General features: G+C 32.4%; 5 protein-coding genes across 7 annotated transcripts; 2 read left to right on the top strand and 3 right to left on the bottom strand.

Moving 5' to 3' along the window:
* Positions 1-1,600: 1,600 nt before the first annotated feature.
* LOC129891629 (xylose isomerase) lies at positions 1,601-8,684 on the top strand. The gene is made up of 21 exons (XM_055967044.1): positions 1,601-1,752; positions 3,800-3,879; positions 4,114-4,224; positions 4,330-4,404; positions 4,487-4,616; positions 4,716-4,807; positions 5,039-5,089; positions 5,251-5,327; positions 5,408-5,462; positions 5,606-5,707; positions 5,935-5,986; positions 6,389-6,434; positions 6,516-6,571; positions 6,692-6,743; positions 6,817-6,896; positions 7,006-7,076; positions 7,182-7,222; positions 7,484-7,583; positions 7,711-7,782; positions 7,874-7,951; positions 8,306-8,684. The coding sequence occupies exons 2-21, from the start codon at positions 3,811-3,813 to the stop codon at positions 8,339-8,341; spliced, it is 1,446 nt and encodes a 481-aa protein (XP_055823019.1). The 5' UTR covers positions 1,601-1,752; positions 3,800-3,810; the 3' UTR covers positions 8,342-8,684.
* Positions 8,685-10,066: 1,382 nt separating this feature from the next.
* Positions 10,067-25,680, bottom strand: LOC129891628 (ADP-ribosylation factor 1). 3 transcript variants are annotated; one of them, XM_055967043.1, is made up of 9 exons: positions 25,510-25,680; positions 25,234-25,382; positions 25,078-25,116; positions 24,158-24,220; positions 20,778-20,796; positions 17,050-17,161; positions 11,609-11,656; positions 10,979-11,109; positions 10,067-10,369 (listed from the first exon to the last, which is right to left on the bottom strand). In XM_055967043.1, exons 2-9 carry the CDS (start codon positions 25,334-25,336, stop codon positions 10,336-10,338), a joined length of 549 nt encoding a protein of 182 aa, XP_055823018.1. In that variant the 5' UTR covers positions 25,337-25,382; positions 25,510-25,680; the 3' UTR covers positions 10,067-10,335. The 3 variants fall into 3 exon arrangements, with proteins under 3 accessions (XP_055823018.1, XP_055823017.1, XP_055823016.1); XM_055967042.1 differs by having other exon boundaries at positions 25,234-25,364; XM_055967041.1 differs by having other exon boundaries at positions 25,234-25,355; positions 25,510-25,678.
* Positions 25,681-33,951: 8,271 nt separating this feature from the next.
* On the top strand, positions 33,952-35,774 carry LOC129893154 (zinc finger protein CONSTANS-LIKE 5). Its single transcript, XM_055968648.1, has 2 exons — positions 33,952-34,788; positions 35,244-35,774. Exons 1-2 carry the CDS (start codon positions 34,027-34,029, stop codon positions 35,634-35,636), a joined length of 1,155 nt encoding a protein of 384 aa, XP_055824623.1. The 5' UTR covers positions 33,952-34,026; the 3' UTR covers positions 35,637-35,774.
* A 14,084-nt stretch (positions 35,775-49,858) lies between these two features.
* On the bottom strand, positions 49,859-57,668 carry LOC129891627 (probable receptor-like serine/threonine-protein kinase At5g57670). The gene is made up of 10 exons (XM_055967040.1): positions 57,509-57,668; positions 56,868-57,022; positions 55,910-56,028; positions 55,550-55,677; positions 54,695-55,078; positions 53,574-53,828; positions 52,632-52,789; positions 51,417-51,632; positions 50,135-50,284; positions 49,859-50,031 (listed from the first exon to the last, which is right to left on the bottom strand). Exons 1-10 carry the CDS (start codon positions 57,651-57,653, stop codon positions 49,885-49,887), a joined length of 1,857 nt encoding a protein of 618 aa, XP_055823015.1. The 5' UTR covers positions 57,654-57,668; the 3' UTR covers positions 49,859-49,884.
* Positions 57,669-61,085: 3,417 nt separating this feature from the next.
* LOC129891105 (PTI1-like tyrosine-protein kinase At3g15890) lies at positions 61,086-64,247 on the bottom strand. The gene is made up of 4 exons (XM_055966358.1): positions 64,201-64,247; positions 63,572-63,722; positions 62,453-62,715; positions 61,086-61,785 (listed from the first exon to the last, which is right to left on the bottom strand). The coding sequence occupies exons 1-4, from the start codon at positions 64,245-64,247 to the stop codon at positions 61,086-61,088; spliced, it is 1,161 nt and encodes a 386-aa protein (XP_055822333.1).
* Positions 64,248-72,089: the final 7,842 nt, after the last annotated feature.

The following is a 72,089-nucleotide window of genomic DNA, read 5'->3' as shown; positions in this document are numbered from 1 at the left end:
TCATATACTTGTTCTTCAATTTAACTATGTTTTAATGTAGCTTAGTTGAATAGGACTAGTGTAGGTTTCTTTTTCGTATTGACATGGAAGGGGAGAGTCTCCCTCATTTACGCTTTTCTTAGTCGCATTGTATCGAGAGGAGTCCTCTCATAGGTTTATCGCTTTCCATCTAGTAATGGGGATGAGGTGGCCGATCTTAGTAGGTCGGCCGACTCATGAACCATCTTAAGTTCGGAGGTAAGGTTTATGTCCCCCTCCGTGTATGTTCATTTTATTTTATTTATGTTAAGGCTTGGGGGTGCTGCTCAACCCCTGACTGTGCACGAGATGTGGGAGCCTCGTGTAGAGTCTCTTCCCAAAAAGAAAGGAGAAAAGATTATTTGAAATAAAAATAAATGAAAACGAAGAAAGGAAAAAAAATTATTTAAAAAGTATAAAATAGAATTTTAGAGCAGGTTCACGCGCCTAAAAAAAAGTGCACACCACTTTTTGTGTCATATCAGCATTTTGTGTTTAATATGTTCCATTTTAAATAATTTAGGTGTTCATAGGTGCTAGTCCTACTTGAAGTGTCTAAGTGAAATATGCGGATAACTTTGAGTGATCGTCGATGACTTAAGCCTATTTTTTAATTTAAATATATAATATTAAAATCTCAATAAAACATAAATAGTCGTAGGGTGGCTAAGTTAATTGAGTAAGTGATATTTCAAATGAGGATAAATTTAAACCCCCCTATATCCTTTTTCAATCGAGCTCATCGCATGAAACTTGACAAGTAAAATTTAACTCTTCTATGTGGTGTGCAACTTATTACGATTGATAAAATAAAGGGAAAACTAAACAAAACATATCAATTGTGAAACTATTTACCCAAATTGGATCTAACTCAAACTATTTATCTTTAATAAATTCATGACCCAAACTATTTACCCTCTTACCACATTTTCTTCATTTTAATTTTGCGCATGACGTCATGCTGACGTCAGCATCACTACTCCTCTTTGATACCATCAGAGTATATTATATTTTGATGGTATCAAACAGTTTCTTCTTGATACCATCAGAGTATATTTTACTCTGATGGTATCAAGTAGTTTCGCTGAAACATTGTTTCTTCCTTCTTGATACCATCAGAGTATATATATACTCTTATGGTATCAAACATGTATTTACGTCAGTGTTCATTCCCTTGTTCCTCTTTGATGCCATCAAAGTATATTATACTTTGATTGTATCAAGTAAATTATCAAACAGTTTCTTCTAGATAACATCAGAGTATACTCTAATGGTATCAAATGTGCGAGATAATTAAAAACAAAGGGTATGAAAGTAATAGAGTATCCAATAATAAATAGTTTTCTTTTTTGGGTATAACAATAATTATCCCAAAAATAAATATAACATAATTAAATAGGTCAAAATAATTTTATTTAACAAACTATAAAAAAAAAAGTGTAACCGACGTCATGAGCACGTGTCAAAGTACATCTTTTAATACCTTATCTAAATCAAAAACTTTAATTATTGCAATTCTAGTCCAAATTAAACAATTGAAATTTTAATCATAAAAGGATATGGATAAATCATAGAATCCTTAATATTTTTTAGTTTCCTTTTCAATTGCAAAAAGTACTAAAATATCCAATAAATTTTGTACTATATATACACTCTGTTGCTTGCATAGAATCGTGTGAAGCTTGAGTTTTGCTAAATCAAGAAACCTAAAAACCCATCTCAGATTTTGCACTGGTAAGCCTTTTCTCTCTTTAATCGTTCTTGAATTTGCAGATAAAATGTTGGATTTCTCAAAAAAAAAATTGCAGCTTTTTTTTTGTGATTTATGATCTGTTATGGGTATAAAGTTCTGATCTTTGGAGTATTTTTGTTGAGATCGGTGAAGGGTAAGAGCTGATTTTTGTTTCTGGTGATGATCTTGGTTATATGAGATTGGTGACATTGTAGATTAGTGATGATATAGATTACTTAAAAATTTCTTGAAATTGGATTATCTTCTTTTTTTTCGAATTTTAGATGGATATATGAGTATAGTTCTGATTATAAGTTTTTTTTCCTTTTTGGAGATTAGTAAATGCTATGTATGGTTTTGTAAATACAACATCATAAATCCCACAAATGGAGCTCCACGTGTACGCAGACCTTACCGCTCCACGTGTACGCAGACCTTACCGCTCCACGTGTACGCAGACCTTACCGCTCCACGTGTACGCAGACCTTACCGCTCCACGTGTACGCAGACCTTACCGCTCCACGTGTACGCAGACCTTACCGCTCCACGTGTACGCAGACCTTACCGCTCCACGTGTACGCAGACCTTACCGCTCCACGTGTACGCAGACCTTACCGCTCCACGTGTACGCAGACCTTACCGCTCCACGTGTACGCAGACCTTACCGCTCCACGTGTACGCAGACCTTACCGCTCCACGTGTACGCAGACCTTACCGCTCCACGTGTACGCAGACCTTACCGCTCCACGTGTACGCAGACCTTACCGCTCCACGTGTACGCAGACCTTACCGCTCCACGTGTACGCAGACCTTACCGCTCCACGTGTACGCAGACCTTACCGCTCCACGTGTACGCAGACCTTACCGCTCCACGTGTACGCAGACCTTACCGCTCCACGTGTACGGAGACCTTACCGCTCCACGTGTACGGAGACCTTACCGCTCCACGTGTACGCAGACCTTACCGCTACCTCGTGTACGCAGAACTTACCGCTACCTCGTGGAGCTAAAGAGGCAAATAGTGATGGTTTTGTAAATATAGGCTATATACTGATGGCAATTTTGTCATGCTATATAGTGCTTATTTAACTATTGATCTTTGAAGTGTTTTTGTTGAGATTAATAAAGGGTATGAGTTAATTCTTTCTGGTGATCTTGTTTTACGTGGAGATTGTTAGGATAAAAAAGGGTATAGTTTGGAAAAGAGATGTTTGGATTTGTTTTAATCATAAAGATTTTTGTGTTGTGAGATTGGTGATATTGTAGATTAATGCTGGTATAAGTTATTTACAATTTCTCCAAAATTGCTGAAGATTGGAGTTTTTTTCTTTTTCTGTTTTGTAATATTTTTATTGGGTATAGGAATAAAGTTTCTGAATTTTGGAGTATTTTTGTTGAGATTAATAAAGGGTATGAGTTATTATTTTTTCTGGTGATCTTATTTTACTTGGAGATTGTTTGGATGTCTTGTAAATATACAGTTTAAGTGCTATGAGATTGGTGACTGCAGATTAATGTTGGTTCAAGTCACTTAAAAGTTCTTAAAATTGGAGCATTTTCCTTTTCTTATTTTTGTAATTTTTTATCGGTTTTGGGCGTAAAGTTCTGATTATTGGAGCATCTTTGCTGAGATTAATCAAGGGTACGAGTTGATTTTTCTCTTTCGGGGGATTTTGGCTTACATGGAAATTGAGTACAAAATATGTTATGGTTTGAAAAAGAGATGTTTGGATATGCTTTAGTCATACAGATTGAAATGTTATGAGATTGGTGACAGTGCTGATTACTGCTGGTATAAGTTTCAAAATTTTTTAGATGGATGTATATGTGTATTTCTGATTATAGAGCTATTTTGTGGAGATTAATAAAGGGTATGTGTGGTTTTGTAAATATAGGCTACTGGTGATGATTATTTTGTCATGCTACTCCAGGATGGGGTGGGGGGGCTTTAGTTAATGGGATTTGAGAACTCTTTTAATTGCAGATTTTACTTAACTATTGACAAACATTTAGTGATTAATGGAGTTGTTTATTTCTTGTGCATTGCAGGTTTGACAAAGATGAGAGAAAGGAATGTTGGAAAGTGTTTGTTATTCCTTCTTTGTTTGAATGTGGTCTCAAGTGTAGTGGTAAGCAAATCTCCAGTTCTTCTCCTTTGGATATCTTTCTTAGCATGATTCATGAATATTCACATATATAACTAGATGTCTAATTGTGATTAATGCATATTTTTTAGAGTTCTTTAATATTTTCTTTGCTTTGTGTCGATTCTATGAATATTCAGTTTTTAAATTACGTTGTTTCTTATATCATCAAAAAGTATATAAATCTCATTATGCACGTCGGTGTCATCCCAAATGCAGATTGCTGCTGCTCCACCAACTTGTCCTGCTGATGTTGGCAGTGATTGTGGAAGTGATTTAGGCGAATGGGAAGGAGAGTTCTTCCCTGGAATTCCAAAAATTGAGTATGAGGTAATAATACTAATATATACCGCATTAGTTATAGAAATTTTAAGTATTGAACTTGTTGGAGAATTGGAATATGTTATTTGACTGAATTTTAATTGGTAATTTTAGGGTCCTTCTAGTAAGAACCCGCTTTCCTTTAAATGGTACAATGCCGAGGAGGAGATTCTTGGGGAAAAGATGAAGGTTAGTTGTGATCACTTGTTTTTAAGATTCTTGGCAAAAGCTATGTGATTTGTTGTACTTATAATTTCTTCACTTGATATAGGATTGGATGAGATTTAGCGTAGCATTTTGGCATACATTCCGTGGAACAGGAGCTGATCCATTTGGTGCTCCTACAAAGATGTGGCCGTGGGAAGATGGTACCAATTCCCTGGCTATGGCCAAGAGAAGATGTGAGTTCATAGATTACTATTTCTTCCAATTTAGAAGCAATCCTAATTTCTAATTAGCTTTTGAATAGAACTAAATGCTCAAGCTATTACTTATTACAGTGAGAGCGAACTTTGAGTTCCTGGAGAAACTTGGAGTAGAAAGATGGTGCTTCCACGATAGGGACATTGCTCCAGAGGGCAAGACCCTTGAGGTAAATTTGAGAGAATGCTAAGCTTCTCGAGCTTCTGCATCCCCGTCCTAGTAATAAAGTGGATTGGTGAAGGTCATGTCTGATTGTTGAATCAGATGTGTTTAATGTTCTTAAACCTTTTATTCCCCCTGTACTTCTAAATGCTGATGGATCTCATGTCTCTTATGAGCATAAATTCTTTGTTACCTGAAGAATCTGACATTAACTCAAAAAATATGGTTTGTGCTGTAGGAAACAAACGCAAACTTGGATGAAATGGTGGCTCTTGCCAAAGAGCTTCAGGTAATAATAAGTTATTAGCTTGATGAACAATTGAGTTGTAAACCAACTAATAACATAACTTTTTCAACAGAAAATGAATCCTCCTGCTCTCTCACATTTACTGTGCTAGCATGATAAGTTGACATTTTATCTTGAATACTTCCCTCTATGTGGATTTACAGGGAAATAAAATTCATCTTTTGTGGGGTACTGCTCAATTGTTCTTCCAACCTCGCTACATGCATGGTGCTGCTACTAGGTATGCATTCGTATAGAGTTTCCTTTGATTCACCCTGTATATGAAAAGAGTACTCACAGTCCGTAAATGTGGAATTGCAGCTCCGAATTAGGTGTATATGCATATGCTGCTGCTCAGGTCAAGAAAGCCATGGAGGTACGAACTTCTACTTTCCTCTTTTTGTGACTTTATATTATGAGATGTCAGACTATTGAACGAGAACTCTGATTACATAAACAATTACAGGACTTGAAGTAGGATTTGCTTGAACAGTACCTTTTCGTATTTTTTATTTTCAGGTTACACATTATCTTGGGGGAGAAAACTATGTCTTTTGGGGTGGTCGAGAAGGTTACCAGAGCCTCCTAAACACAGATATGGAAAGAGAACTTAACCATATGGTAAGATTGCCATCTTAATACTTATCAGCAAAATTCAGATTTGTTAATTTCACAATTAACAGATTTTCACTGGTAAAAAAGTTAAGAACCCATCCTATGCCATTATCCCGGCATTCTTGGTGGTGCTTTGAGGGTGTTTTCAGAAGAGAGTATCCGCTACTGTGTTTCTTTGTTTTGTTTAAGATTGCTTACTGTACTGAGAAAATGTGATTTTTAACTCCTTCCAGGCAAGGTTCATGGAAGCTGCTGTTGCATACAAAAAGAAGATTGGCTTCAATGGTATTCCAATTTAACCCGTTCTAATTTTGTCGAATTTAATTTTCAACATGGAGCTTAAAGTTTAAATAAAGGCATAATACATAAGCAAACACTCAAACTTGGCCTCAGCAATAAGTAAGCACTCTAACTTTGAGAGTGCACATCAAGACACCCCAACTTGGTCTGGCACATAAATTTTGGAGGCTTATAGATGGTCATTTTGTAAGTTGGAGTGTTCAAGTGAAGATGAGATGAGGTGTCTAGATGTGCATACTCAAAGTTGGAGTACTTACTTGCCAGTTGAACCCAAGTTTGAGTGTCTGTCATTTAAAAGTATGGAACTTACTGATTTGACATCTTGTGTAGCCCGCAAAGCTTATTAGTTTGTAAGTTGACCTCACTTATTTTTTAATTTAATTGCAGGAACATTACTAATTGAACCAAAGCCTCAGGAGCCAACAAAACACCAGTATGTTTACTTTACGTGATGCATCTGCTGAGAATTTGATCTCCCAAACTTTTTCCTAAATAACTTATAATATTAATCTAGGTATGACTGGGATGCTGCAACTTCTGCTAATTTCTTACGCAAATATGGGCTTATAGGTATTTAATTCATTCTTCATAGTGCATTCTCCAAAGAAGTGGCATGGGAGCTTTGTTATTCCATTTTTACTTTTGAATAAAGAGGGAATCATAATGATTTTCATTTTGCATTTTCTGAAGGAGAGTTCAAATTAAACATCGAGTGCAACCATGCCACTTTGGCTGGTCACAGGTTTGTGCTTTTTCAGTGCATATTAAGTATACCTATCTTTTGCACCTTCTTAAAACAAATTCGTGTTTTTCAGCTGCCATCATGAGCTTGAAACAGCAAGAATTAACGGTTTGCTGGGCAACATTGATGCAAATTCTGGCGATCCCCAGATTGGTATGTTACATGAAAATATGAGAATACGTATCAAACATGTTAATGTTTTCCCTTGTGATTGCTATAATACCACGAGACTTGAAGTTATGAAAGCTTATCCATAATGCAGGTTGGGACACAGATCAATTTTTGATGGATGTCGCTGAGGCAACATTGGTGATGCAAACCGTTATTAAAAATGTCCGTGATTAGACATATTCTTTTTGATTTCTAGAAAACTAAAAAGTGTGAATCAGTTAAAAAGTCAATTCTTAACTTTTAACCGCTGATCTTTTGTTTGAACAGGGAGGATTGGCACCAGGAGGATTCAACTTTGATGCAAAATTGTTAGTTCCCTACTCTGTTATTACCTTTTGTTTCCATCACGAATGTTCGACTTTGATTATCTTCATGTTACGTATCATATGTTACAAGTCTTGGACAGTAACGAATTAGTCAATATCATTAAAGTATGTCTCAATCCCAAGCTAATTGGGATTGGCTAGACAGAGTAACTAATCCAAAGACAATACTTGTTTTGTTTTCCTTCATATCAAAAAAGTATATTTTAAAGGCTTGGGGATGATATTTTTTGTTCCTCCTAATAGGCGGAGGGAGAGCACCGATGTTGAAGACCTATTTATTGCTCACATTGCTGGTATGGACACTCTAGCCCGTGGCCTCAGAAATGCTGCCAAGCTAATTGAGGTGGTGTTCCTTTCTCAACTACTAGCTAAATTTTGGCGAGATGGTTGGAATTCATTTCTCAAATGGACTAATATAACAGATCAAATATACAATTCTGTACTTCAATTATTTTTTTGTTTGCAAACAGGATGGCTCGTTGAGTGATCTTGTCAGAAAGCGATATCAGAGTTTTGACAGCGAGCTTGGTGCTGCAATTGAGGTATTGTTTTACTATCACCTTTTTGTTTTCCATCAGTCTCCCGTGTTATATTCACTAACGCTCGAGAGTGAAACTCCTTGTTCTCTTACAGTCTGGGAAGGCAGACTTTGAACTGCTCGAGAAGAAGGCGCTAGAATGGGGAGAACCTAAAGTTCCTTCTGGAAAGCAGGTAACATTGTATAAACAATGGTTATCCTTACAATGTTAACTTGCCATAAATAATATTTCATTAGGTAAAATACTAAAGTTTAGTATTAACGAAGGACGTTCTGGTCATCATTATCTACAAATACTGAACTTTAGTATTTGAAATACCGGTGAAGTATTCAAAAACTTGGTTTTCACAAGTAATATAATAGTTTTCACTCACATATGCCAATGTATTTTCAAGTGAAATTTACTGTTGAAATGCCACTTGATCTTTTGAATGCTATTTTTCAATTTTAACGTCAACTATGGACTACTATTTTTTTTTTCTGTGATCTCACTTGGATTTATTTTTTTTTAATTCAAAATGTTGCAGGAACTTGCAGAGATGATTTTTCAGTCAGCATTGTAGAAATCAGAGTTTTATACTAAGCAGCAGCAGTAGGAAATAATATAGAGCCCGTTGGATGGCTTAGAAAAAATATTTTTTATGTATGAAGTGTTTTTAAAACTTTTAAGTGCTGAAAGTTATTTTTATAAATAAGCAGTTGAGTGTTTGAATAAAAGTGCTTATGCTGAAAATAAATTGTTGATGTATTTGCCAAAGGTGAATTTTTTTTTAAAAAAATTATGTATGAAGTGTTTTTAAATTTTTTAAGTACTGAAAGTTATTTTTATAAATAAGCAGTTGAGTGTTTGAATAAAAGTGTTTATGCTGAAAATAAATTGTTGATGTATTTGCCAAAGGTGAATTTTAGGGCTAAAGAGGGTACTTTAGGAATTAAAATTAAATATAAGAGATATAAAAATAATTTTTATGGTCAAAGAAAATGGCTTTAAGCCCTTCAAAAAGTAAGTTAGGATTTTCAACTTTTTATTTTTAGGTCACTTTAAGAATTTTATGGCTTAAATTTAACATTTTAAGTTGATAGTCAAACATCACAATAACGTTCATAATCAGGAGTATGAAGAAAAATTGAGAAATAAATGTTGTACTTCTTTTTTGCACTGTTAATTATCAGTGTGAGTTCTCAATGAATTTTCATTAAACTGATTATGCAGAAGGTTGGATGTTTATTATCCCCACTGCAATGACTAGCATGATTTTGAGTACTTTTATTACAAGTTCCTATGCATCGACGATTTAAGAAAATTTAGTTATTTTTTACGTATTTAAGTTATATGCATTGATTATGTAAAGATGTTTGCACTATCAGTGAGTCTTGACATGTGGAGGCGTAGCATTGGATTGAATGACCATATATAAGAACTATCATATTGACTCGCAAGTTTATTACTATTTACAATTCAATTTGAATTGAATCAAGTTGAAATTGGCTATTTGAATTCTCACGATAAATATTACTTCTTTTGAGGATGTCTTGAATTTTTACTGTATTCATTTGAGTGTTTCAGTCCAACATTATAAAGTAAATTGGATCTAAATCATACCAACATGAGTAACACTAATTACTTCATCTGTCGTAAAGACTTGACTTTTTCAATTTCATTAAGAGTACAAGGAAAATATTAAAGTTGAGTTATTTGTAATTATAGAAAAAAGAAATTGTCGTAAAAATTGGGGTGAAGAAAGTAGTATCATTCGAATACTTTTTCCTTTAATTGCCTCCTTATTTCTCTCTAGGCGTGCATGGATTCAAAGAGATCACAAATCTTTCGATATAATTTCTCTTCATGACATGTTAAGCCTACCTTGTCCTTACACTTTCAATCACCATGATTCACAACTATTCACAAGGTACATCTAGGAGTCAATTTAGGGCATGGTTAAACATCCATCGCAACATCCATATTTTCATGAAGCTCATCGTGTGAATATATTGAATTTTAAAGAGTAATATAACATTGTCGATCTTACAATCATTCTATAGAACTTGTGAATATAGATAATTTCCTATCATATACCAGTCCCAATAATATTTTTCAATTCGAATCATCCTTTTTTGTCTATGTTTAAAGAAAAATGTTAAATTGTCTATTTTCACAATTGTATACAACTAAAGACATCCCATCTCTAAGCTTGAATTGAAATGTCATTGTTTTTGCTGTATACACAAAGAAGTTAGTTAAAATCAAGACAAATTCACCTAAACAGGAAAGAAAAACAAGAAGAGAGTTGAAAGCAAAACCATTGATGTTTCTTTGAAACAATGCATAGCTTTTCAAGAAAATAGAGAAAGTGAATTGGTGTAATCTATGAAGAAAGTCAAAATAAAGCCTCGTATTCTCATTATCTGTGATAAGTACAAACATTATATCAGAGCATTTCACATCAGCAACTATGGCAATTAGAAAATAATTGAAGGCCGAAATCGCTTCACACATTAATACCAAGTTCTCTCCTGTCTGTCTTCACAGTCTATCTGCTTCATCTTCAACAAAAATTTAGCCACCTCCGGATTTGAGTGTATTACTCAACCTACATTTAGAAGAATCAAGAAAAAAAGGCATAAGAACGATAGGTTCATTTCTTTTCTTCTTTTTTTTTTTTTGTGTGTGTGTGAAGACATTTCACAAAAGAATGCAAATGTAATATCAGCAAAGCAAAAGAAGAGAAGTTGAGGCTGAAAAATGGCTGCATAGCCTTGGATCCTCTCATCCAAATAGACTACCAAGTTTGGCATATATCACTATTAATCTTCGTTTATCAAATAATCTTTTCGTTTTTTTATTTTTGTTTGTCTTTTCCAAAAAAGGACACCCAATTGAAGGGGAACCTTGGAGCAACGGTAAAGTTAACCCCGTGCAACCTATAGGTCACAGGTTCAAGTTGTGGAATTAGCCACTGATCCTTGAATAATGGTAGGCTGCCTACATTTCATCCCTTAAGGTGACCCTTCCCAGGACCCTACATGAACGCAGGATGTTGTGCACCAGAGCGCCCTTTTTTTCCAAGGAACCCACTTAATGACAAATGAGAACACTGGTATGACTGGCAGAATCAGCCAGAGTTTCAAGAATTATGGTTTGCATCCATGCCTTATAATTGCCGTAGCAGCATCAACAAAAAGTAAGAAGTTGAGCTCACCAGTCCAAACCCTCAAAGAGCCCTTCTCCTTTGATGGCAGAAGTCTTAAAAATAGCCCACTGCCTATTTTTAATCTTGTGCAACTCTAAGGCCTCAGTCACAGCAGCATCATCAAGTGCACCAGGAAGATCCTGTCAACAATTGAAGACACTGAATAAATGATAGTAAATGGATACATGCTTATCTGATCAAGCGGTTAATGTCAGTCAGGATGTAGATTGGTGTCTCTATGTGTGTGGAGTGAGTGAAAGAGAAAGAGGGAAAGAAGCAAATAGGCGCAAAGAAAGAATAACGATAACTATACCTTAATGCCAAACTAGTTGGTGGCTGCATTATGAATTATCTATTTCCAATTGTGCTCTATCGGTCCTACTTTATTCCAATAACCAATAGTTTGTCTTTTAAAACAAACTACAGATGCTTTGAAACTAGCGGTTCTCTAAATCTCAAACTATCCTTACACTGGCATACAGATCACTAGTGGCAAAAATAAACTACATATAGCAAATTTGATGCTAAATAATAATGCAAAACTACAGCTTTATAATGAAAAATAACATTACATTTACTCCAGGATTAAATGGACCAAAGCTTCTTCCTCAGCTATGTAGAAAAAGAACTAGCACAAACCTGCTTGTTAGCATAGATGAGGACAACAGCACCTTTCAACTCTTCCTCCTGGGTAAAAAAAGTCAACACATATCATCAATTGTCATCCAAGTGGCACACATCGTAAATGCTATTCCTCACAAGTCAATAAAAGGTTGGAATCAGAAAGCTCAACTGGAAATTTGAAGAAGGTGCAAAAGAAAAAAGTTTAGATGGCTTCCAGGTAGTACAGATTGTGTTTCTATTAAATTTTGTTAACTCCTCTTAAAACAATTGCACCGCTGGCACCCACAAGAATTCAAATATACCATCGATAGAGATTATTCGCTACTCACTACAAAATGGCTCTTTAACTGTGCAAAAGTTCAGTATGAAAAACTAAAACCAAGTGAGATCAGCCTTTCTGTTTTCAAGTCCTTCACAAAGGTCTTTTTCTTGAAAAGCTTTTAAATTGAATGATACATGTCACTTTCAGGTTGTAGGCTAAACAACAAATAGTGTAATTCCACAAGTGGAGTCTGGAAAGGGTAAGATGTATGCAGATTTTACCACTACCTTTGTAGGGTAGACAATTTACCGGTAGACCCTAATTACAACTAAAAGAAACACACTTGAGAGATTTGAACTTCCATTGAAAGAGAAACAACTATGTCTCAATCCCAAACAAGTCAAGATCGGCAATATAATCCTTACTGACCATGTTTAATTCATCTCAAACCAATATTATATAAAATATAAACAACAAATGCAGTGTAGTCCTACAAGTGGGATTTGGGGAGGGTAAATTGTATGCAGCCTTACCCCTACCTTTATGGGTAGAGAGGTTGTTTCCAACTGACCCTCGACAACCCTCCTCGTTTATCAGGAAATAAAAATTAAAAAGTACTAGAAGTTCTCTATTTTTCCATTAGAATAGAAAGCTTTGGTAAGGCAAAAAGACTCCTAGAAAGCATGGGACGGGAAGTAAACATACTAAGATTACTACCAAGACTAAAACTTATTCCTAACTGATTGGTGTCGCCTATATTAGATCTTTTTCTTCCATTGTGCCTTATCCTTCGCATAGTCTACGTGAGTTTGAAGACATTGTAAATTTTTCCACAACTTCCTTCCATGTGATTTCAAGTCTACTTCATCTCCTTTCTTTGAAACAACAACAACATACCCAATAAAGTCCCACAAGTAAGGTTTGGGGAGGGTAAGATGTACGCAAACCTTACTACTACCTCATTGAGATAGAGAGGTTGTTTCTGAAAGACCCTCAGCTCAAAATTATCAGCCACAAAATAAGAGAGAAAAACAATATATATAGCATAATGGCTAAAGTGAAACGTGATGCAAATATTACAAGACAAGAACAATAACAATAAAAAATAATATGATAATCGAAATGCAATAGCATCATCTCCTTTCTTTGAAAGAGACTTGAAAAAAAAATGTCGAACAACTCGCACCACAGAAAAAAAAATTGTCAATCAACTTTTAGAAGTCCTTTTGAGAAAGCGACAGTCACTTCAGTTTCCTTAGTATCCAGGTATCTCATTGTCCATTCAGATTTTTGTACCTCAATCAAACATCATCTTTTGGAAGAACTAATTTGGGGACTATAAAACCCTCTAATGTCGTAGACCTCCAAAGAGCTTTCCTAAATACTACATCAGTTTCATTTGACAAATTAAAAGCAATTCACTAACAATCACTAAGATAATAACTTCCAAAAGATTATACATACAAACTTCTATACAAGAAAAGGTGTCGTTTTTCTACTAAAAGTATGCGTGAATAAATGAGGAACCTCCATGTAGGTTTTCCAACTGCATCAGACACCTTTCTATTACTTTCTTCCTACATCATCCAAAAGGTACATATAGAGCTTCGCAACTAATAGCTTCAATCATTGAATCGTCCAATATTGTTTGTCTGATGTTTCTAAGCATCTCCAGGTCCCATCTCTTCAATTTTAGAAGCTTTGAATATTGAACAAAAAATATGTTCAAAAAGATCTAATAGAATTATTTTGATAAATGGTTATGGCATTACTGGAAAATTTCTCTTTTCGATTTTCATGCTCAATGCAGATTATTGTTTGGGAATTATCTACTAGATCGTTGATGTTATGAAATGTTTGGAAATCTATCAGATCTTTATGGCCATCTATGGTTTGACAAAACCAGTATAAAAGTAAGAAAAAGAAGGAAAGTATTATTCTGGAATGACAATTGGCTTGGACACGGGCCACTTATGGAACAATTTCCTGATTTTTACAGAATAGCTACATTACAAAGGGCAAACTTAGAATCTGTGAAAGGGTTTAAAGGGTGGAACATAACATTCAGAAGGCTATTACATGACTGGGAATCGGAAAGAGCTGTGGAGCTGTTCAAGACTTTGTAGTCCTTCCAAGGACTCCCTGTTTTGGAAGACTGATAAGGAGTTTTTACTGTCAAATCTGCTTATAACTCCCTGAAAAGGCAAGACCAACACTCTAGCCAGTGGCCTTGGAGGTCTATCTGGAAAGCGAAGGCCCCTTTTAAAGTCCTTTGCTTCTCCTGGCTTGTTGCAAGAGAAGCATGTCTAACCCAGGAAAACTTGAGGGGGGGATTCCAGTTCTGCTCCAGGTGTTTTTCGTGTGGTACTGCTTGGGAATACAACACTTAACAGTCACCTTTCTTACATTGTTCCATAGCTAGTCAGCTGTGGAAATTATTTTTCAACATCGTGGGTCTCAGACAGGTAATGCCAGCAACTAGTCGTGATCTTTTGAAGTGCTGGAATTACAGTGAAAAATTGTCCCAGCTTGCATATAGTGGACCATCAGGAAAGAAAGAAACTACATAGTTTTTTTTTTTGAGAATGGTAAAGTTGCATAGTTTTTTTTTTTTTGAGAATGGTAAAGTTGTATTCATCAGCAATGAGGGAATGTTGGCAACCAAACAAAAATTACAAGGCAATTAGTCAAAATTACAAAGAGCCTAGTAATCTACTAACTGATCTACTTCATCTATACCCTCTTCTTTATACCAAAAATACAGAGTATTAATGCAGTTTTCTTTTACCGTCTGCACTGGGTTAGTAATATTCGTAAAACATCTATTGTTTCTTTCCCTCCAAATTGACCACCATATGCAAGATGGAACTAGATTACACCATTTTTTCTGTGTTTTACTCCCCCCTCTTCTCATCCAGCAGCTTAGTAGGTCTGCAGTATGCTCAGGCATCACCCAAGGATCTTGAATAAGGCTTTGAAACATATACCATATTTGGGCAGTCACTCTACAGTGAAGGAACAAATGATTGTTTGTTTCCTCCTTTTCATTGCAGAAGAAGCACCAAGAAACAATCCGAAATCCTCTCTTTTTCAGTCTCTACTGAGCCAGGCATACCCTTCTGCATACCGACCATGTGAAACACTTTATCTTGGTTGGAATGCTGGACTTCCAGACTTGTTTCCAAGGTCCAAAAATGCCCCCCGGATGTGTTGCCAGGTCTCTTTTGTACATTCTTCCAACAGAAAATTCTCCATCCCTATCATGTTTCCATCTGATTGCATCAAGATTAGTGTTGAGTCCCGGGAAATCTTCCAACCTTTGCAGTAGGTTGGCCACTCTATCCACCTCCCAGTCACTCAAGAGCCTCCTAAAGGTTATATTCCACCCTTGCGGAGACCACATCTCAGTAATAGATGCTGAAGGGTTGTCACAAAAAGAGTACAAATCTGCAAAGTCCTGCATGAGGGAGTTCTGTCCTATCCACTTGTCTTTCCAAAAAAGGATCTTAGTCCCCTCACCCACCTTGTAGCATATGTTCTCAGCTAGTTTTGGCCACAAAGTTCTGATAGACCTCCAAACTGAGACCCCATAGGTGCTGGTCACAATGTTGGAGGTCCATGCTTGCTGATGATAACATCCTTCCACAGATCCTGCCCCTCTTTACCAAACCTCCATAGCCATTTTGACAGTAAGCACCTATTTTGCAGGCATAAGTTCTTAATGCCAAGACCTCCTGATTTCTTACTTAGTTGAGTAGTTTGCCATTTGACCAAGTGAATGCCTTTCCCTTCCTTGTTGCCCAGCCAAAGAAAATCTCTCCTTAGTTTATCTAATCTGTCTTCCACTTTATCAGGTAAAGGGAATAGAGACATAACATAAGTAGGTAGAGCATCTAGGACAGAATTGATCAGTGTTATTCTTCCTCCCAGAGATAGGTATTGTGTCTTCCCAAGTGGCTAACTTTTTCTCAGTCTTCTCCACAATTCCATCCCATATCTCTAATTCTTTGTGGTTGTTCAGTGGCATCCCCAAATATGTAGTTGGAAGATTTTCTATCTTACAACTCAAAATATTAGCTAAACACTGGATGTTAGCTATTTCCTTAACTTGAAACATACTGCTTTTTCTCCAATTCACATAGAGCCCCAACCCTGCCTCAAGGACTACTAATATTATTCTAATGAAACACACCTGCTCAACCTTGGCTTCACAAACGATCACAGTATCATCTGCATACAGTAATTGACAAATTTGTAGATCTTCCCCAGCTTGGTTGCCCACTTTGAACCCTTTTAACCATTTCTTCTGAGTGGCCACCCTTACCATACTATCAAGTCCTTCCATAGCTAGAATAAAGAGGAAAGGAGAAAGAGGATCACCCTGCCCCAACCCCCTTTCTGAGGGGAAAAAACCAACAGGTTCTCCACTAATCAATATAGAGAATCGGACAGTTTTAATGCAAAATCCTATCCACTTTAGCCATTTCTCTCCAAACCCCATTTGTCTCAAAATGTTAATAAGGAAATCCACGTTCACATGATCATAAGCCTTCTCAATATCAAGCTTACACATGATTCCTGGGGTATCACCTTATGAAGACAAATACAATTCTGTGCAGAGTGTGAAAATGAATTGTTTTCTTTTGTTCTAATTTTGGTGTAAAGAAGACTATGCTGAGGAGGTTGAATCACTAGTAAATATGATAGGATCCATGTGAAGCAGTAGTCCTAAGCATGGTTGGATTTTTGTAATAATAGATAGCACTATTAATGTGCTGATTTAGTACTTATATATACATGTTACCGGTTTCAAAAAATAAAGATGCACCGCTTTTCTTAGATTGCTTCCATTTACTGCAGGAATGAGCCTAGTATTCCATAGATTCTACAGTATTAGCTTAAGCATCTACTTATCTTTCTGTTTTAAAATTTCCCAAGTTTACACATGCTGAAAGTCAGTTTATGGGGTATTATTGTTCGTTCAGTTCACTTAACAGAACATTGAAAAGCACATAAGTAGTTCTTTTGCAATACTAGCTATTATTTTGGTAAATTAGGGTTGTTTAGTATTTACAGTGTCTGTTATTAGAATGCCAACAAAAAAAGATACTTCATATTTAGCATCAATTGATCGCAATAAGAACCTGATAAACTCAAAAACAGAACATATATTAGAGCAGCAAGTAAAAGGTACCTCCAATATTGCATGGAACTCCTCTTTAGCAACTACAAGCCTATCAGTATCACTTGAGTCAACAACGTAGATTATAGCTTGAGTATTAGGAAAATAGCACCTCCAGTATGGCCTAAGCAGCAAAAGAACCCATGAAGGACCTTTCCACATTTGAAAAAATCACGAACTTGGAGATGAGATAAACATTATGATGGCGAAAGAACAGACATAGTAGGTACACAGAAATTTACATTATGAGAAAGAGTGATTTACGGGAACCTACTCCAAATATAGACCTACTATTTCTAAAAGTCATTAACCCCCTCCCCCACCAAAAAAAAATCTCCACAGAGAAAAGGCAGGCTTGACTTGGCTTTTACTCATGCTTGAAGACATTTTTTGGTAAAGTAATAAATTTTAATATGTGGGCAATAACCTAAGTACCCGTATACAAGAGTGTATTACGGTATACCAAGAAGTAGAAAACCTTTTATGAACGACACCCAATCTTCTATACATAAAGGAACTTCACGGGTGCACCAAAACGAAGTTAGGAGTAAGAGGCTACTCTTCAACTGTACAAATTCATCTGTGCCCGACCCCATCAAAAGCTCCTCTCATATTTCTATTCCTTCAAACAATCCACATAGGTGCTGATGGCATAATATTTCATGACTTGCGTCTTATCCTTCTTTTCCTGCAGTTCCAACTGAACCTAACCTCTTTTATGTGGCTGTCATCACTCATGCTAACCCAAACCAACTAAAGATTTCCCACCATAACCTCGAAACTACCAAACAATGAATGAAGAGATGGTCAACATCTTCAAAGCCATTGCACATAAAACACCAGCTGACAAGATCACCCTCTTGTTACTAGCCAATTGAATAAACATACATGTCTTGATACTTCAGTGATCTGAATCGAGCCATGTGGAAATGCAACTTCCTACCTAATCAGAAGCCTTCCACAATAAGACTAAACAATGAACACTCCATTATTCATCCTCCCACCTCCACACTTTGCTTGTGTATAAAATCGACCAAGCTTTGAAACTCTTCCACCTCCTAATCTTGAAGACATGTGAAGGTTACATAAAAAAGATATGTTGAACGTGATAATCTGATTTAAGTAGTCCTACGTTACTCGGACTCTCCAAAAATATTGCGCACCTATGTCATATCCTCCAAAAATGCACCACTATTAGAGGACCTGACATTAGCCCGATACACATCCCGTGACATTTTTGAAGAGTCCGAGCAACATAAGATTTAACAACTTAGCTTAGAGCCTACAACCTGAGAATCTGATAAATATTTTTTTCTATTTTTGATGGATAAGAGTCAACAAACTCTTACCTTCAAAGAGAACCTCGTAGAGATTTGTACAAAAGGTAGGAATGAAGGAATAAGCTTGTCTCAACTCTCAAGATTCATGAATATAGTAAGCCCAAATATGTGGAAATCTTTAGATTATTGAATTCACTTATCTGATTCACCAAAGAAAAGCCCATAGATGGACCAAAGACATCTAGGCCCTGGTTTCTTTCTAGACTAGATACAAGCAGAGAGAGAATGTTTAGGTTTTGATAAGCAGGCTAGAGGCCACAAGAGATTTACTAGCATTGGTAAATTAGTTATTGGAGAAGATCAAGTGGACGATGAGCAATCATTATCTAAGCCATGGTTTCTTTCTAGACTAGACTAACAAGCAGAGAAAAGAATGTTTAGGTTTTGATTAGCAGGCTAAAGGCCACAAGAGATTTACTAGCATTGGTAAATTAGTTATTGGAGAAGATCTAGTGGTGGATGAGCGCTCATTATTAAAGTTTGTGTCACCTCTGTTAAATTCTCAATACGTATCAATTGGGCACCAGAAGGATTTTTTGCTTCTAACAGAGGGTTGAGACAAGGTGACCCCTTTTCACCTTTCCCTTTCATTATTGCAGGGGGGGCCTTCACAACATGTTAAGCACAGCACATAGTAATGGATGGATCAGAGATTTTAATGTGGCACAATATCAAGAAGAAAGTTTGGAAGTTACACATCTGCAGCATGCTGATGACACATTGATAGTTTGTGATGCTGATCAGAGCCAATTGAGATATCTGAGGATCATTTTAATTCTTTTTGAAGCAACTCCAGGCCTACATATAAATTGGAGAAAGCGTCGGGTCGGATCTTTCCGATGAATGCAGTAGACAATATACAAGAGTTGGTAGATATATTAGGAGGAGAGATAGGAAATACCCCAACCAAACTGACCCTAAGGATGGAAGGAAAACATTATTTTGGAGGACAAATGGATGGGTGGGGACAGCATTAAAGCTATATTCCCGTACATGTATGATCTAAGCCTACAATAAAAGGCCACAATAAGTGATGTGTGGTCTGGTCTGCTCAGGGATGGATCCTAACCTTCAGAAGAGCACTACAAGACTGGGAAATACCAAGGATAGCAGAGATATTGAAGCTTTTGGAACAGTTCAGGAGGCTACAAGAGGGACCTGATTGTCTCAGATGGGAAAAACAAGCCGGTGGGGTGTTCTCATTGGATCTGCATACAGATATCTAATCAAGTGGGATCTCAATTAAGGTTTTGGCCTTGGAAACAGATATGGAATTTCAAGATCCCATATAAGATGGTACTTTTACTTGATTGGCAGCTAGAGGAGCTGTTTTGACTCAGGAGAACCTTAGAAAGAGGAGCATTCAACTACGTACAAGATGTTATCTATGTGGAAAGGAGGCAGAGACAATTAACCATCTGCTTTTAGATTGTAAATTCACAAGCCAGCTATGGGATATGTATATAAATTTGAAGGGTGTCAGATGGGCAATGCCAGGCAACACTGTTGACCTTCTGGCAAGCTGGAATGAAGGAAACAGTGGCAACAGAGAGACATCGAAAATTGTCCCAGCAAGCATCAGGTGGACAATTTGAAAGGAGAGGAACTCTAGATGCTTCGAAGATACAAATTTCTCTTTACAGAAGATTTAGTCCAACTGTATTCTTCTTTTTGGGTTTTGGTGTACATCTGAATAAATAAATAGTAATTTTAGAAGTGTTAGGATCCTTGTAAGAAGAACAAGGATGACGTAATTATCTTTTTGGATTCCAGCATTTATATGCTGATGATTACATATATATAAATATGCTACCATGTTAAAAAAAATGCAGTTACTCTAGTATCCAGTTTTATGCATATTACAATCCATCAGATCTCATCAGAGAGTGAAAACTTGGAAGGTAAGAAGCGAACCACTTATGACATTGGTCATCAAATAAAGCACTCTAGGCATTAACTAGATACATGCATACAGTATGACCATTATTTATAAACGAGATCAAAAGTCCGCTTATTAATCAATGAGGTTAACATTCACCATGCATAATTGCACATTAGTATATTTCCAGATAGATATAACAGAGACAAGATATATAGCCTATTTGGATTGACTTATTTTTAAGCAACTTATAAGTTGAAAACTGCTTATAAGTTTAAAAAAAAAAAAGTAGGTGCAGGCCAACTTTTTTTTTTGACTTATAAGCTATTTTCAACTTATAAACTGATTAAAATAAGTTCATCCAAATAAACTCAACTATTTATTGGAGCTTATTTTAAGCACAAAATGACTTTAAGCTGGTCAGCCAAATACTCAAAAAAAGTTGAAAACAGCTTATAAGCCAATCCAAACGGCCTCATACACTTCTTTTTAGTATAAAGTTTGAGAGCCATAGAAGTTACCTGATACTAGTCTGGCCCCCTGCATTATCGTAAAAAAAAAACAAAAAAAAAACACATTATTGGAAAGAAGTTATTTGTTGGTTCTAGGCAGAGAGGAAAACAAATAGAAACGATGCTATGCAGAAGAAAGCAAACAAAAAAAAAAGCAAATCTGTCAAAAAACACCCAAAAAATAGAGAAATAATTTTAAAGAGAAATGGAAAACAAGATGAGAGAAAATGAGAAAAGCCCTAAAAAAGTCTTTGGTTTGTATATTGCGAGAGATTTGCATTAATACACTGCACTTTTTTTATTACAATGCGAAGGTTTACTTTAGCATTTCTCTAAAGGAGGTCTAACATTCCTCTTTCGATGCTTGCCTTTGAGCAAAACCAAAATTCATTTTTTGGCTCATCACATTATCCTTCCTTTTCTATGCCTTAGCTCTCCAATCTCAACAAAGGGCTCCTATCCCTTAGACATTTACTAACCTCTCTTTATGTTACTCTTAGTCGAAAACTTACCATGATATAGCAAAGAAACTTGATGAGAAAGGTGTAAACCACTTGGAAATGTAACTAAAGGAATCAGATGCTCACAGATTAAACAAGACGAAAAGTGAAGTTTTTTAATGATAATCATCAGCCAGTCTTGCAGTAAAGCAAGCTAATAATTTATTTTTTCAATTATTAGCTCGCTTTACACAAGCAAGCTAATAGTGGATGATATAAAAACTTGGGATATTCATCCATCGCGTGAAACTCCATATTCTTTTAAGCAGCGAGCAGTGAGATCACATGCTGAGAATTGTGTTTTGAGACAAGTCCAAGACCTTGAATTTTTTTGCAAGACAGGTTAACTTTTTAGACAGTTTTACGCAAAGTGTTCCCAGAATCCCTGACAATTAATTTTTTCCAACTCGTAACCTATGTTCTCTTTTTGTCCAACATAATCTATAGTGTAAAAGGATAACAATGGAGAAATCTCATTCCATCTACATTAGGGACCTTATATTCTGCTTGCAACAAAAAGGAAAAGGTGAACATTCCAAGACTGACAGAGATACCAATATATAAAATCAAAGCTTCTCACAATTTACCTCTTAAAAATATGATTAAGTAATTACTCTGTAAGCTTAAATGTTAAGATGAGATCAGTGTTTTTAAGAGGTAACAAGGTCCAAGAGGCTTGAAGCGAGAAGTGAAGCGCACACTTTTTTGAAGTGAAGCACACATTAAAAAGCACTAGAGCTATATGAATTTAGTACCATAATAATTGAAATATTGAATTGCAATATAAACAAATAACTTTAGTATCAAATATACAATATCGATATTTTTCCAACTCCTCAAAATCAAGATTCAAGGAACCGATTGCTTCAAGTTGGGATCACTTTGCACGTCATTTATTGAAGTGCACATTTCTATGAAGCACATGGCCTCACCCCTTAAATGATAACTCCTTGCTTTGCATCGCTTGAAGCGATGAAAAGATGGCTTTAATAACACTGGATGAGAGTGACCGACTTCAAAATGGTGTTAGAACAAGCAAAGGTACAGATTCAAGTCTACTGCCATCCATTATCGAAAAATATATCCACGTGCTTGGCCTAAGAAAATGAATTTAGCCCACACATGCCTATGATGTCCATTGCTATCTTACAAAATGTTAGATGTCATAATCGTGTTATATTGCCCCTCCTTTGAAAAAAGAAATATACAGGTTTTTATGTTTAAGGTGGAGGAGGCACTACTATGCCTAATGGAACTGCATAGCATACAATGCCACAACTACTAAGGAAAAGAAACAATAAACTGGACAAGCTCTCTAATTCTTCTACACAATATTCATTGTAAGAAAAGAGAAGTATGTTGCTTAGTAGGTTCTTTTTTTAGGAGCCCCTAATCCATTTACCTCTGTTAATTGACTTCGTCACAATGAAATATGCTAGTGTGCAGTTTAAAGTTTCATGATACTACCTCCGTTTCAATTTATGTGAACCTATTCGACATGGCATGGAGTTTAAGAAAGGAAGACTTTGGAACTTACGGTCTTATTGTCTTAAACATGTCATAACATTTGTGTGGGCTATAAAACTTGCAAATTGCAATCTTAAACATGTCTTAATATTTGTGTGTCTATAAAAGCTCCTCATTAATGATAAAAATGGGAAGTTTAAATTGAATTTTCAAATTTATAAAGGGATCAGCTCTTTTTAAACGGATTTAAAAGGAAATGGGTTCACATAAATTGAAATGGAGGAAGTATTACATTATTGTTAGTCTTTCGCTAAATTGAACAATTTCCTTTTATTTTTCCTTTAGCTTTCATATTTTCCTTTCATAAAGGCTTGTGTTTCAGTTGGATAAGGCATGCACTTTCTTTGGGATATGGTAAAACTCCACCCCATCCCCAAACTCCCCATCCCAGAAGCCATAAGTGGTCCTTGACTCCTTTCTCACTTTGCTCCCTTGGTGACTCAACACCCAATCCTTCTGTTTGGAGGTGGAGTATTGTTCCCCTAGGCTATCCCTACTTTGTCAAGAAATGCACCTAAATTACTAAGCTTTTGGATACCATTTTTTTAATAGTGGTGGTGTCTGGATCACCTTATGCACACCTCGACTATTCCACCGGGTATCTGACCTTCTACCGGGTACTGGATAACTCTGTCCATCAAGGCTTATGCAGATAGGAAGAAATCACCTAGTATTTTTGCCTCCACTGGAATTTGAACGTGAGGCTTCATGATTCTCACCCACTATATTGACCACTAGGTCACACCCTTAAATGCAAGCTTAGGATACATAATGCCAGACACCACTAACCACGATGCTTACAAGAGGCTTAATATAGAGATAAATGAAAGATGTTTTACAATTTACATGAACCAATTACTTATTTTTGAATCTGAAATCCCATGACCAACCCCATCGAAAATATTTAGCCACGTAAAATCATCAAAGACTATGAAATTAATGTCTTATGCAAAAAGCTGCAAAAGATTGAACTAACTTTAGAAAACTGGGAAGAACAGAAGGTTCCTGTCTCACAAAATTTAGTTAAAGTTTTAAGGAAATGTCACAGAAAACACTACTAGAAATAAAAGTGTCAGCAAAGAGCATGAAATGAAGGTCATATGAGGTTACCTATCAAAATAATTGTCTTATGATATTAAAGCTGGAAAAGATTGAGCTATCTAGTTAGGGTTCAGGAAAAATTTAACTAGCGAAATTCCTAAAGAACTCAATTACTATAACATTTACTACAAAACCTCAGAACATATAGAACAATTAGTTTGAATTTCACTTAAGAAAATTTTCCTTGTATCATGAAATGGCATCCAAAAAAGATACTGAGACAAGTTTGCTGCAAAAGTCAAATTAATCCAATCAACATACCTAGATCCCAAACTTGAAACTTTATATTGTTATACTGCACCGTTTCAACGTTAAATCCAATTGCTGCATCATGAAAAATAAAGAATTATAAATCAATAAAACCATCCATTACAAAACAAAAGGGAGAGAGGTACAAAAGAAAAAAGTACATCTCTTCACTTAAAGAATGTAAGAAAATGCAATGAAGTTATAGCTCAATGATTAAGGTGGAAGCCAAGGGTCAAATCCCATGGAAGTATGGGTTTGCTTCCAAGCTAATCTTGATGTTCTGCTTACTAGTATGTGCTAGGCAGTTGAGCTTCCCACCCCTAGATAGCACATGGAATTATGTAAATAGAATTCTACCTCATGACGGGAAAATGAAAAACACATAACAAAAGTACAAAACTATGGCAATCACCACAATTTCCTACCCGCCAGTAAAGGCCTGCATCTATCTTTAATCAACTTGGCCTTAGTAATACTCCTTCAAAAAATTGGTGGTCTCATTTCACTTTTCCAAGGGTCAAAAAAGTGGTCATTTTAACTAATATCCTTGGATGAAATATATGACCATTGGTACCCGAAAAACTGCAAATTCATACTAACTCTTGTGTCGATTTACACATCATATTTCTTTTTAAGTACAATTAGTTTTTAGTATTTGGTTTAGTTTGAAAAATTGGTAAGATTAATCCAAGCATAAAGGGAACAAACAAATCTGAAGGAAGAGTGACATAACTAATCTTTAGCTGGGGAATCTTAGCAGCTTAGTTGGTTTGCTACCTAAACTTTCGCCTTAAGGATTCGATTCTCCACCTTGTAATCCCCTCCCCCCATTTCCCATTCGCGAAACTCCAATTAAGAAAAAAGTAATCTTTCACTTCACTAAACTATTGAAAGGATTAAAAAAAGAAGAGGAAATAAGAAAAAGAACCTACTTGGAATAGTGGAAACTACTTCACCCATCTGAAGTCGATCTGCATACCAAAAGCAAGAAAAAAATGAATCATCATACTAATCAAACTTTACAAAAAACCCAGAATTCAGATCACAAAATACGCAAAAGGGTATCCATAAAAACCAATAAATCATACATAGAATTGTTGTTTTGCCAGCATTGTCAAGTCCAAGAACTAAGATCCGAGCTTCCTTGTTCCCAAATAACGAAGAAAACAATCGTGAAAACACTAATCCCATTTCCCCCTTCGCTTGCTTTCTGTATATACTAAATCAAAGATCAGATCTTGAAAAAACCCCAATTAGCAAAAAAAAAAAAAATGTTGAAAAATTGAATGTAGTGAATATTTAGACAAATTTATGGTGACCCATTAAAGAAAAAAAAGTTAAGATTTTTGATTGAAGTGAATTACCAGAGAAAGCTCAAGGGTCTGTTTGGAAACTTGATTAGTGTTGGGGTTAAGTTAGAAGAGAGAGAGTGTGAATTTGATAGAGAAGAAACACATATAGGAGTTTGGAAAAAAAATGGTTTTTACAGCCAATTGAGATTTAGGAGCACTTTTTTCTGTGGAAGTGAAAAATGTTTTTTCATATGTTTGGGTTGACTCTTAAAAAAAGTTTATTGAAATTAATAGAAGTAGTAGAAAATTGAAGAGTAATTGGATTAAATTTTGTATTAAGAAAGATTAATAAAAAGTGCTTAAAGAAAAATACTCAATATTTTTGGACGCGTGTCCTACTTTAAGAAATTTCATTTAGATACCTATAGTTATTGAAATACGTTATTTTAAACTCTTTCAATCGTTGATCAGAGCATATGTGTAGATATATCTTATCTTTTTAAGTCGTGTCCCATTCAATTTACAACTATGTGTAGATATATCTTATCTTTTTAAGTCGTGTCCCATTCAATTTACAACTACTACTATATTTGATTTTACAATATTACTACATTTTGTAAATATTTTGTAAGGTGTAGATACATCATATCTTTTTTATTATTATCACATGAAATCCATGCTTTGACACCTAAGATTCTCCGCATTTTACCTATAGTGGCATGCTCTTCTAGCTTGCTATATAGAAATGCAATGACATATTTAAAACTATAAGTTCTCGAGACGATATTTTATTATATGTCACATGTTCTCTCCTTTTTAAACTCTGCCTCCAATCGAATATCGCTATTGCCTGTTCTGTTTCAAAAATAGTTCAAAAGGTTTTGAAAAATGTAAACATAAAAGAAGATCTTTATGTGTTCTTAAACTTTGTACTCCGTCAACAACATAATCCGCTGTGTACTTGTTTAGGCTTTATTTTGTATTACTGTATACTACATCTTAATTTAACACATTAGGAACTTTTGTTGATATAGGAATGATAAGTTTTATTTTTTTGGCCCATTTATGTATTTAGCCCAATTGGCCCATTTATGTATTTAGCCTAATTGGCTCATTTATGTATTTAGCCCAATTGGCCCATGTTTACTTTTCACCCCCTCTTTATCCATACAATGATCCTCTTTGTCATTCTTTTACCCAAATCCAGAAATGTTAGAAAGAGAAGTAGATCCAATGTCATCAAGTGAACTAAGTAAAGAATTTTAAAACGATTAAGGATGTGGTGGGATGGATGATATTCATCGACCCTTAGCTAGAGGTTGTGCATTCAAGCGCGGGGAATGAAAAAAAAAAATCGACAAGATACGCTTCTCCGTGTAATAGAATGAGTTTGGCTAATGGAAAATATCAGATAATAATAGTTAGATGAAGAAGATAAAAAACTAAAGATTCAAAATCCAACTTGACCATAGAAACATTGACGACACATGACAAGTCGACTCTCAGAAACGGTATTAGAATTTTGAATTTATAGTTTATGAATTCTATAAAAGATAATTTATTTATACATATTTAATTAAAAAAATTATAATACAAATATAAATTTTGAATTAAAATTATTAGATTATATTGAACTCATAAGCAGAACTGTCCGTTCCTTAACTCGAATATGAATGAACAAGGCTATACTGCCATGTACATTGAAGCTATGCTACAAGCAACACTTTCTAATGAGTTTGCAACATTCTTTAATCATTAAAGTTTTTGAGCAAAAAATGAGTTTATGCTCATATTAAGAAAGGATTTTGGTAAATCTATAAATGTTCATTCATCTTTACTCAAATGTTTTATATTTAAATTATGAATATAGAATCACTTTTGTTAGGAAGAACTTTATCTTCAATATCAAATTTTTTGATATATATTCTATTTTAGCTAGTTGAATTCAGCTCGAACACCGAACATCAAATAATTCCCCAAAAAGATGGATTACTTAGCTTGCAATTTGGCAACCAACTGAAATGCTCTATCTTATCAACACAGGAAGGAAACAACAAGTGTGAGGAGTTAGGTATATTAAAGCGTTCAATCGGATTCTTTTTATCGATATCTTTTTTTTAATAACAATATCATTTGTTTAAATATTTTTTTGACTATTATAAAGAACTTGCATAGTATCTGTGCGATTGTAGAAAAACTTTAATTATAGTGAAATGTTATTATAAAAAACGAACCTTACTATGAGTGTGATTGTATAGTTCAAATTTTATTTTTATTTTAAAAAGAAAAACATTATATATATATATATATATAAGTTGTTTTTTTAATTACCTTGACCCATCAAATAACTGGGAAAGCACGTGACAATGGACCCACCCTGCTATATATCACGAGAACAAATAAGGGACCCCCTTGTCCACTTTGTACAAGAGGACAATTGGACAATAAAACAAAACAAAAATAAAATAATAGATAAATCAATTAAAAATGAAAAGAGAGAGAAAAAGAAAGAAGAAATAATAAATGAAGAAATATCACTATTTTTTTTACTATTCCTAATCCTTCAATGTAAAATCTTCTTACCACCAAAGGTTGTGGATCACTGGGGCAAATGTAGCGGGTGTTAATTAAGTACTTTTTTTTAATTAGAAGTTTCGAGTATCAAATATTGAAATTGAGTCACCTTTTTTTATTTTAAAGTTGAATTTTTCGATGTAACTCTTGATTAGTTCAATTCAAATATTGAGTGAAAAAAAATTAAAAAATTACTTTTAGCAAAGGAATAACAAAAATATTGCTAAAAATAATAATTTATTCTTAGTAATATGAAGAAACAAAGTGTTGTATACATTGGATTACTAACCAAAATTGGAAATTTAACTAATCCAAATCAATCACTCTTTCCCCTTGGTAGCTTTCTTTAGGTTGTTGCAATTTTTTAGCATACTTTTTTCTTCCTTTATGAATTAACTAAGTCAAACTAAACAAAAGTTAAATCCAATGAATACTAAAGACGGTTTTCATATACATATTTATCATTAAATCAAAGTTAATTAATAGATATTATCATCTCAATTTATTACTTAATCATTGTGTGTTAATATGACTTGGTGCAAACACCGAGTACAAATAAATTTTACTGTTTGGAGACTTCTGCCCCCCCCCCCCCCCTTCCATTTCTATATATGAAGCATCACACCCAAAGAGACAAATAAAAAGATTAAAGAAGATTATTCAGGATGCAGGGTGGAGCTAGGTAGGGTTAAAAGGCCCATTCGAACTTTCTTCAATAGAAAATTACATTATTTTTACGTGGCTAAAATTATTTTCTTATGTATATATATATATATATATATATATATATATATATATATATATATATATAGTAGATGTTGACCTCCTTTGACTTCTTAGTGTGTTCATGACTTTTCATATTTTGAACCCTCTCAGTGAAAATTTTGACTTCGCCACTGCTAGAAAAATAGTAGAATGGATGAGATCCCTCATTCTCTTAACTATATATTTAGGTTCAAGCAGTTTGAATGAATAATTCATGATAGATAGCGGTTTTTCTTAAACAAATTCTATGTGACGTGAAGTTGAATTAGTCTAACCAACAAGTTTCGAATATTATTGATCATTAACAGAATGAAGAATAAAATTGAAAAATTATTTTTTCGTTCATTTTGCTTCACATCATCTTCAACCAACCTCCACCCGAAATTAAACTCATGAGATCAATTCTATAAATATTATCAAATTTCATTTTTTGATCGAGATATTCTATCAACTCTATCCCTAATAATCCTACCTGAAAATAATCATTTTTGAAAAAATGCGTAATAGCTTACTGATTAAACGCTCCTGCGTCATCTAAATGGGCTTAAAGAAGAAATGCATAGGAATTGGTAGGTCACGTGGCCCATTTAGTGTGTCTTGTGCCTATCATATACCTATACTCATACTTTATAATTATACATGACCTGGCTGCTTCATTAATTAATACTTGTATTGTTGCAACTGTATTTTGTAACCAGTAGTACGTTGTACCTGAGTCTTATGTCAAATAGTACAAATAATAGAACTAACAATAAATAAAATGAAAAATGTGCAAGCAAAATTAATGAACAATAAGTCTATTTAATTGACTTAATTAATGAAAAATAATTATATATTGTCTGAAGATGAAAAATTAAAATTACATTATACAAATACAATATATAATGATCAACAATTCATTTAGGTAAAATAATTTAGTATAACTAATACTCATATGTCGAAGTAGATAAATAATTTGAACATTGCGGTTTCTTGCGACAATTAGGAGCCATGTCGAATTCAATAGTTTTGGCTCAAATCACGTATTTATCTTTAAAAAGATTATTGCATATGTATATATTATAAATTTAACTAGAATTCAGAACTATAAACTTCAAATTTCTAGCTCCACCTATGATGACGACCTCAAGTTAATACTATTATAATAATTGGGTTCACAATCAAATATATGATTTATTTTATATATCATTTTTAAGTGTACAAACGAGGTCTATATATTTTTCATGATATAATTTTTTTATTCGGTCGAGGATTTATTGAAAATAATATATTTACCTCATAAGATAAAGATAATATTTTCATACATTTTTGGATCAGTCATTATGTTGTTATAATTAGTTATAACTTTTCTTGCCTTTGCTCTAACTTTTAAGTAACTTTTGAAGTACATGCTATAGAAGTTTTTATTAAAAGTTGGACTAAATAACTATTCATATTACTTCCAGAATAGTTATTATTTTATCTTCAAATGGAAGATGTTTGGAAAATACATCTAGCTTTATATAAAATATAAAAAATAAATTGTATACTTTTGGTTCTTTTTGGTATTGAAAGGATTTGATTAATAAGGCAGAATCTATGTTAGAATACACTTGAATTCATGCTGATTAATTTGATGTGAAGTTGGATCTTTTGTAAATATTCAAGAACAATTTGCACTGCTTTTATAATACTTTAGTGTACCCTTTTCTAAGTATTTTTTAATTTTAGTTTTAAGTTTGAATCACGAGAATGAAATTGCTTATAAAAGAAATTTCTTACTTACTTTTTAGGTTAGTCAATTTTTTTACAAAAATAAATAAATAAATAAAATTATATTCAATTATTAGAGTGCGTGTCAATTCAACGGGCGCCCTTAATTGACAAGAATGAAAAGTAAACTAAACATGCCAAAAATAGTGAAAGGTATCTTCTTCTTTTTTTATGGTTACCTTTTTCTAGATATCATGCAATTGTAACTTCGATTCTTTCAAGGAAGTATTTTAAATATGAATCGGGATGTAGTGAAAATGAGAATGTTGAGATAAATAATTAGCAATATTAAAAGTATTGGTGAATTTAGATTTTTTATTAAAGGACATCGAAGAACAAAATATAGTGTGTGGAATTTGAATTTGAAATCTCAAAGTGAGTTTGAACTCCCTAAACTGTTGAGCCAACTTCTACTCTTGTGTTTAGAAAATTCAAAATCTAAATTACATATATATAAAAAAATTACCTTATATGTAGTGTAATTTTTTGTCAAGGGGGTTCGAGTGAACACCCTCATCTCCCTTAGATATGCCCCTAACTAAAAGAGATAAGATTAATAATGAAGATATTTGGGATAGGGTGAGAGTGACCTTCATGGTAAACAGGATGAACGAAGAAAGGTTGAGATGACTCAGCATGTGAAGATGAGATTCAAAAATACTTAATGAAAAAGTGTGAGAGATTGATTATGATGGGTATCGAGAATGTTCATTAAAGTATATACTTCTACGTTTTCCGAAGAAGTTTGTCTAACTTCATGAAAAGGCTTGCAATAACTTTTTGAGGGCTTACAATCAAACTACCCAAAAATCTTCTATAAATAAAAAGATAAATCAATTCATTTTGCACATCAATCTTTTGGCTATATATTTCTTGTTTGTATTGTATTTTTATTTTTATTTTTATTTCATAAAAAATTGTATTTATGTGCTTTTTTTTCTATCATGTTAGAAGTCATATTTGTTAAATAGTGTGGATTTAGACTATATAAACTTTAGTTTAACATTTAAAATCTTTAGTACAAAATATATTATATTTTTAAGATTACAATTCATGTCTATTATTTATTACAATTCCGTAATGAAGGTACGGAATCCATATAACCCCGGTACCAACAAGCTATATCCGCCCCTACAAAAATACATCATCAAGCTACTTTAAAATAAGATTTGAGATTAACGATGAACAAAGAATTGGGAAAATGCTATAATTATATACTTCTAAATTACGACTAATCCTCTAAATTGAATTTCAGCTAATCCACTAAATTAAATTTCAACTAATCCTCTAAATTAAATTTCAACTAATCAATTTATTAGGAAAGGGAAAGATTTAATAAAATTATTGGCATCCAAAATTGAAGTAGTACTTTCCTTATTCAATGCTTGATAATGACAAAACTTCGACAAATATGAGTTGCAGTGAGATGGTTGAAATCTCTTTGAAATTTCTCAATCTTTAATCAGAGATATCAAACTTTTGGATTTGAGCTCTTGAAAATAAAAAAAAATTCTTATTGAAAGCGTCATACAAATTCAAATTTAATTGAGTCCCAACGTAAATATCAAAAGTGAGAAGTCTTTTTAAAAAAAGGACAAACTTGAAACTAAATGCAGGGAAAATAAATGGGGGTTCATGCAATTCCTTTGCCCTCATGGCACAACTTATAAAAAAAATTGAAGTTGATCCAAGAAGTCTTTTCAAATGTTGAGTGTCAAGTGTCAACCAATCTTTTAAATGTAATTTGTCTTCTTCTTTAACTAGGTAATAAATGTTAGAACTTGGGTGTGGGTTGTGGGTCACTTTATATAGACTGATCTGAGTTCTAACTTGACACATTTTAAAAAAATAAAGATATTGAGAAGTTACTCAAAAGAATTAATATTGTACAACAACATTATCCTTCATATATATTTATGATAGAAGTATTGAAAATACTCATAAATTTAATGTGAAATGTTTTATTCTCAAATTATTGACAGTTTTAAAAAATATTTTTTTATTTAACTAACTAAAGTTAAATATATTATCGATCTTGCAACATGAATGAAATACACCCTTAAATTTTTGTTAAATTTAAGGGTATTTTCAACACTTCTCTCGATTTTTTATTAAGAATTTCATGCTCATATCAGAGTTTGATACCACTTGCTTTGTCATGTGACAGATCAAGGGTGTATCTAAGTCTATTTAGTCAAGTAGAGAGGTATTTTAAAGATTGTCAATAATTCAAAGACGAAATTAATAATTTGAGTCAAATTCAAGAGTGTTTTCAATACTTCTCTATATTTAATAGAAGTAAGGGAACAAACGTCCAAGAGCAAACTACACTAATAGCGGTATCAAAAATTTATACAAGATTTTTTTTTATATATATATAAAAGTTAAGAATATCATGTTTAGAATTTGAACTTCAAAACTAGGACAATTTTGAACCTTTTTTACCACTGCATTATAATCTTTTCTTATGTTGAGAGATTCAATCGTCCATATATAATTAAAAAGAATATTAATTTTACCTTATTTTCATAGTATAACTTTTTGATAAAGAGAAGCCCTTTTATCTTCCTTTAGCTCCGTCACTGCTCCACGCGTCCCAAGAAGTCTAGTTCATCTCTAGGGCGATTAAATAGGAAGGGCTAATAACATCATCAACATTTTTCTTTGATTAATTTTACGTAATGATCATTGGACTTTTAAATTATCCACTTTAAGAGTTCAATTATTTTAATGTACGTATCAAATTAGCTTCATGACCTATTATAGTGGATAAACTATAATTACTTTACAACAACAACATATAGAAAGTCATGACTATACTAGAAATGTTGTGGTTGGTGTAAATCCTATTTGAAGTATAGCACAAAATATTGTCACTATATTTCGAATGTGGTAATTTCTCTTTTAACAAAAATGACACTGTATAAATTTGAATTATAAATTAATGTTTAATTATAAATATCGAATCTGCACAAATACAAACATAGTATTATGATCTCATTTAACTATCTGCAAATAACCAACTTTACTAGAAAAGCTATGAAACTTTACTTGCATTTGATCTTTGTGATAAAGTAAATTAGACAAACTTTTCACTTCTCACTCTTCTTGTGATCTAACACTAGATTTCTTCTTCTTTTTACAAAAAAGAAAAACAACACTTGAACAAATCTCCCCATCACAATCAACTTCCACCCAAATTTCTTCTTTATAATTTAACACCCCCCCTACCCCACCACCCCCAAAAAAATAAAAAAAATCCATTACCCTCAAAGTAGGCGGCACAGACATATGACAACTAATACAAAATAATATCATTGCTTTGTCATAAAATCCTTTTTGTGGCTAAACTTCATCACACGTGTCACTCTATACTCGTCAGCATTAAGATTTCCATTAAGAATAAGAAGCAATAGTTATTCATTTTGCAAAAAAAACTCACATTAACAAAGCTTAGCCATCAGCATTAGCCTTAGAGAAAAAAGAAAGCAGAAGAATATGGGCATATTCAGAGAAGCCCCCAATTGTTTTCCCGGAGGATGGTGCGGCAGTGGCGCGGCGGCCCGAATGGCAAAGTCGTGCGACTACTGTCACCTTACCACCGCACTTGTGTTCTGCCGCACGGACAACACTTTCTTGTGCTTGTCGTGTGACACTCGCCTGCACGCACGCCACGAGCGTGTGTGGCTATGCGAGGTCTGCGAGCAGGCGGCGGCCAGCGTCACCTGTAGAGCTGACGCGGCCGCCCTCTGCGTCGCGTGCGACTATGACATCCACTCCGCCAACCCGCTCGCCCAGCGCCACGAGCGGGTTCCCGTGGTTCCCTTTTACGAACCTGTCGAATCCGTCGTGAAGTCAACCGCCGCCACACTTCTCGTCTCGATCAACGGTTCAAACGATTCGATCACGACCACGGCCACGGCTATAGCCCCGGTAGCTGCATGTATTGGACACCATGATCAAGAAGATTACAACATTGATCCATGGATTCCACCAAACACAATCACATCAAAACTTCCATTAAACACAGACATGAAATCAATGAATTTCATTTTCTCAGATTCAGAAAACTGTCTTGATTTTGATTACTCTGTTTCTGTAGACACACAATCTCAACCTCATTACAATTCAGCAAATGACAGTGTTGTACCAGTACAAACTACTGCAATAAAACCAATGCCAATTCATCATCAAGAGAAACATTTCGAGATTGATTTCACTCAATCCCACATCAAATCTTACAACACCCCATCACTCAGTGTAAGTACCAAAAAAGAACAAAACTCTTATCATTTTACCAGCACCCAAATTTGAAACTTCTTCATTGTTGAGCTATTTTTTTTTTTGAAAGTCAATTCATTTTACCAGCACCCAAGTTTGCAATTTCTTCAAAGTTTTCTTTTTTTCTTGTTTTTGGTTAAAACCCCATCATTTTACAAACACCCAAAATTGCATTTTCTTGATATTAAAGCTAATTTAACTTTATTTTTTTAAAATTCCATTATTTTAGCAGCACCCCAAATTGCATTTTCTTGAAATTAAGCTAATTTTCCTTGATATTTTTGAAAACCCCTTCATTTTACCAGCACCCAATTCAGCAATTTCTTCAAAGTTAAGCTATTTTTTTTTGGTTAAAATCCCATCATTTTAGCAGCACCCAAATTTGCATTTTCTTGAAATTTGAGCTAATTTCCCCTTTTTTGTGGAATTTTCAGGTGTCTTCTTCATCTCTAGATGTTGGAATTGTACCAGATGGAAGCTCAATTTCAGAAATATCACACCCATATATGAAAAGTATGAATAACAGCAGTATTGATTTATCAAATTCTGCAAATCATCAAGGTGAAAAATTACTTGGTTTAGATAGAGAAGCAAGAGTTTTAAGATACAGAGAGAAGAAAAAAAACAGAAAATTCGAGAAAACTATTCGATATGCTTCAAGAAAAGCTTATGCTGAAACAAGGCCAAGAATCAAAGGTCGTTTTGCTAAGAGAACAAACGCCGTCGACGACGCCGGCGAATTCGATGACATTGACAGGATTTTCTCCGGCGCCGATTTCGTTGCACCTGATTCACGATACGGCGTCGTTCCTTCGTTTTTAAGTTGACGTAATTATATTTACTTACTAAAAAAGTGAAAACAGTTTTATTTCCATTTTTAGTATAAACTGTATCTCCAATTACCCGAAAATATCCAATGGAAGGGTATTTTAGACAGTATATTTTCTGTCTATTTAACTTTCTTACTATGCTTTTCTTATTTAATTACTATGCTTTTTTACTGCCTTCTTCATCCTTTTCTTCTTTTCTTATTAGAGTTTGACGCACTTAAGCCAGTTGAGTCGAAAATTTTTTGAAGACAAATTTTCTATTTTAATGATGCAGTGTTAAGATTTATATACACTTTATCTTTCCTAAATTTCACTTAGTAGGACTTCGAATATGTTGTTAACTTTTTTATTATACGAGTAATTTTTAATACTTTGTTGAGGATCTATTATTAAATTATGATTGGTTGTTGAAGCCAGTGACTCAAATGGACACGTAGCAGATCTGTTTCAAATATAAAATATTAAAATGATTCGATCAGTATTTTTTCCCCTGAAATTTCTTATAGGGAAATGAATGAAAATATTATATTTTATTTTTATTGGAACTGCAAGTTTAGCCACCTAACCACGTAATAAAATTATTATCGTGTAATTAAAATATCAATGGTTTATTCAAGTCATTGAAATAAGAGTGGAGCTATAATTCTACTTACGAGTTCGATAAAACAAAATAATTTTAGCTAAAATTTGATATTTATATTAAAAGATTCATTTAATATGTATAAATAAATTATTTAAAATCAAGTAAGCTAATCTTTTTAGAATTCAAAATTCATAAACTTAAAATCTTAATTTAACAATTATTTGTAGAAATATAACATAAGATTATGTATAATAAATCTTACATGATCTAACCCCTGTGTGAATTTCGTACGAGGAAAGCTTAATTTATCAAAATATTTAATATTTTATTACTGGTGAGTTTGGGAATCTGTTTCTACCAACAGCACCACCACAAGGGTTATTAAAAAAAATTTAATATATGAACACGTAGCTACTTTGTATCTGAACATTGAAAGAAGTTTATTAGTATATATATTTTTAGTAACATAAAGCTTATGAACAAGGAAAGCAAAATAAGAAGGAAAAAAAAAAGGACCATCAAATAATGGGGTGGAATAAATAAGATATTTTTTCATTCTTGATGGAATAAATAAGATATTTTTTTATTCTTTATCAAAGATCTTTGAGCTATGATTTTATGAAAGAGAAAATTTTCAGGTAGGAAATGTTGTCTAGTAAGGTGCATAAATTCATATAAATTAGGTCAGTGACCATACTGAATATCGGATAGTTATAAAAAAAAAATCAAATAATTTGATGTGGTGAATGAGATATTTTCCTCCTTAACAAAACGTCTCAAATTCAAATTTCTCAAAATAAAAATATTTATACTAAAAAGCGTTTTTTCGTTCTATGAAAACATGCAAATTCAAATTTCTCAAAATAAAAATATTTATACTAAAAAGCGTTTTTTCGTTCTATGAAAACATGCAAAATCAGACTAATTAAGTCAATGAATATACCGAATAACAGCTAATTAAAACAAAAAGGGAAAGGAGACCATAATAATCGAACTTGACTCTTTTGCAAGTCTATTATTAGTCTCATTTTCTTTAGATATTTAGCTTTTATTGAGCCGAGGGTCTATCGAAAACAGCCGTCCTACATTGGTAGGAGTCAGGTCTGCGTACACTCTACCCTCCCCAGACCCACGATGTGGGATTTCACTGGGTTGTTGTTGTTGTTGTATTTTCTTTAGATATTTAACAGATATCCGGCTCCAATATGTTTTATTTCAGTCGATAGTCTTTTAGAAATAATTTTTTATTTCATAAGATAGACGTAAGATTTGTGTATACATTATTTTTAAATTTATTTTATAAAATTATATTGAGTATGTTATTATTATTTACGGAGTATATTATTTTCCTCTTTCAAGATGATCTATCTCTAAAATCTTATTGGTTATTCAAAATCATTTTTCAGCCCCAATTTGAGTTGTCAATATCAATCTGGCAAGTGGAGATATATCTGTTTCTGAAATTTGATTGGCTTATTCTTAACTGTGTTATGTCCCACATTTTATAATGTTAGGACAATTATATCATTTAAAAATATCTATATAAAAGAAATTGCTTTATCCATCCCGCCATTCACCTGTCCTTTTAGCCACTTTGATAAATAAATATTGATTTTTTCCTCTTATAATATGATATCATATAAGGATTTAACTATGACCTGTTTTGCCAAAATGCCATTACAATCGTGGCCATACTAATTTTTTTTTTTGACTTTATACACATTTTAACTCTTGAAATTTGAAGGATTCAACAACTGTAAAATTATCTTTGAGTGATTTATAAGTCATGTGTTAAGATTGAGAAATTTGATAGAATATCTTAAATTAAGATAAATTGCCTACATTATACTTCACTAATAATTATTTGCCTTTTTCAAAAATAATATTAAATTTGAGAATCCATTATATTCTGAAAAGGAATAAAATCAACTCGTAATTTCTAAACATATGTTTAAAGTTGTATTTATAGACAATCAAAATTAGTCCGACTAATGAACACCACATAATCGATGGACAAAATTGAAATAAAAAAAAAGATAATCAAAAAGATATTTACAAAACATATTTATAGAAAAGGGATTACTAACCTTTACCTTTAACGAATTCCGTCCACTTTTATAATTAAAATTTTTGAATTCGAACACCTGTGAACGAGAAAAATTCCGTTGAATACGTTATCCATAAAATTGAATCCTGCCATAATCAAATTCAAATATAATTAAATTTTAATATAAATATAAAATACAAAATCAAGAAAAAATTACACTTGCCTTTAGAGTGGGCCACATATCTCTTTCTAAAAGTAGCCCTTGACTATAACATGGTATATCTTCTGATAAATTCTCATTGGCACAATCCATAATGGACCTTGTCTATTTTCTACAACTTTTATTAGACTAATAACAACAAATAAGCTAAGAGCCAAAGTTAGGTTAAAGTTGTATAATTTTATTTGTTCTGAAAGTTGGCTGGATTGAGACCCAAGAGATGTTGTCAACTTACTAAATATTAGTTAAGAATGTTCTTAAAGTTTACATAGAGGTGATGAGGTGTCCAAATTCTATAAGAGATATAATTTTTTAGTTAATAGTTTAAGTCACTATTATTATGTTATAGGCCAATGTCAATGTCACGACCCCGACCCCGACCTATTATGACTGGCATCTACATTAACTCTTTGGTGGGAGAACCATCCTTATAGCCCAAGCCATCACACTACTAAGATAAATAGTTAAAGATTTTTGCGAAAGCAGGAATAAATCAAGAAATAATACTAAGTCCTTATAAACTCATAAAACAATCTTAACAACAACTAAAAATGTGAAAAACACCCAAGGAATTGAAAGTCGTCCATATCAAAACTTTAACCAAACATCAGCATAAGAAAGAGGAACACCCCCAAAATGAAGTCATAAAACTAAAATAGTGTTTGAAATCTTAGTGCTGAAAAAAGGACTAGAACAAAGAAGAGTCCACGGCAGCTTGAAGTAAACAGCTCGCCCTTGAACTCGAACAAGCCTCACTCTTCTAAATGAGGTCTTTTCGCAGCCGGCTGAATATGCCCTATACTCAACAAAGGGAGAGCAAGTGTACTATCAGTACCCAAAAAAAATAATGTACTGATAGGATCATGCGGTTAGCCAGTAAGCGGATCATAGACAAGTAAATTCAATATAACAAGCATACATATATACAGAATAGGTCAACCTATCTCATCTTCCATCATATTCAGCAAGATCACAATTAAATAACTTCAACATGCTATAACTTCACACAAGGGTCCCCTCAGGGGACCTACAAACAATCAACTTTGTGTCAGAACGTGACACTCGATCCAAATATGTGTCGAAACGTGATATCCAAACATACTACAATCACAAATACATTCAGTATTTATAATATTATATTTACCAAGAACACGTTCCTCACAAAACAGGCCAGCAAGTGATCACTTCACACATAATCTAGCATGTTTTTCTATGCATATACACATAGGCATGTCATGAAGCAATTTAACAAGTATATAAAACACATATGAGAAATAAGATCATCACCTACCTCAAATCCAAGTTTCAACCACCTTACAGTGCAACAACTTTCCCTTTTCGGGTTTGTTCCTTTCGTTCTTGGTCTAGAAATAGTAAATACATATAAAGGATCAATATAATGGCCTAACTATCATGAAAAATAACATAATTCTCATCCTAGGCCAAACCTATGATTCTAACCCCACCATAAAACTATTTTTCACCATTAATTTTCAGTTCAAACCCTCCCCCAATGATTACCAACCATAGCTTCTAGGTTTTAGGAATCAAAGGATGAATTTAGAGAATAAAATCCTTACCTTAAGCATAGAATTCCATGAAAAATCGATGAAAATCGCCCTAGGTCGCCTCTTCAAGTCTTAGAAACTGTTTTTTTTTTGTAGAAATAGGCCATTCTAGGGTTTTTCCTGACTTAAGTCTCGCGATCGTCTAGCTTTGGCGAGACCATCCCTCTCTGGCGAGACCATCCCTCTCTGGTGGGTTGCAAGAAAACAGAGAGTTCAGAGTTTGAGCTCCAAGCCTCCATTTTGCAACACACCCATTTCTCAAGACGCATTAAAATATATCCTTCAAACCAAATTCGATTCCGGAAGTTTTACTAGCCTGAATGCGATTTTGCGAAGCCATAAATACTCCGTATCGCTTTGGCTATCAGCTTATCCAAATACATTAGTGATTTGATCTACCACCATTCACATGATCACCCTAGACCTCACCTGACTCAGAATTCGTCCAAGTCTGGTCTAAGCTAAAAAAATTGAAGTTACTACTTGAAGTTTTCTGGCCCGATATTCTTTCCAATTGGCCTATTCCTAACGATGGGAAAATGTCATTACAATCAATTATTTGACACTTTGCCCACCTTAGATATGATCATGAACCAAATTTTGCTCAATATTATGTGAGATGAGCCTACACAAAATGTTCTGAACTTTTATAATACCAAACTCACAGAAGTAGCTAGGGGTGGAGCAATCTTATTAAGAGTGATGCATGAGAACTGGTTAACTTTAGAAAAACTTTATATATATTTTGAAGAAACACCATATATTTCAAGAGGACTCTTCAAATATATTCCTTGAGCGTGAGTATACGACATGATTTTGAGTCTCAACTACAACAATTTATAATTTTTTATGGCGTTTGATTGATTCTTTACTTTATTGGCGTACGGGAGATAGTGATGTCCCCATAAGGCTCAATTCCTAGGTCCCCTCTGATTTTTTGGAGCTAGACGCGCAAGGGATTCATTTACATCGTATTCGTAAATGAATTATATTGTATATATAACGTCTAAAATATCTTTATAACTATGAATATATAGTATATATTGCATCCGACACGCTTCTTCATGTGCTTACTTCTTTATATTTTGAATCGCTAATAAAAATTCAAATTCCACCGTTAGTTCTAATAGATATTAGGTATTTGTCTAGATTTTAAGATTATAAATCACTCTTTTATAAATAATTACCCGAAAAATAAAACTCTGATAACGCTCATATACCAAACAGACAATGCCACAATGAGTTAGGTTAATCTAATATTTTGTAAGATTCTTAACCACATAATGGAGAAGTTTCAAGGAATATATAGCATTTCATAAACACCTTTGTATCATCATTAATTTGTCTATAACTAATCTATCTATGATGTTCAAGTGCAATAAATATGAACAATAATTTTAGGAAAAATGAAAAATTATTATAATATACTAAGTTAGTGGATGCTCCATATAATAAATGGGCCCCACTTAATGCTTAATGGTCAATTTCTTTTGGCTTACTCCCTTATCTTCTTAGCTGCACTTTGGCTATAAATAGCCCATTTACAGTGTGTAATAAAACACACACAAATACTCAATTCTCTCAACCCTTTCTCTTTCTCTTACTATCTCTCTTTCTTATTAATTTTCTAAGTTAGTTTGTTTTATAACATGTTATCAACACGAGATTTCATCACTTTGAGCTATTTTAAAAAGGTAACAAAGGGTAATAATTTTATTTTCTTAAAATGTCTAATATCTCTAAACTTGAATTTGTTGCTCTTGATATATCTGGAAAGGCTACTTATCATGGGCACTAGATGCCGAAATACACCTAAAATTGATGGGTCTGACAGACACTATCAAAGATGACAATAAGGTATCTAGTCAAGACCGTGCCAAAGCCATGATATTTCTCCGCCTTCATCTTGACGAGGGGTTAAAATTACAGTACCTCACATTAAAAGACCCCATTAAATTATGGAAGAATCTAAAAGAAAGATATGACCACTTAAAGTCAGTTATCCTTCCATAAACACGTCATGATTGACTCAATTTGAGATTAAAGGATTTTAAAAATATAACTAAATATAATTCTTCCTTGTTTAGAATTATAGCACAGTTAAATTTATGTGGAGAAGAAATTAATGAGCAAGACAAACTTAAAAAAATATACTCCACATTTTTACCCGCGAATATGCTCCTGCATTAGCAATATCGCTAAAAGGGTCTTAAAAAATATTCTGAATTACTCTCTCACCTTCTTATTGCTGAACGACATAACAAATTGTTAATGAAAAATCACAATAGTCTGTCCATTGGTTCTTTGCCTCTTTCTGAAGTGTATCAGACAAACTATAACCAACAAGAAAGAGGTCATGGTCCTAGTCGTGGTCATGGTCGAAGAAGAAATTATAATCATGATGCTCGTCTGACACCAAGAAATGAACGGCAATACAAAATCAAGAAGTTATACCAAAGAAAAATTTAAAAAGTATATGTCATAGATGTGGAGGTATGAGACACTGGTTACATATATGTCGGTCATCAAAATATTGGTTCAGCTATACCAGGTATTCTTGAAAAAAGCAGAAAATAATTCAGAGACAAACTTTATCTCTGAAGATAATATTAAGTCTATGCATTTGGATGTGACTGATTTTTTTTCAATTTCACAAAAGGAAACATGAATATTGATAAGCAGGATAATATTTAAATAAATTTTTTTTATTTGTCTATACTAAATAATATGTTTATATTTTTCTAATTAATGTAAATAAATAAAATTTGTATAATGAGCCATGTTTTAATTATAATATTTACTTTATTTTTTTTTGAAGAAAAATATGGATATGCCTCAAATTTTATTTGTATCAATGATCAATCACGAGGATATTTGTGTAATTGATAGGGAATAACTCATGCCATTTTTAAAGACGAGAAATATTTTTCCTACTTGCTTAGAAGAAAAGCAAATGTTACTATAATTTCTGATAATTTAAAAATGATTGAATGCTGCGGAAGAGCTACTATATTTCTGACTAAGGGAACAAAGATTGTTATAGAAGATGCATTGTTCTCTTCTAAATCCCCAAGAAACTTACTAAGTTTTAAATATATTCGCAGAAATGAATATCATATTGGACACTAAATGAAATAAATATTGAATACATTAGTATAGCCAAGAGTGTCTCAGGTCAGAAATATATTTTAAAAAAATTACAAACTTTGTCGTCTGGGATATATTATGCAGAAATTAGTGCAATTGAAGCACATTTGATCGTAAACCAAAATTTAACTAATCTAAATATATTTGTGCTATGGCATGATCGAATTGGTCATCATTAATCAATAATGATGAGACTAATTCTTGAAAATTCAACTGAACATCCGTTAAAGATTTGAAGATTCTTACGAATGATGAATTTTAATATGTTGCTTGTTATCAGGGCAAATTAATTGTAGACCATCAACCCTGAAGGTTGACATCGAATCTCCTGGCTTTTTAGAGCGTATACATGGGGATATATGTGGACCTAATCATCCACCTAGTGGATTATTTAAATATTTTATGGTCTTAATAGATGCATCATCAAGATGGTCTCATATTTGCTGCTTATCATCTTGCAACCTGGCGTTTTTGAAGTTATTACCACAAAAAATAAGATTAAGGGCACAATTCCCAGATTATCCAATTAAAGTTATTCACCTTAATAATGTTGGAGAATTTACATTCCAACCTTTTGATGATTATTGCTTATCAATTGGGATAAAAAATGAATATCCTGTTACTCATGTTCATACTCAAAATGGCCTTATAGAGTCATTTATTAAGTGTCTACAATTGATAGCAAAACCTCTACTTATGAAAATAAAATTGCCGATTACTATTTAAGGTCATGCTATCTTATATACAACAACACTTGTACATCTCAGACCAAAAAATTATAATAAATTCTCTTTGTCACAATTATTATTTGGTCATGAGCCAAATATAGCCATCTATTAATTTTTGATTGTGCGGTATACGTGCTTGTAGCACCACCACAACGTACCAAGATGGGCCTTCAACGAACGTTGGGTATATATGTTGGGTTTGATTTATCCTCCATAATTTGATATCTTGAACTGTTGACAAGAGATTTATTTTCTGCTCTATTTGCAGATTATCGATTTGATGAAATAATTTTTCCGCAATTAGGGGAAGAGAAAATGGAACCAAAAAGAGAAAGAGAAATTGAGTGAAAAGTTTCATTACTATCTTATTTTGATCCACGTATCAGGACATGTGAGCAGGAGGTCCATAATATCATCCACTTACAGAAAATAACAAATCAAATGCCAGATACATTTACTAATTTGAAATGGATAACTAAGTCACATATTCCTGCAGTGAATGTGTCTATACGGATTGATATCCCAAAAGGACCATCTACTAGTATCATAACTTCTGAATCTCAAACACGCCTGAAACGTGGTAGACCATTGGGTTCAAAGGATAAGAATCCTAGAAAGATGATACTACAATAGAACCTCCTGAAGAAGGTCAAGATTTGAGTAATCGTGATATTTCTGAAGAAATCAGTAAATTCGAGACTTAAGTGAATGAAGATCTTTCAATAAGTTTTACCGGTGATGAGATAAATTTAGATTGATTGAAAATTACCGTGGAGAATATTTTTGCATATAATGTTGCACATAACCTCATGCAAAATAGCAAAAATCTTGAGCCTAAATCTGTCGAAGAATGTCAATGTAGATGTGATTGGCCAGAATGGCAAAGGCAATTCAATCAGAATTGAATTCACTTGCTAAACGTGAGTTTTTTTGACCTCTAGTCCAAACCCCAGAAGGTGTAAAATCAATTGACTATAAATGGATTTTTGTGCGAAAACGAAATGAGAGTTGTACAGAAAAATCTTGAAATACATCTAATGGATATAGTTACAACTTACCTTTATGGTTCATTTGATAATAAAATTTAAATGAAAATTCAGAAGGATTAAAATTGCCTGAAGCATGTACTAAGTCTCAGGAGATGTACTCAATCAAATTGCAAAAATCATTATATGGTCTAAAACAATCAGGGCGTATGTGGTATAATTACATTAGTGAGTACTTGACTAATGAATGTTATATAAATGATGTCATCTGTCCATGTGTTTTTATTAAGAAAACAAAATCATAGTTTTTTTTATTCGCTGTTTATGTTGATGACATAAATCTCATTGGAACCTCTTAAGAGGTCCAAAAGGCGATTGGATATTTAAAGAATGAATTTGAGATGAAAGACCTTGGAAAGACAAAACTTTGTCTGGATCTGCAAATTGAATATTTAGCAGACGGGGTCTTTTTCCACCAATCTGTCTACACTGAAAAAATCTTAAAATGATTTTACATGGACAAAGCACATTCATTAAGTACTCCAATGGTTGTTCGATCACTTGAAGTGGATAAAAATCTGTTTCAACCTCAGTGCTATTGGTGCACTTATGTATCTTGCTAACGCAACCAGGCCTCATATAACATTTTCTGTTAATTTGTTGGCAATGTATAGTTCAACCCCAACGCAAAGACATTGGAATAGTATCAAACATATTTTGCGATACTTAAAGGGTACCATTGATATGAGTTTGTTTTATACTAACAAAGGTTGTGCAGACCTTATTGGTTATGCAGATCCAGGTTATTTATCAGATCCACATAAAGCTCAATCTCAAACAGGCTATCTATTTACATACGGAGGAACTGCTATATCATGACGATCTATAAAGCAGTTTATTATTGTTACTCTTCAAATCATGCTGAAATAATAGCAATTCATGAGGCAAGTAGAGAATGTGTTAGGCTGAGATCAATGATACAGTTTATCAAAGAAAGATGCGCCCTGGAAAATTATGTGAAAGTACCCACAGTTATATTCGAAGACAATGCTGCGTGCATAACTCAATTGAAAGGTGGCTTCATAAAAGGAGATAGAACGAAACATATTTCACCAAAACTATTCTTCACACATGATCTCTAGAAGAATGGTGATATTGATGTACAACAAGTTCATTCGAGTGATAATCTTGCAGATTTATTTACAAAGGCATTACCAACATCAACTTTTGAGAAGCTAAGATATAAGATTGGAATGCATAGTCTCTAAAATATCATATGAAATTTTCATCAGGGGGAGTATAATACGCGTTGTACTCTTTTTCTCTTAACCAAGATTTTATCACACTGGATTTTCCTGTAAGGTTTTGAATAAAGCAGAAATCAAGTCGTATTACTAGATGTGTGTACTCTTTTTCCTTCACTAGGCTTTTTTCACTGAGTTTTTTCTAGTAAGATTTTAATGAGGCACAACACATGTGAGTGTTCAGGATAACTATATATATTTGTTCTTTCACTAGAATTTTTCTTTTACATGGATATCAAAGGGAAAGTATTATAATATACTAAGTTAGTGGATGCTCCATATAACAAATGAGCCCCACTTAATGCTTAATGACCAATTTCTTTTGGCTTTCTCCCTTATTTTCTTAGCTGCACTTTCGCTATAAATAGCCCATTTGCAGTGTGTAATAAAACACACACTGATACTCAATTCTCTCAACTCTCTCTTTTTCTCTTACTATCTTTTTTTCTTATTAATTTGCTAAGTTAATTTATTTTATAACACAAATTAAATTATACTGAAACTCACGAAATCGATTAATTTGGTGGCACAATGATCGCGTAGATCCACAAATAGGATAAAAAGCTATCTACTAAAATGTTTTTCGTTTCTAGAATTCGTATTCAAAATATTTAAGGCTGGCTCAAATTTTTTAACCTATCAATTAAGGTAGAGTGTGCATCAAAAATTTGTTGATTTACACAAATATCATTTTTAACCTATCGCATAACATTTTTTTCGTAAGATTCTCAGTTTGTTTAAAAAGACTCTTTACACCATAGCCTATGAAATCCATAAATTAACATTTTTTTTTTTAAAAAACAATTATTTACTAAACAATTGAAATGCTCTTTGCAATATATGTCTAAAGAGTCCATAGTCTAATCTAGTGGTCTAAAAATAGTCATCTGCTAAACATCTAGATTTTATCTCTATTTTTAAAGTTGTACAAATATATAATCTGTTTGGATTGACTTATTTTTAAGCAGCTTATAAGTTGAAAACTGAATATAAGTAAAAAAAAAAGTAGGTGCATATCAACTTTTTTTTTGACTTATAAGTTATTTTTAACTTATAAACTGTTTAAAATAAGTTCATCCAAATAAATTCAACTATTTATTGGGGCTTATTTTAATCACAAAATGACTTTAAATTGATCAGCCAAACAGTAAAAAAAAAGCTGAAAACAGCTTATAAGCCAATCCAAACGGCCTTATAGTCCTTGGGGAACTATCATTACGGACAAAGATAAACTCGAAGCTAATGTGTTCTCTTATATTATTCACCTTACAAGCAAAATATTAGATCGTTGTAGTTTATAAAATTTGACATCATTGTATAATATTTTTTTGTAAGATTTTTTCTTTGCTAAAAAAAAACTCTCTAGACCATAGTCTAAAAAGTCCGTTAATTACAAAAAATATATATAAAGCGAGTCATTTACTAAACAACTGTTCCGAAAAAATAGGCTCAACCCTCTTGTCTCTTATCACTTTGGTTGATACCTAACGAATTGACATGAGAAGGAGAAAGTGGACCCAAATACACGAGGCTAGCTAGTGAACTTCACGTGCTATGTAGGCTCAATAAATGGCCCATTTTAGAACAAAAAGTTGGTGTCCCATTTCATTCTATTTGTATGTAATTGCCACTTGCCAGCTTACCAACAACACATTTTGACCCATTTTTACTCTCTTGTCTGAAATCAATCCAAGCACTTCACTTTTTTATTATTATATATTATCATATGGTATATTGAAAACTACGGTTACAGATTAGATTTGCATACATTTCATTCTTTATAAACTCCATTTTATGAAGCTATACTAAATATATTATTGTTATAATTATAATGTATCAGCTATTTGATTTTGACTAATTTTTTGAGATTGCCTACTTTCTCCTATCAATACAAATATCAAGCAACACTATTCATCAAAATTTAAATAAATACAAAAAATTATCCAATATTTAATACGCAACGTAACGTGGGTGAGGTGGAGGGAGTTGGACTTGGTTATCTGTGAAAAATTCAAAAGGGCGTTTGTCTAATTAACTTATAGATATTTTTTGTTTTTATATATAAGCATTTGGTAGATATTCAAAGTGTTTATAAGCTGAAATTAACTGAAAACACCCTGCCTTATAACTTTTCAGTTTGTAAACACTTTTAATTTAGCTAGCGTTCGGTCATCAATTTTCTTATATTTTTACAAGTTATTTTTGAGTGAAATTTCACTATGCGAGAAATATTTAATTTTTTCCATAAAATATAATTTATATTTATAAGTTTTAAAAATTATTTAAAATACACCTAAGTTTATAATATCATTTTATAATGAACATGTTCCGTGAAAAGTCATGAGAACGAACAAAATTAATTTGAATCTGAAAAATATGAAGAAAACAAAAGAAAATATCATTGATTTGTATACGAAAAACTATTATTACTACTTGTAATTGGAAGTGACTTCGGAGAGCAAGCTCGAATATAAATTGTATAAAACATGTATAAATTGTGTACAACAAACTAGGACTGGAATTTAGTCCAAAATTAGAAATGATAGGTGTTATTATAAAATATAAAAGTTTTGAGTAATGTTTATTTTTAAAAAAATTCTCATATGCTAGAGATTGGCCCAAATACTAATTTTATCTAGTATTTGGGAACTTAAGATGTTTGTCAAATATATTTGCCAAGTAATAACAAGTTATATGATGAAATACTAGTTCTCAAAAAAAATTCCAAATATATTTAAAAATATTTATAGCCAAACGACATCTTAATAAAATATTTTATTGTTTTATGTTTGACCAATTTATCATTTTTCAATTTATAAGCATATTTGATTTGATCCTTATTTTATCCCTAATACATTTTGCAAGTCTTAAAATACTTCCCCCCTGCATCCCAGCATCTTAGTGTGTGATTTGCCCTATACATATACTTTTTGATTTAATAATTTACGTAAATATCTTTAAGGACATATTAGTCATTTTAGCAGAAAATTGCTTATTAAACGCATCAATTGTCTTTATCTTTTTTTTTTTTTAATTTTCCACCCGGTGTTCAAAATCCGCATTAGAGTCTTGATTGAATCTGAATTGCACACTGCAGGAACCATTCGGGAGAGGGGGAGGGGGCGCTCCCAACAATATTTTAGGATTTTCTCCATATTCATAATTCAAAATCGGAATCTTTAATTAAGGATAAAGTAGTCTCATCACTACTCCACAATTCATGTTGATATTAATTGTCTTTATCAATTTAGGCACTTCAACACAACATTTAATTGCTTATGCATAAATCAGTTTTAGCACCACAAAGATATTTATAGCATTTAATGTTTATCAACTATTTCTAATGCCAATACTTGGCGTAGATAAATTTTCCACTTGTGTATTTTCAACCCAAAAGAAAAAGGTAAAAAAAATAATAAAAATTTAGAATTCAAAGAAAATGTTACAATCATAACAAAAAGGATATATAATTGACAAATTAAAGAATCAAAATGTTTTAAAAAGTACCCTATGAGAGTACTTTTATCTATTACACATGTCAATTTGCCCAAAACCTATATATATATATGTTCTATCCAAGTCATAATACACTAAATATTAAGTGGAAAATCTATATAAAAAAACGAGGGAAAATAATTCAAAATTATAATGAAAATTAAAGATTAGAAAAGGTCTTCTAAAATTAAATCAGAAGGAAGATCATATCCAAAAACCATTGAATAATCATCAACTTCATCACTTGTAGATTTTGGTATTCTCCAACTTCTTGCTGCCTCAGAATCATCCCCATATCTCAACAATTCTAACACCTAAAAAAATTAAGAAAAAAGAAAAAAATAATAATCGATCACAATTTATTCGAGACTGAAACATTATAGGACATAACTAATTACAATAAATATCGTATTTTACCTCCGTCGTTGACGGGCGCCATACTGAAGATTGCCTTACACAATATGAAGCAGTGAGAATCATCTTATGCAATTCATCCATATCAAATTCACCCTCCAACTTTGGATCTGCTAATTCAATTAATTTTCCACCTTCCATCAAGGGTGTTGCCTTTAAAAATGAGAGTAAAATTTATCAAACAAATTATATAAATACCAAATACAACAACAATAACAACCCAGTGAAATTCCACAACGTGACCTTACTCCTACCAAGGTAGGACGGCTGTTTCATAAAGACCCTCGGCTCAATAAAAACATAAAAGCATAGAAAGAGGTTAGATAAGACATATATGGGAAATTATATAAATAACAATTTAGCAAATACAAGTATATAAATATCTTATCATCCTTCATATTTTATAATTTGAAAATATCAGAATATATTTCTTAAAATAGCATAAGATAATTTCTTAGATTTTTTTTTCCGCCCATATTAGATCACACGTCATTCTCATATCCAACTTACACATGCTCCATTAAGAAAGAAGAGAAGTTAAAAAAGACAAGCCAATGAGATATTTTTGAGAGATATTATTATCATTAAAAATCTATGGACCAATATCCAAAATGTTGTCTTTTTCATCAGATTTTTTTCAAGAAATTCCAAATAAATGAAAAAATTACTTCTTCCGTTTAAATTTAGATGAACATATTTGACTAAGCACAAAGTTTAACTATTTAATAAAGAAAGTACTTTCTCCGTTCTGATTTATATGACATACTTTTTCTTTTTAGTCTGTTCAAAAAAAGTACGTAACACATACTTCCTTATTTAAAAATAATTTAATTTTAAATTTATCATATTACCCTTAATAATATTATTATAGTCAGTAGCCACACAAATGTATATTAATTATTTTAAATTATAAGTTTCAGAAGTGTTTCTTTGTTAAAATGACACTACAAAAAGAAAAATTAAAATTAGCTACGAATTTCGTTGCTAATTTGCTCTTAGCTAATGAAAATTTGTAATAGCCATCGTTGATTTAATGATTTTAATGTTTAACTATACAATTTATTCGATGGTAATTCCTATTTTTTTAGAGGCGTGTGTGCCCCTAAACATAGCATAACATCTTTGTAACTGAAAAAGTTTTGAAATTTGTGATCTTTTATACATGCTATAATTAATATTTATGTGACTATATAAGTTTTTCATTAAGGGTAAAAATAAGATTTAAATTAAATATTTTTTTTTGAAACGAAATAAAAAAAATAAAATCAGGATAAATTAAACCTACCCATAAAAGTAGATTTTGTCTTGATGAGTCCACAGGCCTTCTACCAGTAATAATTTCAAGAAGAAGAACTCCAAATGCAAAAATATCTGTTTTTTCATCCACAATTCCATGCATGAAATATTCTGGTGCTAAATATCCAAATGTGCCCTCAATTGGAATTACAGCATGGTGTGTCCATTTATTTGGTAGCCACTTAGCTAGTCCAAAATCTGATATCTTTTCAAAAAAAGAAAAAAAAAGAATGATGAAAAATTAGAGATAAAACACGAAGAAGAAAAAAGGGACAATTTTATATATATGATAAATTATTAGTTTACAATAAATATAGCAATATTTTATTTACATAAAAATTAGCCAAAAATCATAGGAAATATACCATAAAAAATAGCCACAAAATCATAGGAAACATACAATGACTATACAAAATAGCTTGCAAAAGTCATACAAAGTATACAATGACTATACAATATAGATTACTTATAATGAGCTATACACTGAATATAAATTATGATACATTCTATACATGAAATATACACTAAGTATACATGAATATACACCTAATGACCATTTTTTTTGATAATTACAATGATCTAATGGTCATCTACTATAATTATCCCAACTTTTAATTTCATCTTTCAAGCTTCCATATAGGAAAGAAGTAAAAATTATACAAGCCACTTTTTGGAAAAAAAAATCAGTATCTGAAAATTGTTAAAATAATAACCACTTTGATGTGGAAATAAATACCATGATATTGTCATGGCTTTTAAAATCTATGACACGATCATAGATTATGAACTTAAGAAAATGTGAAACTCTATGATACTATGTTGTATTAATATTTAAAATAGGAGGAAAAAAAAACAAGTAATCCAACCTTATTGAGAAATAACCATTTTTGATGCAGAACATCATGACAATTATCAAAGAATTCGAACTTAAACAAATGAAAAATTCACGATATTGTCGTGACTTTTTTTAATCCTTGACAATTTCATGGATTTAGAACTTAAAAAAGAGTGAAATTCCACAACAATTTGTTGCATATTTCGTCCAAAACTAATTTATTTCTCAATGACTTTTAAATACTTGGTAATTTTTTAAATCAAATTCGAAAAGTGGCTATTTTATGAATTTTACCCGATAGAAGAGTTAGTATAAATATACAAAAAGACCGATAAAAATTGCGAAAAAAACGTGCTTTATGAATTGTACCTGAGGCTCATAATCTGGTCCTAGTAGAACATTTGATGCTTTGATATCACGATGTATTATACGATGTTTACAACATTTGTGAAGATAATGTAAACCTCTAGCAATTCCAAGGGCAATTTTATATCTCATTGGCCATTCAATGGATTTGTTTGATTTTCCTGCAAAGAAGAAAAAAAAAGAAGCAAAAGATGGTCATCCGTTCAAGAATATATAAGGTGTCCTGATTTTCTTATATAATATAAAAAATTAAATTTTGTACAATGTTCTCGATTTTTGTCTCATAGAGGGTGAAATGACAATCTATTAACCGCCATTTCTTGAACGGTATCATAAGATGTTTTTATTATTTATTTTGCTTAAGTCTCTACAATAGAAAAGATTGCATTCTGCGAGATATCTTCTAATACAACAAGAGAATAGAAGGGATGGAAAGAACCACGTTGATCAGATTATATGATCATTATTTATTGGGTTCAACTAAATTTAATATATATATATATATATATATATATATATATATGTATATATATATATATATGTATGTATATATTGTTTTGATAATACTATTCTGAATCTACAATTTTAAATGTACGATGTGTTCAACACCAAAAAGAATTTCAAAAATTGAATCCATCAAGTTAAAACTATGAATTCATGTACTTAGAAAAAACCGTCTAGATATACATGTAAAAAAACTGCTCGTAGCTAATAATTTTTTTTGATAATTTGTCGCTAATTTGTCCAATCCAATTTTGATAGTGGATAGGATTCACCGGCTACTTGACATAGCACATAAGCCAACAGTAATATTGACATGAATGGAACATGAATTATTCGACTTGATTAGTGACGAATTTTGCTGTTTAATTACAAAATCTATCCGTCGAGATATAAGCAGTAGTCTATGAAATGAAAAGAAGTAAATTAGGTTAAAAGGCATACCATGTAATGCAGAAGAGAGAGTGCCATTGGGATAAAATTTGAAGATGAGATAAAATCCATTTTCGATGCAATAACCAACTAAACTTGCTGTATTTGGATGATTAACATGGCTAATTACGCCTAATTCCATTAGGAATTCTTTTTCTTTGTTCATATTATTGCTGTCTTTTGCTAATCTTTTTACTGCAATTATTCTTCCATCTTCAAGATCCCCTCTATATACATCTGAATATCCTCCTTGTCCCACTAAATTCTCTGCAAATAAATAAAATAAATAAATCAATGGCATTTCACAAAATTGAAATTTATACCATTAATTATATTCATGATTTAATTAAGGGGGTTATTCTCCCTCCCAAATAATAATTACTATATCTCAATCCCAAACATAATAATTATGTCTCAATCCCAAACACTATATAAATCCTTACTATTTGGGGTATGAGTGCTTTTCAAAAATAACCTTAATAAGTGATCTTAATTTCCACCTATCTTAAAAAAAATCTTTAGAAAATGACTTCTGTTTCCCATAAGTTATAAGTTGTTGCCATAAATTAAATTTATCTATGAGACAGAAGTTCGAGATATTTAATAAATCAGAGATAGTAAACCTGTTCAATTAACAATAAATTCTACTTCATAAGCAAAAATTATGTGTTGCTCGATTATTCACAAGTCAATACAACAGAAATTCATGCCCAATAGCCAACACATTGAATTATATTCACTCCTATGACTTCTTGAAATGTCTTATAGTACAACTACAACTAATTATATATGCATGATAGGTAACATAGATCATATTTTAAATTTATTTTGTTAACAAGAATCAAAAGTGACCAATATCCCTCATGATGACTACTTTTTTTAAAAAGGATTTCCTTAATTTTAAAAAAGCCAAACTTAGCCCATTGGACCAAGGGGGACATAATTCAAAGAGTAGCCTAAAAACGCCATGGGTCAAATATATGTATAATTCATGTATAAGATGTATATGATTTTGTATAATTAATATATAGTCTATGTATATTGACTAGAAAAAGTAAACAGTAAGTTCACCTTTTTTTTAGCCCCAAAAGAACTAAAAACCATAGTATATATTACACATGAAGAACACAGACCTGGATGAAAATAATTTGTAGAACTTGCAATCTCCTCATAGCTAAAACACTTCAATGGAGGCTGCTGTATATTTTCCTCATTTTGAAATCCTGAACTCTTCTTCCTTGAGCTCGAATCAAAAGGCGAACGTAAAAAAGACGAAATTCGCCTCAATGGAGACATTGATTTCTTGAATTGATCTTGTTGATATTTGAATTCCTTAGTCACCAATGATGATGATAATATTGAAGATTTAGTGATGGAATTTTCACCAAAACTTGAGCTATTTTCTTCTCCTTCAAAACCATCTAGTACAGTTCTTGGTGAATTCCTTGTAATAATTTGCTTCTCTGAAGAAGGGGAATTATTTACTTTATGCCATCTTGAACTAGATTGATGATTTTCTGCAACAATTTGGCTATGTAAGTAGTGTTTCTGACATTAATTTTCACGTACGCACACTGAACTTTATTCCGTATATTATAATGGTATAATCACAAATTTCTTTATCGTCACGTTAAAGTAATGACAGTTTATCCACTATAGTGGTAAAGTCATGACAAAAATATTTAATTTTTTCGCATTAAAATAACTAAATTGTATCAACTATGACAGTATAGTAACTTGCTTTTATAACTGGACTTTATCCACTATAAGGTAAAGTCTATGACTTGCTTTTATAATTGATAAACGTTGGCTTTTTTGATGTGACATAAAAAGTTGAGCGATAGTGACTTAATTATTATAGTAGGTAAAGTTCAGTTACTTTGACATGACAAAATATATAGTTCTATGATTTTATTGTTGTGATGAGTAAAATTTAATGACCATACATAAAATTGACTTAATTGTTATCAGATAGGAAATTGAATTACCTTGGATTCGAATTGAATTAGATTGAATATTATGTGGTGGTGGCTGCCCTGATTTTCTAGCTACCACAACTAGTGAACAATTATCTGGAACTCTTTCACAACAATACTTTGCAATCGTGAATGGATATCTGAAAATAATAAAAATAAAAATATTAAGTGTCTTTAAGAACATACAATTCTAAAAACACATGAATTTTCGAAGGATATTTCCATCGAAACGTCGTTGAAAATTTGAAGTTTTCAATTAGTTGAAGTCGTCATTGAAAATTTGTGTGTTTCTAGTAGTGACATGCAAAAAAATTTAATTATTTTTGTACGGTCAGTGGATCTAAGTTAATTTCTCGACTAAATTAAAGTTACCTGCAAGTTTTATTCTGTTTGCCACCAATGAGAAGAAAATCAGCTGGAATACTTTTAGCCTCTTTAATTAGACCTCTCCCTGCATTAGAACTAAAACCAACTCTTGCCTCTAAACCTACCTGAAAGTTTTCAATATTAAATTAATAGAAATGACAAGACATTTTATAATATCAATTGGAGTAAGATAATCAAAGTTCTTAAATTCGAGTTTTGTCAGTAGAAAAGATCCTGGTGAGAGCGCTTTGCTTGCCCTTTTTATGGACGTTATGCGGTGAGAATTCAAATTAATTAAGATCAAAATAAATATCAGACACTAGAAATAAAAGTGGATTAAGATGAACTTAAGTGGAAGAAAAGATCCTGGGGAGAGTGCTTCGCTTGCCCCTATCATGGACGTTATGCGGTGAAAATCCAAATTAATTAAGATCAAAATAAATATCATACACTAGAAATAAAAGTGGATTAAGATGAACTTAAGTGGAACAACGTGGAAAATAAAGGTCCATATAGGGATTTTTACAATGCGCAACATTAAAGCAATCCTAATTCTTATTTCTTACAAATTTTAATCAGTATGCAGTGTTAGTGTATAATCAACATATAATCACTTAATAATTAATATACCCCGAGTATATACAGGTGACAACTAGAAGCTAATATTGAAATGTAATAGTTTTGTTGTAATAGAAACGACGGAGAAAAATATTTTCTTAAAACTTATAATGCAAAAAATGTTCTTGAAAAATTCAAGTATATATTTTACCTGTTTATACAACAATAATAAATCGCGTGTAAATTTATAGGTGGAGTTTGGAGAGAGTAGAGTGTACATACACCTTAGCCCTACCTTTAAAAAGGTATAATGATGGTGATTTCGAAAGACCCTCAACTAAATACATGAAAAGAGACAATAACAACCGACAGAAATAACATCAAGATAATAAAATTTCGAGGTTACCTGTTTATATTGACATGTTTTTGTAAATTCCCCCATCATAGAAATAACAAATGCTTTTGCCTTTCGAATTTGAGTATGATTTTTTGATATAGACTGCCATTTCTTGCCTTCTTCTTTCCTTTGATCACCAAATCTCTTGCTTTTCTCTGTTGACACTGTTTAATCAATGGCCAAAAAAAAAACAAATAAATAAATTAATACATTGTATTCAAATTTAAGGATTAAAAAAGCTACATTTTTTGGAAAATCATAAAAAAAAAAACTTGAAAATATTGCTAACTTGAAGAACAGCTTCTATGTTTCTTGCATATGTGAGAATATTGAATATCTTCCACAAAGAGATGTATAAAAATTCCTCCTATTTTTTTTTGTCTTTCTTGTCTTTTTTTTGATTGGTTTAACAAAAATATCATTTTAATAAAAGTCAGACGTGTCATTCTCCAAGGGTCATTGTCACACATAAGGAGCCAAAAAAGGCAAGAAAATATCACAAAATAATAATTGTGGCTATAATTGAAAGAAAAATAAACATATATACCAACAATGTATAGTTCTATAATTGCAAGTGATACTTATCACACATCACACAATAAGAAAACAAATGAAAATTGTGGCTATAATTGAAAGAAAAATAAACTTACAAACAATGTGTTGTGCTATAATGGTATCATTAGGTTTGGCTAAAACTCTAATTGCCCAAGAAATAAGTTCTTTACTTTCTTCAACATCCAAAGAAATTCCCACAAGAATTTTTGAAGGTTTATTATAAGTACTTGAAACATCCATTTTTTGCCAAAATATGTTTTTTTTTAAATCACTTCTTCACTATCTTTTTTCTTGATGAACACATAGAATTGTAGAAAACTTGGGTAAGAGACATTTGAATGATTAGTAGTATTTATTAGGACTTTTGCTTGGGGTGGGGGGTGAGGAGGTATAGTGTGACCACTTTAGTTCATTCAATTATTCTTTCATAAGAAGCATAGAAAGAATTTAAAAGTATAATGTAACTTTTGGATTTAGCAAAGGTAAAGGTTTTGTTTTTGCATTTGATTTCTCTTGTTGCATAAGTTTTGTACATGGCTTATTATATTGTTTGGTAGGGAAAGTTATGTGCCACTCAAATGAAGTCATTCTTTTTACTCTTATTTGCCTTGCCCTCATGGAAAGGGAACATTCTTGGAAGTTGGTGGAGGCACTAGGTAAAAAATCGCGAAATTTCGATGAATGTTATTAATGGAATATCATAAAAAATATGAGATTTTCAATGAATAGTTCCTCGTGAATGTTTTCAACGAGTCAATTTTTGTTGGAATTAGTGATCTTTTAGTCAAAAATTTATTGATCCAATGGTCAAGCGTGTGATTATGACACGTCTCATTTACTCTACATATTGAATGAAGTTTAACTTTTATACATTGAAAATATGAAAAAAAGTTTTAAATTCTCAAATCACTTAAAGAGATAATTATAGGTGATTATTGTTTATAAAAAGTAGAATTAGCAACTAGAAAAATAAAATAAATTATCTGTTATAATAGATTAAAGTGTACCAATATAGTTATATTAGTTGAGCCCTATAGGATATAATAACATATAAATTGATTGGTGAATCACTCAATTACATCAGAAGAAGAAGAAAAAAGAACAAATGGGGAAACATAGAGTAGTTTCTTTTTGTGGCTATTAGTTAAATAAGAGAATGACCCAAAGATAAGGGATAATTGGATGGCAGAAAAAAAGAAGATCAACTTATCATTACTTGTCCACATTGCCAAACTAATAAACCATCTCTTCACCCTTGGAATTAAAGATAAAAAAGAATTGTTTCAATCATAGTGTCTATTTTTTTCTACTTATTCGATATCCGTTTTGAAGTTTTAATTGATCCGAATTCAAAACTTAAAAAGGAAATTGCTTTTTAATTCGAAACCTTTTATTAAAAATAAAAAAAATTCTAAACCTAAGTGGTGGGATCTTTATAGTGTTTTTTCCCTCCATTTGACGTCATTACTTTACGATCTTAATTAATTAGATTCACATTATGTATATAAAACTTGAATTCAAAATACCTGATTAAAGATACAGAAATCTTATTGTAATATAATCCTCTAAGGTTGGGTCATCATAGTGTCATGCAATCTAAAGTACATTTTCGAGACCTAACACCACTTTAAGAGAAAAAAATCATATGTGGTAACAACAACATTATAATTCCTCACCAAGAGAAAAATAAGAAATTAACATACAAATAACTAGAAAACAATGATGATTATGATTATGTAATTATATATATGGCAGTTTGAAACATGCAGCTAACTGTACAATCATTAGCATTTTCTCAATTATTATGGAATGGAAGAGACTTTACTTCAAATCAATATTCACTTTACTATGAAATATACTATGTAAATTACTACAAAATTAATATGAAATTCAAAAGGAGATGATACAATTCTTCAACAAATGTAAAATAAAAAGACTAATCCATATATCCGACTGGTTGATATTTCATAAAAAATCTTGAATTTTTTAGAAAAGTTATCGGAAATAGTTTTTGATAAGCATATTTTCAATTTATTCCGTCTGAAATTTCATCAAAATTTTGTGTATTTCTAATATTAGAAAGAAATGAAACATCCAAATGATTAATAAAACCTATTACACAATAACTTCTTCATACACGAAAAGTGTTAGATATTTCATCATTTTGATGTCGAGCTATTTTTTTTAATTCATGTCATGGGTGGGGGTGGGATTGGGATTGGGGTGGAGAAGGAAAAAATTATAACTAACCTCATGAAATCATGCAAATGAACAAAGTCTTTCACTAAAATCCATTTCCAAATGATGTGATTTAAGTAGGCTGAATTCTTAATTATTAAAACTAAAAAAACGTGCAGTAATAAATAAAAAGGAAATAAATTGAAGATTCTATGACAAATTATCTTGAGGGAAATAATTTAGGGTGTCAAGTTCATTGAATTATCTAATAATAATAAAACAACATTAACAATTAATGATGATATCAACAATAATAATAATAATAATAATAATAATAATAATAATAATAATAATAATAATAAAAGTACCAAAAGTTTTGTGTCAAAATAATTTATCCATTATTCAATTCACCTCATTGTCTTTTAGCATACAATTAAATATTTAACATATAAGTGTGTAATACTCTAAATCTATTTCGATCTTTTTTAATTTTTCCATGTGATATTCATTATTCGTTTTGAGCCCAACTAATTCAGATTCATTCCGTAAAGAGGGACAGTTCATCAAAGCAATTTTATTTCCGAACATGAATCGAGACCTATAATTAGTGTGAGTAGTGCGGATAGCTATCGTTTTAGCTATGTTCATCCCTTTCTAATTTCTAAAAATAATAAAATCATAATGGGAAGTTTTAATACCCATAATTAGTAGTTTCTTGATATTAGATTTGTAAATTAGTCACAAAAATGAAGAGTTTAATTACACAAAGACTTAAAGTAGCTTCTGTCTCATTGCTACCTCCTAGCTAATGCTTTCTTATTTAGATACATTGAACTATAATAAAGTTAGCTACCAATTGATTAATTTTTTTAACAAAGATATTAATAAAAGTGGACTTATCTTCTCGAGTCTATTAATTTTGGTATGTGTGCCACGTAGGCTTATCAAAGGGGAAATGCTTCCTGCTGATTTTTTTTTCATTACAAGGATTCAAACTCAAACCCGTTGATTAAGGTTAGATTCTTTAAAGCATCGATCCTATATATCTCATCATAATTCTTTGTGGTGATTTAGACTTTTAGCATTGAACTTACGATAGTTTTGAACTCAAAATCTCATATCTATCGATATTTTATGTTTGTTCACATACGTATCTATATCCAGGATTACAGATTTGATTAAACACGTTCTTTTTGTTTTTGTTCTTTCTTAAGCAGACGCCGTCTTCACCAATAAAGATTGTGGTGAAATAGCATATAGGTAGAACAAATTTAGGATACATTATGTTGTACCAACGTTCTTGGAGTTCCATTCTCTAACATAAAATAAAAGAATACATAAAAAACATAACAAAGAAACACCTTAGAAAAATCCCTCAAAAGCTCAATTCCTTGACATTGTGCATTGCAATGTCATTACAAATTTAAACCAAAACATTGTATAATTAAATTTCTTGTTCGATAACGATATTGTTCGAATCAGCTTACGCGAATGTTATTTTTCTCCAAAATGCTTGTAAGGATCTTGCATCTTTTGCATTTCCATAGCACCAAATACACCATAAACACGACTTTCATTCCCTTGATCACTACTACTTTCATCATCACCTTGATCACTAGTTTGATCCATAGCCAATAAATCATCTCCATACTTGACACTTTGAATCCTCAAATCCCTATGATTTTCCTTTACGACATTATTCACTTCTTGTCCTTTCAAGATACACACAACTTCTTTCATCGTCGGTCGTTTATCAGGCTCACTCTGAACGCACAATGCAGCTACATGAATCGATTGTTTCAATTGAATTTCGTCGAAATTCCCCTTTAGCTTAGGATCAACGAGATCCTTAAATTTTTCTTTAGCTAACATTGGTTCCATCCACTCTGTTATTGTCCTTTTAACACCATTTGGAAGTTTTTCAATTGGTTTTCTACCAGTAATTAGTTCAAGTAGAAGAATTCCAAAACTATAGACATCACAACTTTCAGAAACTTTACCCCACATAGCATATTCTGGTGCTAAATAACCCAATGTCCCTTTGACACGTGTCGTCATGTGACTAACACCTTCTGGGATTAATTTTGCAAATCCAAAATCAGCAACAAGTGGTTCAAAATTTGAATCAAGTAGTACATTGCTAGCCTTAATGTCTCTGTGAATTATATGGGGCGAAACCTCATGATGCAAATACCTATATAGCCAAAAACCATACACGTGAGCATTGTGTACTATTTTGAATCCGAGGTTAAATTTTATGCACCGTCGGCATTAAAATGTTTGCACAATCAAGTCATTTATACGACAATCATTAAGTATATGACAATGTTATTCCTTCTATTTCAATTTATGTGGCTATATTTGACTAAGCACAGGGTTTTAGAACGAAAAAAAAAGATTTTTTTTGAAATAGATGTCTAAATGGAAGAGTAAAAGTAATATACACTGTCAGTGTTCAAAAAAGTTATATCATCATGACCACAAGATATCTATATGTAAGTCTCTTTAAAAAATAACATTCGTAATCTTGAAAATAAGACAAGCAAATTACTTGCTATAATAACTAAAGACGACTGTCAACAGTGTATCTGTTTTTACACTGACAATGTTATAACTTAAAACTCAAAATAGAAAATTTCAAATAGGAAAGTATGACATTCTTTTGAGACAGTACAAATGGAGAATATGTCATATAATTGAAACAGGAAGTAGCTACGGAAGTCGTCGCTAAATAGGTATAATGTATCGCTAATTCATCGCTAAGTAGGATTAGCAACAATTTTTACCATTTAGCAATAAAAATTGTGCTAATTTCTTTTTAAGTGATATAAGTATTGAAAGAAGTAGTTAAAGAAACTTACAAGAGACCTTCAGCTGAGCCAATAGCAATTTTCATTCTTTTTTTCCAATCCAATTGAACTTCTCTTGATAAATGACCATGTAAATGTGAGAGTAAACTCAAATTTGGCATGTAATCATACACTATAAGCCTTTGTTCATTTCCAGCACAATAACCTCTTAGGCCTAACAAATTCTTGTGCCTTACTCTTCCAAGAACTTCAACTTCCACAGCAAACTCCATTTCTGCTTTTGAATTCATTGACTTTAGCTTCTTTACTGCTATCTGCAATTCCAAAATTTTAGTGTAATTTAATTTAACCTCTCGTAATATAAGGTAAAACTGTATAAAAACAATATATGGTTTGATCCGTCACCAGATCGATCACATAACAAGAACTTAGTGCACAAGACGGCCTTTTGATATAAAAGACAGTTTTGTGCATGAAGCATCCACTAGTCTGGGAATGGGACATACATCAAGGGGTGAGTGATCTAGGCATCCATCATGATGCAGACATTAATGGCTAATGCCACGGCTCAAACGATTGTGACCTGATTACACAAAAATAACTTTATTGTTGGTCGAAGGTTCCCCATCCTCATGATTCTTAAGTACGAATAAAAAGTAATTTATCTAAAGAAAAAATGTTGAAAATTTAACACTTTTTTCTTTTAGTATAACCATTTGATCTCCACATTAGATTAACTTGATATTCTGAAACTGCTTTTCTATTTTGTATATCTTTTCCATTCCAAAATAATGATAATGAATGTGTTTTATTTATTTCTTGAGAGAAAAAATAGGACTACATTTTACTACAGAGGCACAACAAAAGTATAATATGGTTCTACGCAAATTATTGCATTCCTCATTCTTCAATATATTAAATCATCCATACATTATTTTATTTTTTTGAAATTATTTGTTGGGAATACCAATATATTGATTAATGATGTAATAATTAAGAAACACTATTAATGTTTGTGGTGAGATGAATATATATGATCACTCCACCCTTAACCAAAGGTCTCAGTTCGAATATTTCACCTTTATGCAACACAAATCTGAATTAGCTAGGATGTCAAAATGAATACCGAACACTGTATGAAAAACAAAAAAATAATTTATTAATTATTACCTGAAGACCATCGGAAGTTTTACCCCAATAGACACTTCCAAATCCCCCTTCTCCAAGCTTGTAATTTTCACTGAAACCATTTGTTGCTGCATATAACTCTTTGTATGTGAATAGTCTCCAAGAATTTTGACCAACCAATTCATTGTTTAGCCTACAAAAATCCCAATTAATTCACATTAATTCTACTTATGTATTATAATTTTCTAGACGACATAATTTTTAAAAACACACACAAAAAAAAGAGAAGAAAATGCTAAAAACGAGAATTTCCGACGTTTTTGACGAGAAAATGTTAACACCAAAATCCTATCTATGGGTAGACCCACACAAAGGAATTGGGATGGCTCGGATCAAAGTCATGATCTAACAAAATACTTGCTTGATGAATTTAGTTAACAAATAAAGTTACGTTCTTTTTATGAACTATAACTTTATGACATAATGTTATTAGCTTGATCCTAATTTTGATGAGACTAAAAATATCCTTCACAGAATGACAAATATAAGCTTTGCTCAAACTATGTATATGTAAAAGAATATAAAAATAATCGTAAACATGATATTGATCTCATTTGAAATTTAAAATCTTGATTTGTTCTAAAAAAAAATATTTTTGTTAGTGCACATACCCTTCATCAACTTTTTCATCACCACAGCAACTGAAAGATGATCCCATAGCTTCTAATTCACAAAAATAAAATTGAGTTCAATTGAGAAATTTTAATTTAGTGGACTCCTTTTTAAACCTGAAAAAAAATGACAATTTAATAATTTGTCATTTGGATAGGCTAACAGTACTGCCGTCCTATGCCGGTTTAGTTTATGAAAATAATATATATGTCAAATATTTAAAAGTTTAATTAGAAAGACCATATGAAATTGACTTTTTCAAAATCTTGAACTTTTTTTTTTTATAGTATGAAAGTGGATTTTATGGTGCCATTACATTGCAACTTTTTTTTTTTTTGAAAATAAGAGTAAAAAAATAGGTACAACTTTTAGATATATACTAGTAGTTCATATGTGACTAAATTATTCTGAATTCAGTCTGGTAGCCAAGATAATTTTACTTGGGATTCAAAATATAAAACGTAAATATAAAAAAATTAAAGGGATTCAATATCTATTTTATGTATATACATAAAAATAATAATTTTAATCTTATATATAATGTCAATTTTTTGCGAACTAAAATCCCTTGCGGCCCTAGCTCCCGCCCATGATTATGATGTGAATTACTGCAATTAAAATGTTGGTAATTGATGTATATTATTCTGAAGACTAACAACGATATTACTTCTTTTTTTTTAAAAAAAAGGTGGGAAATCTAGTAAACTCAAGCCACAAATTTGTTTTCTTTTTTCCATTTGGCTTGATGAAAATGGTCAAAAAGTTCCATTCTTGACTATTTGATGTTGCCAAATCGATCTCAATTTTAGTCTTACAAACAAATAATATTGACTAATCACAAATTTGTAGTATTAGGAGGTTCCAATAGAAAATTAAAGAAGTAATTAAAATATGCAGTTGAAACTCTTCTTTCTTAGAATAAAATAAAAATAAATTAGTCGATTACCACAAAAATTATGTTTTGTCTGTATATGCAAGAGCTTTAGTGCCTAATTTCGAAGGGTGTATGATAGTACATACGTGTATAATATAATATTGGCCCGTATATAATTATATCGAACTAGAGAACTTTCAAGCAATGATAAAATAATTTCGATGTGATTTATAGATTATGGATTCGAACAGTGAAAGCACCCGCTGATGATTATATTAAGGTAGACTGTCTATATTACATCCCTTGAGGTACGATTTTTTCCCGAATTCTACGTAAACACGTGATACTTTATGCACCGACCTACTCTACTTTCCTACCAAATGTTTTTAATTAGTTCAGCACATTGAAAATGAATACTAAGAAAAACTTCCCTAAAGATTGTGTCCTCCCAATTTTCTAACTCATTTCATCTTCACCTCCACCTCCGTAGCCCCTATCCCCACTACCCCACAACCTCACCTTTGATAATATTTGTCTAAATTATATATAAATATTTTTAGAATAATATTTTTTTATTTATCTAGAACACAATAAAATAAATAAGAAATTCAGGTATCTTTCTGAAAACACTTTCATTTGTATCGAAGACACCCAATATAGACACTATACCGTTTGGTTCCTAACAATATTATTGATATCTCAGACATATTATGAATTGTGATAAATCTGATGAAATGATTTATGCTAGATCTTTTATGATTCTTTTGTCAAAAATTAGTAATTTTATCATTTACGATAATCTATTTGATCATTAGTTAACTAATTTTACAATTTATTTTTCTATAGTTAAACAGTAATATTTCTTAAGACGATGAAGATATTTAACTGTTCAAACATGGATTACGTTCTCCATTAATGGAAGCAAGAAATAAAACAACAGGCAATTAATTTTAGAATCAATTCTTACATGCAATCAAACGTTGACCGCTAAAAGAAAATACCTTTTTGCGACAATTACTTAAGGGTGTTAAACGGGTCGGGGTCGGGCTGACCTTCCGATTTCCACTCGGACCGGACCGGCCTATATACTGGGCAAGGTTAGGCCAAGTTCATCACAAAATCTAATTTGCATGGTCTTAGCTGTACTACAGGTGGCACGAAATCGGTCCAATCCAATAGTGTCACGTCACTCCTGAATTAGTTACCTGGCTCGTACCTCATTGGACCGGTCCAGTTTAAAGATCAATTTTTTGTTTAATAGGTACTAAATACTTAAAAAAAAATTAAATTTTAAAAATATTATTTTAATATAAAATCGGTTCGGCCTAGTAGAATTTGGGTCTGCACGGGCCTAAATATTTTGTGAACCGGACCGCGTCCCTTAACAGCAATACGAATCCACCTTCCCTCCCATTATTTTTGTTCTCTATAAAATTCCTGCCAATTCAAATCGGCGATCTCCTTCTCTATCTCGCTATCTCTCTCTCTGTTCCGTATTTCTCAAAATCCATAATCTCCATGGCTTCTGTAAGTTCAGCTCAAAATCTGTAATCTACATTCAGAAATTTCTCTTCGATTCATCATCAGTAGCCGAGCTGTATCAACATTTTGAGGTAAAAGACTGAAAATCCCTTCGCTATTCACAATTTCTCATCTTTATGATTTTGTATTTTCCTATTGAATATTGTGTGAACTTTTGTGCTTCTCCGAGATATCGATTCTATTATTAATAAGTGAAACTTATGTATCTGAATTGAAAAAAAAAATGATTTGATTATTGTAGATCTTATGCGGATTGAAATTAACAGTGAGAATTCTATAAGTTCTAAAGTGATTCAATAATGTATTAACAGTGAGAGTCTATTAGCTCTAGAAGATCAATAATCTGATTGGAAAATCGATTTTATTATTTGAATTGATTTTGTTTGGGATTTCGTATGTTTTCTATTGAATAGTATTATGTGAGCATTTGTACTTCTCCGGATATCGATTCTATGTATTTGAAAGTGCAAAAATTGATTTGATTATTGTGGTTCTTATGCGGATTGACATTAACAGTGAGAGTTCTATTAGTTCTCTCTTTAGAAGGTGATTCGATATTGTATTAACAGTGAGAATTCTATTATCTCTAGAAGATCAATAATCTGATTGGAAAATCGTCTCTATTATTTAAATTGATTTTGTTTGGGATTTCGTATATCTTCTATTGAATATCATGTGAACTTTTGTACTTCTTCGGATATTGATTCTATGTACTTGAATTGAATAAATTGATTTGATTATTGTGGATGTTACGTGGATTGATGAAATTACTGTGGATCTTAAGTAAAAAGGTGATTCAATGTTGTATTAATAGTGAGAGTTCGAAGATCAGTAATATGATTGGAAAATCGACTAGATTATTGAAATTGATTTTGTTTGGGATTCTGTATGTTCTCCTATTGAATGTCATGTGAATTATGTCGCTTCATTGGTTTGATTTGTGAACTTTGACAGTCAAATAAGTGTTCATCGTTTTATTTAGAAGAACTTTGTCAATGGAGAATCAATATTCCTGCAAATGAGCTTGTTCTGTTAGATTGTACGTGATGTGAAGCATCTCGAAAAGGACACACAGCTCGTAGACTCCAATGAATATGATTAGCCATCACCTGCTTCAGCTAAATGTCTTAGTGTTATCCTAGTAGGATTATATTTGGATGCAAATTCCATGTTGGTATATTGTAGTAGAAGTTGTATTAAGCTAGTATGAGGTTAGGACTCCATGTACAGAAAGCATAAATAGGCTTTCCTCTTGTGCGTTAAGAAATAGAAATTGAGTTCTCTTTCACTGTTTGTTGCATATTTCTTCATGGTTCATCTGCTCAAAGATTTGAATCTATACCAGTATTCCCACTGAATATTTAGTAAAACGCTTGGGTACTATGAATTATTACCCATTATTGCAAGTGTAAAAAATAAAATTGTGATTAGTTTGGAGAGTGGTAAGCTTGGCCCCTTATTCACATTCACTACTTTATTATTACCTAATTTGCTATGCTTTTCTTGAGCCGAATGTCTTTCGGAAACAACCTCTCTACCCTCATAGGGTAGGGCAAGTTATGCATACATACATTACACTCCTCATATCCCACTCGTGGGATTACACTGGGTATTATTTTTGAGGATATTAACTCAACATCTCAGTTAATTTAATTTTTATTGTTTAAAATGACATCTTTAAGCAATTAACCATGTTAGTATTCTAGCACTGTTACAAAATTTTGTGTAAATAATTGAATTAGCCTGATATGGAATAGTCTGATGTGTTTATGCCCCGTTGTTGTGTTTTGTTATGTATTATGTTTCCTTTGATGAGCTTTTTAAAAGCTGTGTCATGACTAAATGTTTCTAATGAGAGGCAAGATCTGTTGGATCGAACGACCTTGTTAGCTGCCATTAAAATCGAATTTACCAGCCAGGAATTATTGAGTTCAGGCAGTTATAGAACAACTCAACTCTTTCCAGAATTTCCAGCACTGTATTAAAATTCCTGCGGCTGCGTTACTATAACATGTACACTGATTCTGATCCAAAATATTTGGTTGTTCTTATTTTCTTTACTTCTCTTGATAAGTTGTGATAAGAAATAATTGACAGGAGCAGACTGCAGCAACTGAGTTTTAGTACATGTGTACTGATTTGTGTTTCAAACATGTTCTTTCTTCCTAATTAAGTTGTGAGTTGAATCCTTTTTTTTTTTAATTACTTTCTGTTGTGTTACGGTTTATCTGTTGATGTATATTGGAATGTCATCTCCTTGAACTTGTATTGTCATGTATAGTCAGATTTTGAATACTCTCTGAAGCAGCTTTGAATGCAAGCAGTTTATAGACTTCTCACTTCTAAAACTTTTGGCCCTTCGTTTTAGAATTATCATGGATGAGACAAGGCATGTGGAGATATGCTCCTACCAAATTATGTGGGCCTCAAAACAATGGAATATGTTAACTTTCCTTCTTAAAGTTTTGCTTTATAACGAAATTATGTTATCTAATATGCGTTGATATTTTCTAGGTTCCTGATGACAATAGTGGCAATGAACAAGCAACATAAGCACCACGAATGCTATTAGTGACGTCAGATTCTTTCTTCTCGCAAGGTACATCTCTTTTACCATCTGCCCAAGTTGGATAAAATCTATACTCTAACCTTAAGACGAAGAGAATCTTGAGATCTTCTTGAAAATCATAGAACTTCCACCAGCTAGAAGTAAAGAGACTCCAAATATGAAGATCTTACTGTTAGTAAATTGTATTGTAAATATTAAAAACCAGTAACAACAAGTAAAGGTAATAAAACACAGAATCTGAAAAATTAATGCAGAAACAGAATCGAGCCCACTGAATGCACAGTGTGTCCTTAAGGAAATTATTCCCCTCAAAGTACCCGAGGTTTTGGAATTTTTCCTCCCAGGATAGAACGATTTACTCACCAAAGTAGAGGTACTGCAAATCTTTGATGACTGCGAACCACTTGAAGGATGTATATCACACGATTTTAGGAAGTGCAGAAAGAAGAAGAAGAAGAAGATGGTATGTTCAGAATTTCGTATGAAACATTCTGAAGATTTACAGATATATATATATAGACTGTTTACATCTTTTCAGAAAAGGCACCTGTTGGGAAAAGGTTTGCCTGTTGAGAGGGTTTGCAACTTTTCGGACAAGGTTGCAACCATTCAAAAATCCGTTGGAAAAAACGGAGGGAAATTTTAAATTAATCCGGGAAGAAACGGGTCGCGGGTCGCGGGTCAGGATTTTTTTTCCACTTAATTAATTAATTAATTAAATAATATTAATTAATTAAAAATTTAAAGAAAATTTAGTCCAAAAAGATTATCAATCAATCATATCAATTGACCAAATCCAAATCCAAATCCAAATCCAAATCCAAATCCAAAGCCGAAGCCGAAGCCGAAGCCGAAGCCGTAGCCGTAGCCGAAGCCGAAGCTGAGCCGAGCCGAGCGAGCGACGATGACGACGGCGCGAGGGGAGACCCTCTTCTTGACCCTTTAGCAACATGAAGGAGTGCTTCTACTTTTAAGTAGGAGACTTTTCATCTCCACCACCTATGTGGGACCAAAACTTATTTAATAAATCAAGAGAGAACATATCATTTCCTCTCCACTTCTTTTTCCCTCAATTTCCCATTCAACCTATCAATTAAACCCAACAATCCCCCACATGAATGGGGAATGTCTACAAGATAAATGAATGCACGGATAAGTGTGTGATATACAAGCGAAGATTAATTGCATCTGGATAAGTAGGTTTCCCTTTGAACTTTCCATAGTGAACTTATATAGGATATACTCGATCAATCGGTAGATGCGATATCTTTGAACCGTCGAACTTTGTTGTATAACTAGACAACATAAGTCACACAATCAATCATCAACCATCTATGGTTCTCACGGTTGTGTTCGTTTCAGCCATGAACACTGCCTGGTTTCGTGAATGCATAGAGAATGGGCCTTTACTGTCATTCCCCTTGAAGCGGCTTATACTTCACATTCACATAGGTGATTTCTAAACGTGTAGTCCTATAGACACACACTATCTAGTTATTTTCCGTCAGATTTAGATAATCATTAAAAAACCTTTAAAGCTTTATTAACTCATTAAAAGCCTTAAGGTTTTATCCTTTGTTTCTGAACATTGTCATCATCACGAGAATGGGTTGAGTTATTTGACAATGTTGAACCGTCAATCATAACTTTGTTTGATCTCTTTGAACCTAGTTCTTGGGATCTCCAGTCTACTAGGTAGAGTTACCGCCATGTTGACTTGTCCTAGGCCTTAACCCCATTCCCCTCGATGATCTTTCAACAGCCTCTCTAGATAAGCCTTTTGTTAGTGGATCCGATATATTATCTCTTGACTTTACATAGTCAATAGTGATAACACCACTAGAGAGTAGTTGTCTAACAGTATTGTGTCGCCGTCGAATGTGACGCGATTTTCCATTATACATAACATTTCCTGCCCTCCCTATTGCCGCTTGACTATCACAATGTATACATATGGGTGCCAAAGGTTTGGGCCAAAATGGAATATCTTCCAAAAAATTTCGAAGACATTCAGCTTCTTCACCAGCCTTGTCTAAAGCTATAAATTCAGACTCCATTATAGAGCGGCGATGCATGTCTGTTTTGATGATTTCCAAGACACTGCTCCTCCACCAACGGTGAAAACATATCCACTTGTGGATTTAACTTCAGATGATCCGGTGATCCAGTTTGCATCACTATATCCCTCAATTACTGCGGGATATTTATTATAATGCAAAGCATAGTTTTGGGTGTGTTTCAAATACCCCAAGACTCGTTTCATTGCCATCCAATGAGTTTGATTAGGATTATTCGTGAATCGACTCAACTTGCTAATAGCACATGCTATATCTGGTCGTGTACAATTCATAATATACATCAAACTTCCCAAAACTCGTGCATAATTCAATTGTGAGTCACTTTTACCTTCATTCTTTTGAAGTGCAAAACTTACATCAATTGGAGTTTTTGCAACATTGAAATTTAAATATTTAAACTTATCAAGTATATTTTCAATATAATGTGATTGTGATAATGCTAGACCTTGTGGAGTTTTATGGATCCTAATTCCTAAGATTAAGTCAGCAACCCCTAAGTCTTTCATGTCAAATTTGCTAGCAAGCATACGCTTCGTAGCATTTATATTGGCAATGTCTTTACTCATTATCAACATGTCATCAACATATAAACAAACAATGACTTCATGATTTGGAGTATTTTTAATGTAAACACATTTGTCACACTCATTAATCTTAAATTCATTTGCCAACATTGTTTGGTCAAATTTTGCATGCCATTGTTTAGGTGCTTGTTTAAGTCCATAAAGTGACTTAACAAGTTTGCACACTTTCCTTTCTTTACCTGGAACTATGAAACCCTCAGGTTGTTCCATGTAAATTTCTTCCTCCAATTCTCCATTTAAG

This window comes from Solanum dulcamara, chromosome 6 (assembly GCF_947179165.1).
Source record: "Solanum dulcamara chromosome 6, daSolDulc1.2, whole genome shotgun sequence".
NCBI lineage: Eukaryota > Viridiplantae > Streptophyta > Magnoliopsida > Solanales > Solanaceae > Solanum > Solanum dulcamara.
Note: the sequence above shows the minus strand (reverse complement) of the source record. Positions and strands in the feature narration are given on the sequence as shown.

Excerpts from the sequence above, each read along its gene's own strand:
- LOC129891629 (XM_055967044.1), top strand. The coding sequence starts at position 3,811 with ATGAGAGAAAGGAATGTTGGAAAGTGTTTGTTATTCCTTCTTTGTTTG. Across the intron at positions 7,077-7,181 it reads TGCAAACCGTTATTAAAAAT|GGAGGATTGGCACCAGGAGG; the intron begins GTCCGTGATTAG and ends TTGTTTGAACAG. Across the intron at positions 7,584-7,710 it reads ATGCTGCCAAGCTAATTGAG|GATGGCTCGTTGAGTGATCT; the intron begins GTGGTGTTCCTT and ends GTTTGCAAACAG.
- LOC129891628 (XM_055967043.1), bottom strand. The coding sequence starts at position 25,336 with ATGGGATTAGTGTTTTCACGATTGTTTTCTTCGTTATTTGGGAACAAG. Across the intron at positions 11,657-17,049 it reads AGTTCCATGCAATATTGGAG|GAGGAAGAGTTGAAAGGTGC; the intron begins GTACCTTTTACT and ends TTTTTTACCCAG. Across the intron at positions 11,110-11,608 it reads TCATCTATGCTAACAAGCAG|GATCTTCCTGGTGCACTTGA; the intron begins GTTTGTGCTAGT and ends AATTGTTGACAG.
- LOC129893154 (XM_055968648.1), top strand. The coding sequence starts at position 34,027 with ATGGGCATATTCAGAGAAGCCCCCAATTGTTTTCCCGGAGGATGGTGC. Across the intron at positions 34,789-35,243 it reads ACAACACCCCATCACTCAGT|GTGTCTTCTTCATCTCTAGA; the intron begins GTAAGTACCAAA and ends TGGAATTTTCAG.
- LOC129891627 (XM_055967040.1), bottom strand. The coding sequence starts at position 57,653 with ATGGATGTTTCAAGTACTTATAATAAACCTTCAAAAATTCTTGTGGGA. Across the intron at positions 55,079-55,549 it reads TAATTCAATTCGAATCCAAG|AAAATCATCAATCTAGTTCA; the intron begins GTAATTCAATTT and ends AAATTGTTGCAG. Across the intron at positions 50,285-51,416 it reads GACAAAATCTACTTTTATGG|GCAACACCCTTGATGGAAGG; the intron begins GTAGGTTTAATT and ends TCATTTTTAAAG.
- LOC129891105 (XM_055966358.1), bottom strand. The coding sequence starts at position 64,247 with ATGGGATCATCTTTCAGTTGCTGTGGTGATGAAAAAGTTGATGAAGG. Across the intron at positions 62,716-63,571 it reads AAACTTCCGATGGTCTTCAG|ATAGCAGTAAAGAAGCTAAA; the intron begins GTAATAATTAAT and ends TTGGAATTGCAG. Across the intron at positions 61,786-62,452 it reads GGCTCAGCTGAAGGTCTCTT|GTATTTGCATCATGAGGTTT; the intron begins GTAAGTTTCTTT and ends TTGGCTATATAG.